Source organism: Myxocyprinus asiaticus, chromosome 5 (genome assembly GCF_019703515.2).
Source record: "Myxocyprinus asiaticus isolate MX2 ecotype Aquarium Trade chromosome 5, UBuf_Myxa_2, whole genome shotgun sequence".
Classification (NCBI taxonomy): Eukaryota; Metazoa; Chordata; class Actinopteri; order Cypriniformes; family Catostomidae; genus Myxocyprinus; species Myxocyprinus asiaticus.
The window spans coordinates 35798529-35870617 of NC_059348.1; the positions used below are offsets into that span (position 1 = coordinate 35798529).

At 35.7% G+C, this 72089-nt stretch overlaps 1 protein-coding gene across 1 annotated transcript; it reads left to right on the forward strand.

The window, feature by feature from the left end:
• The first annotated feature begins 19506 nt into the window (after nt 1-19506).
• Nucleotides 19507-21871, forward strand: LOC127441598 (Krueppel-like factor 4). Its single transcript, XM_051699193.1, has 3 exons — nt 19507-19674; nt 19903-20884; nt 20992-21871. Exons 1-3 carry the CDS (start codon nt 19588-19590, stop codon nt 21165-21167), a joined length of 1245 nt encoding a protein of 414 aa, XP_051555153.1. The 5' UTR covers nt 19507-19587; the 3' UTR covers nt 21168-21871.
• The last annotated feature ends 50218 nt before the right edge of the window (nt 21872-72089 follow it).

Here is a 72089-nt window from a genome sequence, read left to right on the forward strand (position 1 = left end):
ATAATAGAGATTAATTTGTTTATAGAATACTTAAACAAATGTGTTTGAAATTAACAGGAAATGGGTTTTTTTCTGAAGTATTTATTTTGAGTAAGCATCATCTTAATTTGTCACTCAAAAAAGCATCTTGCTGTCTCAAAATCATTTGCATTAGTTGACAAACATTTTCACTATGACTATTGCCGCTATATCTACATGATATGACATTAAACCCCCTATGGGCCTTTTACCCCAAATGTGGGGTAAAAGGCTCCCTCACCACCATTTTTAAAAAACTGAATTTTAATCAAATCAGCTTTCTGTTATTATTTCTTTTCACAAAAGTATGTTGCTCTATCAGTATTCAATATATATATATATATATATCTTGATTCATTCTGTGACCAGAAAAAGATAAATTTCCTTAAGGGGTGCCTTTAGCCCTGTTGTACTCTACAGGTTATTGACATATATAAGTCATTTGTTTTGTATTAATACATATGGAATGAAGAACAAAATTTGTTCACAGATTTTTGGTTAAAATAAAGTGTTGGATTGGAGTCTAGCTAAAATTTGATGCTGTACTGTATCGATTTGACATTCTGTTTGTTGCTGGGTTCGTCTCTATGCGAACAAAAGTCGTACCTTTTTGTGTGAGCCAAGTCGTATGATATAGTACGAGTTGTCAAGAGACTATGTTGAATTGTTAACCCTGTGTGGCTTATCCTGACAGTGGAGGAATGAAATGAGCGAGGATACAGTAGTCAATCAAGACTAATAACCAATGTATCCAATGTAAATCATTGTAAAAAACACTGGACCTTAACACTTAGATTTCTAATCTTAAACCATGACCTGCACTGCACATAAATAACTAATATTGGGATTATAGTCATGCTGGTTAGCCAGAGGGGAACTGGACCCCACAGTGAGCCTGGTTTCTCCCAAGGTTATTTTTCTCTGTTAACCAACATCTTATGGAGTTTTGTGTTCCTTGCTCACAGGGGTTCTAAATACAATTATTATTTAATTATTACATTTTTATACACAATTTACAATCATATTTAATCAAACTACACAATGATCACTCTAAGACTTTATAGATATTACAGTTTCATTTTTTTGTTAATGCATGATTTTCTGTAAAGCTGCTTTGAAAATATGTGTGTTGTGAAACACGCTAGACAAATAAAAATGACTTGACTTGTATCCTGGTGCAAACTGCCATTTCTTTAAGATCCCTCTAAAGACCAGAGGCTGTGGGAGCAGGTAACAGGGCTCCATAGACAGGGAGTGTGGGTGTCGCAATGGCATAGCCCTTGGATTTTCTCACAGTGAGATAAATCATCCTCGCCTGGTTATCCTGCTTCATACCCCTGAGGCATCGTTAATCGCACCCCCCTCCTCCTACTCGCTCTTAGCCAGGCCGCCGCAGATCCGTTTACCCCTCCAACAGCAGTTACAAAACAGGCCTCTGAAAGGAAAGGACTTGCATTACAGTTTCTGTGCGCATGCTTTTGCTCTTTTTAATTACCTTTTGTAGGATGCACTATATGGTTTCAGGCACCTGGGAGACCTTCATATAGAAAAATGGCAGTTTTTGCCTCCAGGCACTGGCAAGACTAACAGTCTGTACTGCCGAAGGTCCTCCAGGGATGGAGAAGAGTCTTCTAGCAGCCTTTTGCTTCCCGCCACTGGATACTGGCTGCCAACTGCAGGGTTAAGGCGGGATGTATCCATACAACATGGAGCAGAGTGTAATTCTAGATTTTGGATGTAATATCAGTCCAAATGCTACAGAGTGTCATCACATTTGCAGAGGGACACCTTTTCAGTTATGCTAATGTTCTTCTCTGACTGCCTTTGCACGCAATGCAGATCATTGTGAACCTACTTGAGAAGGTTTAACAAGGAAGAGTTTAGCAAGTCTATTGCTTCACTAAACAATTTACATAACCTTTATTTGTACAAGTCTACCAGAAAAAAAAGTTACTTTAGATGTTCCATGTCATTTTCTTCTAATTATAGCTAGTTTAAAACAGGACAAAAACTGCAACTGATAGAAAAGACTTTGTCTATCCTTAGAAAGTGCCTCATGGAAAAAGCCTTCATGTAATACAACTCACAATCTGTGACAACATGTATTTACAAAAAATTAATGCATTTAAACTTAAACCGATTAAGCTAATACATGCACTTAAGATATAAATTTGCTGTTGCTATACTTATCAAATGTGTGGAAACTATATAAAGTGTCCTATAATCTGTGTGACACTGCAGAAAGATAGACTCTTGAATATACTGTACGTTCACAGATGACACAGTGTTGAATAGTTTTAAAACATGAGATTAGTAGCTTTATTGAAATGAATGATAAAACAGCAGTACTGCGAACAACTATTTGCATGACATGATGATGACTGCTTGGATAAGACTTGTCTGAACACTTGAAAGCTGATGATAAGATCACAGACTCATTGGTACAGAATGAGTCAACAATTCTAAGAAAGACATAAATAATCAGTAAACAGACAACTTTAATGACGTTGGATTGTTTTAGAATGATTTGGACCTTCATTATGCTGCAACTGTCAGATAAAACTAAATGAATTTCTAACATGCAGTTTGGGTAAGAATCAGCAGGGAGCTAGCGACATAATATTTTATCGATATCTGGGTTGTGATACAATAATTTTGCGATTATGATTAGTGTATTGCGATTCAAAGCTGTGACATATTGCAATATTTTTTTCTTGTTTTTCATTCATCTTCAGAGGACTTCGATGCTTTGTACAACAAGTGCTGAACCATCTGCTTTACTTTATCCTAGAGCTAAGAACAAAAACGACATGAGGAAATACGCTTACCTTGAATCCAGGGTGTTTATCATTACACAAAAACCTTTGAAGTCGAGCTGTACAAGTATGCCGTCTTTTCACACACTTGCTCAGTCTCTTTTTTTCTCCTAAAATATTGTAGTGAAAAATGTGACAGAAAGATAAATTCTTGGTGTTAGAATATCAATACAGTATAGTGAGGCAAAATATTGTGATACTTTCTAAACAAAATACTTTCTTTCTACCTGGTTGTCCTTATTTGCTCCAGACATCTTCTTTTCCACCAAAAGGATGCAATCAAGATTCCCAAATATTTAAAGTCTACTTACATTTCCAGTCTTGTTTCTGTGACAAATGTACATATGGGCCAATTACCATATGTACACATACATGCAATGTTTATTAAGATCCGTCATCCTCCTCACAGGATGTTTGCTATGTTGGGCAGGATGCCAACATGTGCCACATTTGAAAAAAAAAAAAAAAAAAAGAGAGGAAGAAAAAAAGAAAACATTTATTTTTGCCAGTGGCTGTGAACATTTGCGATTGGGGCCTTTATCTCAACCTGCAGCAGTAATAGTGTAATTAGTTGTTGGTTTTCTCTTCATGTGGTCCTGGCCGATCTTTATCGCAGGCGCCATTTCGAGGACCTGTGGAAAATGGCGATATGCAGTAAGCTGGTCCGGTCAAGCTGTGTGGTCTGTGATATGAACTGGCATGCTGTTGCTGCTGGTTTGTTTGTTTAAGAAGTTGCTTGAGATCCCGATTGTGTCATATGCCTGTCACAACTCATTTGAAACACACTAGGGACCTGAAGGGGCAAGTCAGACATGGCTCCTACTCCAGTGGCTGTCTGTGCCAAGGAGACAACAGCCTATGCTTTCCCATGATCAAAGGGTCACAGATAGCTTCTAAATAAAAACACAGTTTTGGTTCAGGATTTACAGATTTGAGAAAGTTTTCCCAAAAATGAACAGTACAGTACTTGCCCTCATGTCTTTCCAAACCCATATGACTTCCATGAAACACAGTTTAGAAGTTCTGATTCATGTGTTATGATCTTTTCCATACAATGAAAGTAGATGGGGACCAGGGGCTGTCAAGCTCCAAAAAGGATCATGAAAGCAGTAGTCTATACCAAATCAAATCAAATCACTTTATTGTCATTCAACCAATATACACAAGTGCAACAGTGGGTGAAAGTCTTAGGTGCAGTTCTGGCAACATAGCAGTCATGACAGTGATGAGACATATACCAATTTACAATAAACATCAGATTTACACAACACAATTGACATGTCTAATATACACATAATTACTCAACACAATATACTAATAGTAATATACAATGTACAGTATACAATACACACAATATAGAATACGCATACACACAATATAGAATACAATGTATACAATAAAAATAGTATATATAAAATGTACAGTAGGTTGTATTGTGCTGTATTGACATTCAGGCTGTCGGTTGACAGTGTGTTGTTAAGAGAGAATATAATACCAATTGATCCCCAATATGTGCGTAAGCAGGTTGCGGGGGTACGCAATTTATTTATTTATTAATTGTTTTGCTTTGTTTAACTAATAAAACAAAATGTATAACTGACAATAAAAATATAGGTTTTAAGATAAATCACTATCATCATTTGAATAATTTTGATATTGATTCTTAAAATCCCAAGACTGATTCACTCTCACTATGTGCTCAGCTCAACCAAAACAAATGCTGAACTCTGGCTTTCTTAAAGAGATAGTGCTCTTTTAGCACTTGTTCTACTTACATATAAATGTAAGTACTTTTAAATGTGCATGTAAACAATAAACATATATATTCATAAATATATATATACAACATAAATATAAATAATATACAGTATAAAACAGCATTTACCACAAACATCACTTATCCATTTTATTTTTCATCATTTTGGTAATTGAAAGCATCTTTTGTATTACAGTTTAAAGGAATAACAGCAGGGATCGACATTAATGCTTGTTCACTTGTCCGGGACAAGTGAAGTTTTGAAGGTGCAACTGAAAAGGAATTGTACAAATTTCATATTCTTATTCTGCTGTTGAAAAAAAATCTAGATCGCGTAATTTTATATTTAGCTTGTGATCTAGTAATAGCTGCGCTATGTGTGTGCTGACAGGCAGCTTATATGTGTGCGCTGAACATGCAAGTGTGCTCTGAGAACTCTCGTGGTAATGCGGATATGCGCCTGAATGGTCAAATACATTTCAAAATTCTGCCAAATTAGTCACCTAATTTGACACTGCTCTTGGCTGGAGAATTTTAGTAGCTTTAAAAAAGTATTAATGTATTATAATCATACAGGGAAGACCAGTGATAGTTGTATGTTGTATTTCATTCTGAATGTTTACTCGAATACTTGGTACTGCTGTTAAAAACTTTTAAAGCTGTTTAAAAAGGCACTGTTTTCTTAATTTGTAGTTTTATTGTTATTTTACCTCTGACCGTTTAGTCTGCTAGTCTTGAATAATTACTTGAGAAATTGAAGCAGTTCTTACATAATTAACAAATTAGTAAGTGCTATTATTTGTTGTGGTACTGAAGCTGGTATCGAGAATCATCAAATTACATGGCAGATCTTGCCGCAATAACATGATGAAAAAGTAGATCTCATTCCATAGAACTGTGAGCTTCCCCACTGTAAATGATGGCGATGGAGGCTTTTCTTTATTTGACTACTGTAAGTAACATAATATAACTACCAGATGACAATAGCCTCCTCCCCAACCCAGCACAGTTTACATTTCTGTCACAGAGATTTGAGTTGATTGCATATGGATACTGTTAGATAAGGTTGTAATTTTAGGAAACATGCAACAGAAACTTTGACATGTTACTTGAGTATGCAACTGTTACTTAAATGCCCTTTTTTCTTTCCAGACATGTAACCTTTTTACTCAGAAAAGTGAATGACCAGTTTACTTGTCCCAAATACAAGCACGTGACAATTCTTAGTGTCAAGCCCTGAACAGGTTCCTTTTGTGACTGTCTGTTGCTCAGTCCATCACCAGCTTGAGCATATTGTTCTGTTAAGGTTTGATCAGCTGTAATCACTTTATTACAGACAAGAGTGACCAAAGGCGGGTTGTGATAGTGACCTAGCTCTAACGGAAACACAAGAGGGGACAGAGAGATAACAGCTCATACGCCTCTGAACTCTGCTAGTAGATGTGTGAAATGTGCTCTCTCCTTTCTCAGAATGAGCTGAAATACATGGCACCCTAAAATGTTGAGAAAGCTTAATCTGGTTTTCTGGAACTGGAAACCCTGCTGACCATGTGGTGAGGAGAGCAGATGCTCGGACAGCACCACAAATGTGGTCACTTGATTGTAACAGTTTTACCTGATCCAAAAGACTCAAACGACTGGACAATAAGAGAGCAAACCTACTGTATTTAAGTAAAGTCAATTTTATTTGCTATCAAGTTAATATTATTATATCTGCCATTACTTTTCTTTATTACCATTTCAGGCCTAAGGACTGAGAGAATTCTAGCACAATGCACACAAAACAGTGGTGCTTTTCCTTCTTGGGGTTTTGTTGGAAGGTGACTGTTTTACAAATCACCTCTAACTGCATAGTTAATGCTCATTGCAGTTGAAATCATGCTATACTGACATTTGAGATTAGACCCCTAGAGGTAAATTCAGAATATTATTAACTAAATAACTGTTCTTGTGCCTTCTGATCATCTATGATTTACAAGCTCCACTACTGATCTAACCAAGGGCTAAACTTCTCCTTCCTTGTTATTTAAAGACCTAAGGCTTGTGAAATGCTGTTATCTGACTGTTGAAGAAGCACTGAGACAAGAACCAGCCCAGATACTCTTATCTCTAATGAACCCATTACTCTCATATCCTGGGTAAAATAAACTTCTGGGATGTAGTATAGTATTATCACATTATAGACACGTGACACTAACCTGTGTTATTTTTTTAGCTATGTGAGTCAGTTAAATCCTTTGTATTTGTGACGTTTCATTTTTTATCTTTTTTATTTTTATTTTTTTTTCAGTTTCATTGTGACAGTCATCTGCAATGTTATTACTCAAGTTGAAGATCTCAGTTGTCCTCAGTGGACACTTTTGCTTTTTATATTTGTGCGTGTCACTCTGTAATTATCTCAACCCCCTGGCCTGGTCACAATTCTAAACAACACAGTTTAAAAGGGTTTAATGCAACATTTTAGTCATGCAGGTTTTTTTTATTTATTTATTTTTTATGTTGTGACAAACTGATATAATATCTCTTCCAATTTACAAATTCGTCACCCATTCTGAAAATTACACTCTTGTTTACAAAAGCTTACTATTATAAGTATCATCCTGACATTTTAAAACTTCTTGAAAATAGATCTTCCTTGTTCGTCTTCAGTCACATGTTTTAAACACATGCAATGGTCTATAATATCACACTACCACTTTTTCTTTTTTCTTTCTGCCTTTACCCTTCGCTGCACTGACAGAAGATCTCTTTAGGCAATAAAGGGTGGATCAATTTGAGAGTCTGCCACGTGAGAGGGCACACCGCCAAGTTAGATTCCTGCCCACAGGAACATATACTCACCAGACAAATTGAAAGTAGATTATTGTTGGTGTGGCTCCTGGCTGACCTGGCATTAGTCCATGTCAGGAATTCCTAAGATGTGTGTGCCAGGAAGACCACCCTTTACCCCTTTGCATAATAATCCTGCTTTGTTGAGTTTTTTTCTGCTCATTGTAGTCTCATCCTGCTTATCCTTCTTGGCTGTACTGAGATCAGCACAAGGAAAAGTGTAGTTGACTAGTGCCATGCAGAAACTCTCATTTGAGGTGTTGAGTAAAGTTGTTTAGAATTTGCACAATTACTGTTGTTCCTTAGGTTTCGGTGCTGCTTTAGAAGGGATATTTTGCCAGTTATTTGCATTTGAATAGAGAATGAAGATTATATCTGCTATGAATTTTCTTCATTACCATTTCAGACCTTGGGACTAACATAACATGCACATTTAAGGAACCCATACCTAGGGCATGCAGTCACACAAATCGTACTAAAACCTAGGACAAACAATGTCAGTCAAGACTTACTATACTATAATAATAATAATAATAAATTCAAATTCGGGCACTTTCATGTCCCAGAGGAATTCAATAAAATTAAAATTGTTAAAATTTTAAAATACAATTCGTAACATATTAAAAAAATATTAGTGAAACAGAGTGAAATATAAAGCATTTAATATTTATTTTGTGAAAAATATTTCTAGCAATTTTTCAAAAATTATGACTAACCCACATATGTGACGTCATTTCCACCACACTGATTTTGTCCATGATATTTTTTCCCCCCAAAATAAGTGTATTTGTTTATCAAGTCAACAAAGGTGTCTGTTAAGGAAAAGCTCGAGATGAAAAATGAGAAAAGTGATGTTTGAAGAAAACAGAGAAATTTCAAGGTAAATATCACTTGTATTTTCTTACCATAAACCTGTAATTTGACCAAATCATGCAAAAAGTGTAACAATATTATTTATTTGTTTGTATTTAGGTTACATAAAATGTTCGCTGTGAAATTAGCCTTAACAAGACCAGGAGTTTGCCATTTCAAATACATTAAATATGTAATTCCCATCAATGTCATTTTCACTGCAGAAACCCAATACAGAATTTGAGAAGTGGTGGTGGAAAGGATACTATGGGAACTTCCATGACTTTCAGAAAAAAATGACAGAAATTACTTATATATACTGTTATACATGTACATACACTGATGGCCATTAGACAAATAACAAAAAGAATGTGGTGAGAGTGTGAAAAATGTTGTAACTAGACTTTACTTTCTAGAACTCCACAGTGCTAAAAGAGCTAGAAGTTGAAGTAATAACAACCACTACAACATAAAAAAAATATATACATGTATATTTTTTAAAGGAAAATACAATAAAAAATAAAAAAAACAATAAAAATGCCAATAATTCAGGAGTATAAAAACTAAAATTATATCATACACAAAATATATAACAAAAAGGATAGAGTAGGGAAGTGTAAAAAAATAAAATAAATCAATAGTCAAAAATAATAAAAATTTAAAAAAATCCATTAGTGTGTCTGACTCTGAGCAAGTGTGCATGTGAGCAAATTAGATCAGCCCCAGTCCTGTCCAGTCAGGTGTGAACGGGCCTGCGGTGAGTGTGAACCAACCGTTAGGCTCCCTGGAGTCTCTCAGGGTTATTAGCAGCTCAAAGACCTGACTGCTGACAGCCACTGCCGGACTAGTTACACCTGTTTAAGCCAGAAAACACCCAGGACTGCTCAGAAGACTGGATAACTGTGAGCATAGGTTTTTTCTGAACGCCTGGCTTGATTTTCCTCAATTGCATGAGAAAGTATACTGAAATAGAAAAATGCATTTGCATAAAAAAAGGAAACAGATGGAGGCAAAATAAAAGTGCATATACAAAATTAAATGTTTACCAACATCAAAAGAGGTTTGACTTGGTCAATGTTGTTAACTATACTTGCATTTTTGTAATAAGGTCATTTTTAGTGCAGAATAAGGTTGGTTTGATTGCGTGGAGAGGATTTTAATATCATGTTTCATGTAAATTACATTGTGTAGAGTTGAATGCTCATCATGATTGATTCTGTGAGTCTGAGCATGCTGCTCACAGCATGGAGCTTCATTTCAGTGCTATTCACCAGTGGTGATCGTTAGTTTTCATGTAAGTCCAGCCCAGGACTAAACTAAACCAAAGTGTTAAAATCCCATAGCAACTATTTGCTTCAAATATTTGGCTGTGAAATACGTTACTGGAGATGCTCTTATCAGCCAGAAAATGATAAATTAGCTCTACTTAATTAACCTGGTAATTCTGATTAATATCTCCTTAATCTCATTAAGTGCTTATCGGCACGAATGATGATGTTCGTAGTCTGATCCCACAAATCATTTGCGAGGAAATCTCCATTGTAAACAAAGGAGGAATTAATTAATGTGGCCTCATGCTGGTGGCTTGATTGTTTTAGTACAGAATGCTTAATTGGTGTAAAGATGCTTAAACATGACAAATTTATACGCAGTTCTTATGCCAAACTTGTGTGCACAGAGGCATTTAAATGTTAAAATGAGATCTTCAGGTTTAGCTAATGAACACTCTGTTCGATAATTACCTTTAGAGAGAGGTCACTCATTGCTAATGGATTCACACTTCAAACTGATGAATACTGGTTGCAAAACATGGGTTCTTTCTATCTCTCAACAAACCTCCAGGGTGCTAACTGATAAAGCCTGCTTCAGCTGTCCCAGTTGGGTCACCTTACCGAGACTGTGCCATACACATTGTGCAGGAAACTCAAGTAGTGTTTCTCACAATAGCAGGTCCATTTCATACATGAACTATGTCTTCTGTTGTGCTCATTTTGGGTTGAAAGCCTGCAGGTAGGTACTGACGCAATGTTTTGGTTACACAATACACAACATTGTTTTCTTTAGCAAAGGATATTATGTGTAATGCTACGGCTTGTTGAGGCCAACTTGTCACAATATGAGAAAATGTTAGGGCTGTAATCACGCAGCTGATCGATATCTGACACTGATATGCCCACTGAAATATTGCATTTATTTACTTTGTGCATGGACTGTGGTTGTCTTGTTGTGCTGTAATCAGAGTGTTTACCAAAGATAGTTCATGATTTGCTGCCAAGCATTTCCAAAGATTCACATATTTGCGTTCATTTTACGTAAATGGATGAATGGATAAAGAGAGGGCAATGACAATGGCAGAGCTCAGGTCTGTCAGATGTGAAAGGCATCACCCAGATAGGTGAGCTCATAGCATGGGTTTCCCTCCAATATTTTTTCCACATTCTTTACAGCAGAAGTCACCCCTGATTAATGAAAACAAGACCCACAGTCTGCAGGTGGAAAAAGGCTGTCATTTCAATGGCAGGTGTTATTTCTTTAAGCCGCAGTGAGTTTTTTTCATTTAATTCAGATAAAAACTGTGTCAGAACTACTGCAGCTTAACAAAACAAGACTCAAATGTAAAAAGACACATAATCCAACAACATTTACCAATTGTTAGATGGAATGTATGATGACAATAGTTGTTTTCCGTCTAAAAATGTTTTTGCTGGTTGAATTCCAGATTTGCTGTTAAACCAACACACTGATATAATTTGTATCCTAGTTGTTCAGTTTCCCAGGGGGAAAAAATCAGGGATAACTAGCTTATATCAGAGAATCCAACATAACAAAAGCTGGTAAATAATGTGGAAAATACACAGGTAACGATGTTTACATGCATTGCACATACAGGTAATGGGCAAAAAAATCAGCCTGTGTTCTTAAATCATTTATGATGTTTTCAGCCTAAGCATATTCAGTATAAGCTTGTGAATCTTTGACCCAAAACATATTTTGAGTTTTATGCAGTAGAAACATAATAATTACAGTATATCATTAGAAAGTTGAGATTTATTTATTTGTATTATTTTTGTTTTATTTTAATTTTTTTGCATAGTGCACAAAATGTGTTTTTGGGTCAAAGTGACTCAGAATGATGGAATATGTCACATTCTTTCTTGTCATTCACTTAGTGGTTCTGGTGACTAAGTAACTGGTGATCCTTATTTCACAGAGTTCTGGTTGTGAAAAATAAATGTGACATTGGAGTGTAAATAATTACTCTTCTTCAGAGCATCACCTTTGTCTGGCATCTGTATGGACAGGGGTTTATGGAATGGCTTTTCTTGTGGACTTTTGACCCCAAACACATGCAGTCTTGTGTCCCCAGACAAGAGTTGCTCCAAAGCAGGCAGAGGCAATTACACTTGGAGACAAAGGGGCCTCCAGGGGAGATGAGAGACATGGAGCAGACTTTACATTAGATAGCATTTGGTGTTGATGTATATATAGACTGAGACCACCATTGAAAATGCTTTGATTTAGCATTTTTCTAATTTATTAATAATAATAATAATAATAATAATAATAATAATAATATACAGTTGAAGTCAGAAGTTTACATATACTTAGGTTGAAGTAATGAAAACTAATTTTTTAGCCACTTCACAGATTAGCAAACTAATGTTTTGGCAAGTCGTTTAGGACATCTACTTTGTGCATGACACAAGTAATTTTTCCAACAGTTGTTGACAGACAGATTGTTTCACAATTCCAGTGGGTCAGAAGTTTACATACACTAAGTTAACTGTGCCTTTAAGCAGCTTGGAAAAATCCAGAAAATGATGTCAAGCCTTTAGGCAATTAGCCAGTTAGCTTCTGATAGGCTAATTGGAGTCAGTTGGAGGTGTACCTGTGGACTTCCACAAGTCTGCTTCATCCTTGGAAGCAATTTCCAAATGCCTGAAGGTACCACATTCATCTATACAAACAATAGTACACAAGTATGAACACCATGGGACCACACAGCCATCATACCGCTCAGGAAGAAGATGCATTCTGTCTCCCAGAGATGAACGTAGTTTGGTGTGAAAAGTGCAAATCAATCCCAGAACAACAGCAAAGGACCTTGTGAAGATGCTGGAGGAAACAAGTGGACAAGTATCTGTATCCACAGTAAAACGAGTCCTATATCAACATAACCTGAAAAGCTGCTCAGCAACGAAGAAGCCACTGCTCCAAATCTGACATAAAAAAGTCAGACTAGAGTTTGCAAGTGCACATGGGAACAAAGATCTTTTTGGAGAAATGTCTTCTGGTAACAAAAATTTTACTGTTTGGCCATAATGACCATTGTTATGTTTGGAGGAAAAAGGGTGAGGCTCGCAAGCCGAAGAACACTATTCCAACCGTGAAGCATGGGGGTGGCAGCATCATGTTGTGGGGGTGCTTTGCTGCAGGAGGAACTGGTGCACTTCACAAAACAGATGGCATCATGAGGAAGGAAAATTATGTGGATTATATTGAAGCAAAATCTCAAGACATCAGCCAGGAAGTTAAAGCTTGTCGCAAATGGGTCTACCAAATGGACAATGACCCCAAGCATACCTCCAAAGTTGTGACAAAATGGCTTAAGGGCAACAAAGTCACGGTATTGGAGTGGCCATCACAAAGCCCTGACCTCAATCCAATAGAAAATTTGTGGACAGAACTGAAAGAGTGTGTGCAAGCAAGGAGGCCTACAAACCTGACTCAGTTACACCAGTTCTGTCTGGAGGAATACTAACAAAGTGTATGTAAACTTCTTACCCACTGAGAATGTGATGAAAGAAATAAAAGCTGAAATAAATCATTCTCTCTACTATTATTCTGACATTTCACATTCTTAAAATAAAGTAGTGATCCTAACTGACCTAAGACAGGGAATGTTTTCTACTGTTAAATGTCAGGAATTGTGAAAAAATGAGAGTAAAGGTATTTGGCTAAGGTGTATGTAAACTTCTGCCTTCAACTGTATATATATATATATCTAACAGCCTAAATCATCAGCATAGCAATCTGAGTGAGAAGTTTCAATATGGTCTCAGACTATTAGACCCCAATGTGTATTTCTGATGTGTTGCATTAGTGCCCTGTGGTAAAAAGATTTTCTTGTAAATTTTAACTGATTATTACAAAAGGAAATTTTTGCGTACATTGAAGATGTTCTTTTCTTATTGCTACCAGTGTTGGATAAGTTACTCAAAAAGTAATCAACAAATTACTGACTATGTCTCAACAATTTTAATCAGATTACTGATTACTTCATTGAAAAGTAATCACGTTACTAATTAATTCACATTTTTAGCTATTTTCTAAAATGCTTTCCACAACAACAAAAAATTCCACTTAACAAATTCCAAATGTCTATATTTCCTCTTTCATTTTCGCTCGCACACCCTTCAGCTGTCACAGAAATGCAAAAAGAAGTACATATGAACATACAAATTCATATTTTATATGTATAATACATCAATATTATTTTTTAAATGTGTAAAACAAGTAATGTGCTTAAAAGGAATTAGCTTAATTGAAAGTCTGTACATTACATTATTACATTGTAACTGTACTCTGATTACAAGTATTTAAAATGTAATGTATTAAACTACTTTTTGACTAAAAGTAATTAGATTACTGTTATGAATTATTTTATTATAAATTATAATTTTATTATCAGATTACACCCAACACTGATTGCCACAGTACAAAAACATTTTTCCCAGATAACACAGATATTAATAAAATGTGTACCTTGAATACACTGTAATAAAACATTTAACAAATATGCATCCATAAGCATATCTTTTAATTATGTAAATTTTTAGATGTCAGACAGTTTTCAACAGGACAACAATTTTTTTCAACAGGAAAAGGAACAAACACTGATCACAATTTTTCCTTTTCTTTTTCCATGATTATCCATATCCCTGACCCATCCCCTTGGCAGACCATGTGCTGTTTGATAAATTAGCAAAGGTATAGTTTCTGTGGTCCTTTTTCAGATCATGCATAGGGGAGTATTTATGTTAGACAGCAGTGGGTTTCCCCTCGTGCTTGTGTGATGAGGGATAATTACTATTGTGGAGATTCTAGATTAGATTGTAATTGAAATTCGAAGTACCTGAGTAAAAAGCCAGTAGAACAGGAAGACAAACAGAGGGAAAGGCGATTGAGGCCATCAGCCATAATACTGTGCATGCAGGGCCCATTACTGAGGAACTTTTGCATACGGCAACTCACTGTGCAGTTTGCAACTGCAACTATCTCTGCAACTATCTGCTGTGTATGGTTACACTGGACCCATGGCCATTTAGACCACCACTGTGGAGGTATAGGTTTTGTCCTCACCTGTACCTTGTCTTGTCTGAGATCTTGCAATGGGTCTTGAGTCTTTAGTATGGTCCAGTGGAAGTGAAAGGACTTGTCCTTTTGTTGTCCTTGTATACTAGACAAGCACAGAAAGATTGAGTGGAAGGCTCTGCTGGTGGTCGGTGCAGTGGACACAAATATTTGCTCCAATGTCCACACACATTTGTCTAGGTGGTTGAGTCAGTGAGGTATTTGTAATTACCTGCACTTAGACACCACAGAACAATGAAAGGGAAAGAATCAGATACTCTGTTTAAATTTATTCTATTTACATTTGTATTATTTTGTAATAAAATTCATCAGTGATTAGGATAAGACCTTGCCATAGAATTATAAGTAATGTTTTTATGTTACATGTTAATTTTCTAAGATCACTGTTGCATTTAACTTTGCTACTGTGTTGAAGACACCCTTTTGAATTGAACATGTATATACAGCTATAGCATAAGCAGAACAGATCCATAATGTTTTCGTGGAAAATATAATTGTGGGTGTGCAGTGACTGACTCAGCTATTTGTCACTATATTAACCAAATATTAAAAGAGAGAAAAAATATAAATGAGAAAGTATAACAGGAGATTTCTTTTTTAAATACAAGTGACTCAAGCCCTGTGTACCCTGAAGGGTGCTTCTTCTCAGCTTGTTTAAGGAGTTCTGCTACAACTTGCCTATCTACCATTAATACAAAGTGATAGATGGATCTTGCCAGTATAATTTCAGGCTTGAATCTGTTGGGTCAATGTTTGATTATCCATTCCTGTGTGAGAAAGTGCAGAAGTAGCCGCTGCTCTATCGAAAAATTAATACAACACTAATATCCTCCAGTCTCATTTACAAATATCAGTGTTATCAGTTCATGTCAACTGAAGATAAACTTCAATGCAGGATTTTTTTTTTTAACCATTACAATCACATACAAATGCATAGCCTACACTGTAAAAAAAAAATCCTGTTGTTTAAAAAAAAAAAGAAAAAAAAAAAACTGGCAGCTGTGGTTGCCAGAATAATAATGTTTTACAGTTTAAAACTGTTGTAATTTACATGACCACGATGGCACTGTAAAGACAAAAAATTCTATTACATTTACAGTAAAAAAAACAAATTAAATTTTTTTTAAAAAAAAACATCATAAACTTGATATTAAACTTCTGAACTGTAAAAAATCTGCTTTTTACTTTATAAGGTATTGTTAATCACCGTAAAAATTACAGAAGAGCACATGATGACATGAAGTTCACCAATAGTGGCTCTTCCAGGAGCAATGACCAATAAACATGTAGAGACAGTGTTGCACTCACACAAACACTAAACACCTTCAGGGTAAAACATGTGAAAAATAATGCAGTAAACATTAACTTAACTACATTAAATATAAAGCAGAACACCCCAATGTACGTAACTGATATTAAAAATAAGAAGAAAATATAATGAAATATGATGGGTCATGCAGGGAATTGTGGGAACGCCCGATTATTGTTTTTTACTGTAATTTTAACAATAATTTACTGTAAAAAGTACATGTATTCTCTTGTTAAGCATAATGCACATTTTTACCATTAATTATCATACATTTTACATCTAAAAATTTTAAATGTTTTTACAACATTTTATTGGAAAACTACTGTATTGTCTTAAAATATATTTAAACATTTTTACTGTATATTTTACAGTTAATATTCATGAATCAATTAACGTTTTATTTCTGTAGCACTTTTACAGTATTTTACCATTAAAATTACAGACATTTTTTACGGTGTACTACTGTATATATATGGATGTAAACAGACATGTGTAAACATTTGCTATGCACACACATATACACTTGACAAAGCTCACGTATCTTTCACAGGCCATAAGTGTGTAAGGGTGGAGACACTAGGATTGTGTTCCTTTCATAAAATCAACATTTTGCTTATCTAATCTCCTTAAAAAAAAAAAAAAGAAGGTCCAACAGAAAGGCTTGCATGCCTCTGACAGACTAAACGCTCCCTAATCTGCTGCTCTGTCTGTTATAAAGCAAGGTTTGTTTTACACAGTGTTCTAAAATGTTTCTTATAAAGACCAAATATACATGCAAGTGTTAGCATAGTTGCAGACTCAGAAAGCTTCAGTCCATTATGGCTGACAAGGATAATTATTGTTAAATATATCATTAAAAAAACATTTAAATATAAATGTTAACTGGCTGACACATGTTTTATCTTGTCACAGGTGTTGTTTATTATTGTTCTATATAACTATATATAACTATATATGTATTTTTCTATATTAAAATATTAAATGTGGAGTATATATTTAATCTAATATAATAATCTACAATAAATAAATATAAAAATATAAATTATTATGTGAGCTATGGCAAATAAACAGGCAAGTAAGATACTAAGTCATGCAAACACAACTCATATAGCCAAGGGCATAGATCTCATTTCAACTTGAGGAACAACAAACAGGAATTTTCTTCAGAATTGATATTGATATTTTAAAGAAAATATACTAAAGAGATGTTTGCCAATGTTATTGGTGAAATTGATGAGCAAGACAAGACTGTCAACACTGATATCCCTAGTGTTTAAATCAATCAATTAAATAAATGGTACACAGTGATACTCTCATATAGAGGAGTTTTAACATGTATTGCTATCTGAACTGCAAACTATACATTTACAATAACCTAATGGTGAAATTTCTCTTCATGAATAACATTGCAATATTTAATGTTAAACAATATACAGTATACTTTCTCAATGATGGTGGGATGTGTCCCCTTTAAATCCTAATGCTGACACCTTCATTCAAAAGTACTTTATTCTCTTAATAATATGTTGGCATGTAGACATGTCTGTTAATATGAAAAAAGGAGGTCATACTGCAGCTAAAAATTATTGTCAATTTTAGCAGACTCTTGAATCGGATAAATTGGTCACGCATGAAATAATTTATCTGGTCAAATTAGGCATCTTGTAAATATAGCTGAATGTCTCCAGGAAGATTGTGTCCTGTCTGCCAATCTGTAATCTCCTTAATTGTGTTTAGAAAACAACAAAGAAAAAAGAAACGAAATTTCCGTCCTTCGTTTCAAACATTAGGAGAAACATGACGGCTCTTAGAGCAGTACAACCAAATATATTTAAAATATAAAAATGTATGTTATCATGTAATATACCTCATTATACTCAAATGCACCCGGTTGTCCTAATAAATTATGATGATGATGATGATGATGATTATTAACAGCTTTGAGGCTACAAAATGTGAGTTTATAATTATTTCTGCGCTGAAACGATGCACTGAAATGTCTTGGACATTTCGCACGTCTGCGATTGCCTCAGTCATACATTTGAACGTTTAAAATAAACAGGCTTGTACTCTGCTCTGCTGGGGAAAATGACACCCTTTGTATTTCAGGAAATTCTGTCCACTGCCATTTCCACCTCTCTCCAGGCAATGCGAATGTACCGGAATCTGAACTGCGTAGAACGGATAAAAATAACTGGAGTATATAAACCGACAGAAAAAGATGGAGCTGATGAACAGAAACTTCCTGCGACATGCAAAGCAAAAAAAAAAAAAAAAAAAAAAAAAACAGCGAAACATTGCGCTCTTGCACTGAAAATATTAAACAAATAAAATAGCAGTTGGCTAGCAGTTTAGGCTATTCTACAAATGTGGTTACAGCACATATGCCGATAGAATTTAATGCTGCGTCCTGAAGGCATCAGGTGGAAGTATTTTAGTTAAAGCTGCCCACCTTGTCTGTAAACATGAGTCCGAGAGCATTAGGCCATTCATTTGCATTTTAATCAACTGAAAGAGGAGGTCTATTGACTCAGAGATCATGAAATAAAATGTACCTGCATTGTTTAACATTGAGATTATCATGTTGTTTCGATGGCTCCGAGATTTTCAAAGCTCGTTGTTCAAATGCTAATTAAGCAAGAGTTCGATCTGGATAAATTAATAGCCTACCTGTATCAGACACATAGCACTGGACAAATTTTAAAACGAATGAAGTGCCACGATTCGATGAAACTAATTTCAGCACTGGTTGTACTGTGGTTGTTTGTCTAAAACTTTTGGTTGCATACATTGTTGTCCCAACCTATATGTTTTAAATGGCAAATTATTAAAGCACCGAATATCTGTTTTCATCTTTTAACATTTTAATTAATCATTTTGAGCATTACATTTCACGGAAGGCTAGCTATTCACCACGTAGGTTAATTTTAATGTATAAATAAAAAGCAGATTATTTGATCAATATCAAAAGATCAAGATAATAATAATAATAATAAGAAGAAGAAATATAATAATGTTTAAGTGGTTCCCAATATATTTTTAAGAAGTCTTTCCGAGTAAGGGGTTTGTGGCGCCCCCTTCAGCAATCAAATTATAGAACTCGTATATTTTAAAAACTGGGAAATAAAAATAGCATAAATTATAAAGGGAGAACCACCTAAAACATTTATTGAATGACATATTCGATATGCCACTTTAATTGCTGGGGTAAATTTAGCAGATGTTAAAGCTGTAAAAGTTTGTTATTAAAAAAGGAACATTTACAATGAAAATAGCAGGTTTGGTGTGCGTGTGTGTGTTTATGTTTGATTCTCTATGCAAATGTAGTCTTTCTAATATTTTATACGGAGTCTCATGTAAAATCTAAGTTGTCTTTATTATTTAATGAAATAAGGAGTTGTGCTTAATTAAAGACAAAATAGTTGACTGTGCTATGGCAATGTTTGCATGTTGTCAAGGATAGCCAGAGCGAACATCTGATAGGCTACAACTACATGAGAACACGCCCACTCGGCATTCTGTCCCTCCTTAAAATGAGACAGGTAGATAGCCAGGCAATCGTATTAGAGACGCGTCCTCTGTCTCGGACTGAATAAGAGTGAACAGTTATTGAGTTCCCTAACATTTGCAACATGGCCCTTGCCGATGCGATGTTGCCTTCGATAAATACATTTTCAAGCATCCAGATTTTAGACGAAAAGCATGCTGAAATAGTTCAGGTGAGTTCAACTTTTCATTTCAATTGTAAGGTATATATGTGTGTAGCGCTTACACTATTTTAATGTTTTTTTTTTTTTTTTTTTTTTATTTATTTTTTTTTTGACAAAAAACATGTCACTGCCAAATGAAGCAATCTACCCCGAAATAAAAAATAAATAAATTAAAAAAAAAAAAAAAACATTTTTATTTATTTATTTATTTATTATTATTTTTTTTTATTTTTTCAGAACTGGAAAACTGACCCCACTAAAACCAGCTCACCAGGTGGGGACATGAGACCCCTCATCGAGGTGGAATTCAGCATTGTTGAATCGCCACCTTTGGCCAAAGACGAGGACGACCTTTCCAAATTTCTGGATCTTGAGTTTATTCTATCCAACTCTGTCACATCAGAGAATGACAACAACTCCGCGCAGCAGCCGCACGCCTATTCTTTACCCGAGTCACCCGAAAGCTGCAGTACTGTCTACGACAGCGATGGCTGTCTCCCGACGCCAAACGCCTATTGCGGCAACAACTTTAGCGCACCTCCTGGTCACAGTCTGGTGGCAGAGTTGTTCACCCCGGACATGAATTATCATAGCGACTCGTCGCAAGAATATAATTTAAAAGGACCTTTAGAAATGCTGGAGTACACCGAATTAAGGGCTCTAAACTCGCGAAACCCGGCACACTTATCCAATTCAAACCACGCGGGATACAAAATAAAAACTGAAAATCACGAGCAACCTTGCATGATGGTAAACGCCTACGTGGGACATTATTATGGACAAGAACCCCAACGCGTGCAGCATCAGGTTTATGGCCACCACAGTATGCAACAAGATGTGTCTAGGGACATGTTAGCGACGAAAGACTGCATCTTAACCGAGATGAACTCTCACCATCACATTAACATTGCACATCAACAACAGTTCATGAACAGCGCGCCCTTCCCACCGCAGTATGGCCAGCATCAACAGTATCACGGACATTACAGCGTGTTTAGCGAACCATTGCGAACAAATCACCCGGCAATGCCAGGTGTGATGTTGACCCCGCCATCTTCACCGCTCCTGGGATTGCTGAATCCAGAAGACAGCAAGCCCAAACGAGGGCGTCGCTCGTGGGCTCGAAAACGGACTGCAACGCACAGTTGCGAATTCCCCGGCTGTGGGAAAACGTACACAAAAAGTTCCCATTTGAAAGCCCACATGCGGACACACACAGGTAAGCGGTGGAGACTTTTGTTTTACTTGTTGCTTTTACTCAATTAAAGTAACACGATTCAGATTTCACTCAATAAATAAACGTTTTTCTCCCTGATCGGTTCACAGGCGAGAAACCTTACCACTGCAGTTGGGAAGGCTGTGGCTGGAAGTTCGCCAGGTCGGACGAGTTGACGCGTCACTACAGGAAACACACAGGACACAGGCCGTTTCAGTGCCACCTGTGCGAGAGAGCCTTCTCCCGCTCAGATCACCTGGCCCTGCACATGAAGAGGCATATGTAAAAAGAGACAGAGAGACTATATCTGTTTTAAACGACTAGAGGATTTTATATTTTTAGGACACATCCTATTTTTGGATAGCAGTTATATGTGAATAGATGTGTAATATCATTTGCTTTAACTTATGGCAGTATTTAATAGGAGATACACGTACAATTAGAGTGTAAATAATGTAGTACTTTCCCAGATGTATAAAAACAGGGCAGGACCCATGCTTGTATATATATATGTTTTTTTTTTTTTTTTTTTTAATCTCCATTTATACCTGCATTTGTATTCAGCCAGGGATTTTTCTTTTTTCATGGATTTGAAACAGAATTAAAAGCGTTGTCATTTTTTTGTACTCCAGCTTCATGTCTCATTTTGTGAAGTGTCTCATTTAAAATGCCGAGATATCACTTTGATTAAAGGCCTTAAATCAAGATACTAAGATGTAGCACGAATAATTTTTCCTCCACAAAATGGACTGAGGAAAAAACAATGGACAAAAGGGGACAGTATGAAAATAAATGAAAATGTAGTCAGAATTTACCCATCCCAGTGTTGTTTTAAACCCATGTGACTTTTTGTTTTTCTTAACACAAATGATGTCATTCAATTACAGGTGTGACCAGGGCCATAGCTAGTGGGGTGAAAGTTGGTAACGATTCTATGGGCCCACAGGTCCAGGGGGGCCTCACAGCAAATTCTAAACGTAATTCTTTTTTTTTTTTTTTTTTTTTTTTTTTAATAGGATAGAAAATATACAGTCAGGGGGCCCAGAATACCTTGCTACGGCCCTGATGGTGACCACCTCTTCAAACTTTAAAAGGACGCAAAAGTGTCATTCAGAAGACTAATAAATTATTGTATGCAACTCATGCCTTGTTTTGAAGGCGTACAATAATGTCTGTTGGGAAACAAACCAAAATTGAATGTATTGTTTAGTGAAAATCTTCAATGGCTAATAAGAATGATACTTTTGTGTCCTTTATGAAGCTTGAAGAGGTAGTCACCATAAACTGCCATTGTATGACAACACTGAGCACAATTGTTTTTTCAAACTTACTCCCTTTGTGGTAAGAAAAATAAGGAAAGTCATATGAGGTTATAACAACACAGGGGTGAGTAAACAATTACTGAATTTTCATTTTTGGGTGAACTATTACTTTAAGGTAATGTGCAGTTAAAATATCAATGGTAATTGAAACTAGAAGTGATTGTCAAATAAAGAAAAAAGTTTTGATGTGATCTGTAGGTCTACGCTCTACGTCGATTTAATTATCCAACTGAAAATGATAATTACAAATAGCTACCACAATCAGCCCACTTGTAGGATAGTTTTGTTACTGTCACTAATAAATCTACAAGTAATTAACTGTAATTATGTACATAATCATCGTCATCAGCAGCAACAATAATTATCATCACAAATATTGAGTTTAATAACTTTAGTTGTCCAAAACGAAATTCTCCCACATCTACGTCTACATTGATAAGCTACAGTAGCCCTTTGTCGCCCCCTCCTGTATAAAATAGGTATAGGAACTCATGGGTTCTTGGCAGAGGCAGACGTGACTTTTAGACTTTTAGAATTTTAGAAACAAAAACGCAATAGTTTACTAGATACATACGGGTTATCATTCGATAAACATGTTATTCATATGTGCAACAAACGTTATGGTTGAGTCAGCTGTCAGGAAATCAGAACAGCACCGTTATCACTGTTGTCCATGAAAAGTTCAATCGGTCTTTGGTCAGAGTTATGTTATTAATCTAATTATAATCTATTGTTTTAATCTAACAATCCCAATGGTAGAGCACACTGTAGCCTACTAACAGAGATGCTTGTAAGGTTGTAAATGTCAAAAATAAAATAAAAATTTGCTCTAAAATTGTCTCCTAACCCATCTCCAAAATCTCATCAAATTCATAAAGTTGCACCTTTGTAGACTTTCATTTAAACTACTCATTAAACCTAATGAGCAAGTGGTCCAAATATTGTACTCAGCATGCAGAACTTTTAACTTTTGTTGCCACCTGTACAGTAAAATAGAAATCGGTATGTGCTTTATACCAGTTCAAAGTACTTCTACTTATAAACTGACAGTGGTGCTCCTATAGTAACCCTCTATGTTAATAACGGAATATTCAAAACGGTGATATTACTACTGAATTACTTAAAAAATGATAAACTAGGCCTTAAATACTAATAAGAATCCTTTAACAAATACAATAAATATCAAACAAATAAACAGCACGTTGATAATTAAATTAAAATACAGCCAGCATTTACTATGCAGGCCAAGATTATTCCCTCAAATAAGACAAGCACGTGGCATTTGTTTTACAGTACAAGTGGTGTGTCTTAAACATATGAAATATGTCTTGAGTTTTTTTTTTTTTTTTTTTTTTTTAATTATGTTGGGATGTTAGCAGTCATCACAGTTGCACAGTACAATGCATAAATAGGTCTGACCTATACAAACAGTTAAAACAATCTATAAAATTAGCTACACTAAAGAAAAAAACATTTTTTTAAAACATTTAAATTTCATAGCAATTTGAATTGTGTAATGTTGAACCAAATTAAATTAATAAAACTTAATATATATGTTTTTTTATTTTATTAAAGATTACTCATTTCAATTTGATGGAATTTTGTTACAAAATTATTGTTACATTTTTATATTTATTGATTTATTGATTTATTGATTGTATGTGGAACATATGATCAGGTCCTGCAGTGTTTCAACTTACCTCTAGGGTGCGCAACGGCGCTTATATGGAGAAGCGTGTACGCCGGTGTATGTGTCCTCGTGTCGTCTTCCAGCATCTTGTAAAGAATGAAAAGGTAACGAATGTGTCTCGATAATGTCATCATTTCTCTCATGGCATCCATTCCACACATGCACATTGGGTTGGTTACGCAGGCTGTTGCTATGCAATACAGCGACATGGCATAAGATTTTGGCACCACACCTCTCACTCTTTTGTACATCTGTCGCATTGTAAAGGTTCAGAAGATAAATATAACTAATGTGTCATCGTAACATCGCAGTTTTGCTGTCTCTGCGCACAGCCTCCATGTCCCTGACAGCACACGTACATCACCTAGACGTATATTAGATGTGTGGTTGTTTGCTCACCTGCAATAGGTATAAAAGACGTTTCCTCTCGGATGTCAATAAGAGATTCAGTTCATGTTTTTGAGACGTTTATGTTTAAGAATGTATGTAAATCTGATCTTTTTAAAAAACGTTTAGCTGATGTTATTTAGAATGTGATGCTTTCCAGATGAAAAGATCTAAAACTGACATCTCGGAGACGTATGTGTGCTATCTGGGGTGTTATTTGCAGCACTTTATTACTAAACGCAGGTCTCTTGTCTGCCAGAAACATGTATCACTCATGCCACTACACACTTGCTCAGTATCACTCCCGGTTTTAATTAGTTACTAGGGCTCATTCACAAACATTTGTACATTTCTGTAAAGCTGAATTGACAGGCGTTTTCATTATAACCAAAGCGATTTTATTTAGCATATTATTATTTTCCGTCTTCGAAATATTGCAGGAAGTTATTTATGTTTTTTTTTTTTTTTTCCCAGATAATAATCTTTATTGATTAATGCACGTTAGGCAACGTACTTTTTGGTAGCTGCTAGGCTTTACACCATGCTTTAGCTAGTCACAAAGAGGTTTTTTAAATGCCCTAATAGTAACCTATATTATGGCAAGCTTTTTTGACATTTATTCCTTCAAACTTACTAGTATGTATTTTTACGTTACTAGTACTTATTTTTTTAGTGACTAGTAACAGTTTCATTAGATACTAGTACTTATTCAGTAGATACTAGTACTTATTCACTAGATACTAGTACTTATTCATGAGATACTAGTACTTATTCATTAGATACTAGTACTTATTCAGTAGATACTAGTGCTTATTCTTTAGGTAATAGTAATTATTCATTAGGTACTAGTAATTATTCATTAGGTACTAGCACTTATTAGATACTAGTACTTATTCAGTAGATATTAATACTTATTCATTAGGTACTAGTATTTATTCATTAGGTACTAGTACTTATTCAAGATATACTAGTACTTATTCAATAGATACTAGTACTTGTTCATTATATACTAGTTCTTATTCAATAGATACTAGTACTTGTTCATTATATACTAGTTCTTATTCATAAGATACTAGTACTTATTCATTAGATACTAATACTTATTCAGTAGATACTAGTACTTATTCATTAGATACTAGTACTTATTCTGTAGATACTAGTACTTATTCATTAGGTACTAGGAATTATTCATTAGGTACTAGTAATTATTCATTAGGTACTCAATTATTCATTAGGTACTAGCACTTATTAGATACTAGTACTTATTCAGTAGATATTAATACTTATTTATTAGGTACTAGTATTTATTCATTAGGTACTAGTACTTATTCAAGAGATACTAGTACTTATTCAATAGATACTAGTACTTGTTCATTATATACTAGTTCTTATTCATAAGATACTAGTACTTATTCATTAGATACTAATACTTATTCAGTAGATACTAGTACTTATTCATTAGATACTAGTACTTATTCAGTAGATACTAGTACTTATTCATTAGGTACTAGTACTTATTCATTAGGTACTAGTACTTATTCACTAGACACTAGCACTTATTAAATACTAGTACTTATTCAGTCGATATGAATACTTATTCATTAGGTACTAGTATTTATTCATTAGGTACTAGTACTTATTCAAGAGATACTAGTACTTATTCAATAGATACTAGTACTTGTTCGTTATATACTAGTTCTTATTCATAAGATACTAGTACTTATTCACTAGACACTAGCACTTATTAAATACTAGTACTTATTCAGTAGATATTAATACTTATTCATTAGGTACTAGTATTTATTCATTAGGTACTAGTACTTATTCAAGAGATACTAGTACTTATTCAATAGATACTAGTACTTGTTCATTATATACTAGTTCTTATTCATAAGATACTAGTACTTATTCATTAGATACTAATACTTATTCAGTAGATACTAGTACTTATTCATTAGATACTAGTACTTATTCAGTAGATACTAGTACTTATTCAGTAGGTACTAGTAATTATTCATTAGGTACTAGTACTTATTCATTAGGTACTAGTACTTATTCACTAGACACTAGCACTTATTAGATACTAGTATTTATTCAGTAGATATTAATACTTATTCATTAGGTACTAGTATTTATTCATTAGTTACTAGTACTTATTCATTAGATACTAGTACTTATTCAGTAGATACTAGTACTTATTCATTAGGTACTAGTAATTATTCATTAGGTACTAGTACTTATTCACTAGACACTAGCACTTATTAGATACTAGTACTTATTCAGTAGATATTAATACTTATTCATTAGGTACTAGTATTTATTCATTAGGTACTAGTACTTATTCAAGAGATACTAATACTTATTTAATAGATACTAGTACTTGTTCGTTATATACTAGTTCTTATTCATAAGATACTAGTACTTATTCATTAGATACTAATACTTATTCATTAGATGCTAGTACTTATTCATTAGATACTAGTACTTATTCAGTAGATACTAGTACTTATTCATTAGGTACTAGTAATTATTCATTAGGTACTAGTACTTATTCATTAGGTACTAGTACTTATTCACTAGACACTAGCACTTATTAGATACTAGTACTTATTCAGTAGATATTAATACTTATTCATTAGGTACTAGTACTTATTCATTAGATACTAGTACTTATTCAGTAGATACTAGTACTTATTCATTAGGTACTAGTAATTATTCATTAGGTACTAGTACTTATTCATTAGGTACTAGTACTTATTCACTAGACACTAGCACTTATTAAATACTAGTACTTATTCAGTAGATATTAATACTTATTCATTAGGTACTAGTATTTATTCATTAGGTACTAGTACTTATTCAAGAGATACTAGTACTTATTCAATAGATACTAGTACTTGTTCGTTATATACTAGTTCTTATTCATAAGATACTAGTACTTATTCATTAGATACTAGTACTTATTCCGAATGTTACTAGTAAGATTTTTTATTTTACTAGTACGATTTTTAATTCTACTCTACAGCCGCCATTCTGACTAGTCATTGCATTTGACGGGTACAAAACCAATCGTTACTAGTAAGATATGAAATGTTACTAGTAAAAATAGGAAAAGACACTAGTACCTAATGAATTAGTACTAGTATCTAATAAATAAGCACTAGTAACTATGGGAATACATACTAGTCAGAAGTGAACAGTTGATATCAAAAACAGAATAAGTACTAGTATCTTAAATTTGAAGATATCTCCAACAACAAAAGGAACTAGTAAGAATGTGGATGGGGATATCTTCATTCAAACTGATCATTGCATAAACATGAGAACCTTTCCGCTATTAACATATTTGTCAAATCAAATCAAATCCCTTTATTGTAACTCAACCATTTACACAAGTGCAACAGTGGGTGAAAATCATGGGTGCAGTTCCAAGCAACATAGCAGTATGGCAATTACAATAAACATCTGGATTTACCACATCTATATTGCTATATAGATCAAAATGGATCGTTTTGATATGATTATAGGCTATAGCTAACCTGCTCTAGGAATGTTAGCATAGCATCAATCAAAACACAAAGAAAGAGAAATGAGTTGAATTTGGCCATTTGTTGCATCAGTTATATCATGTAAGATGTAGTACCCTGTTGGAATGAAGGGCAAGACTCGACTGACATTTGATTTTGAAAATATGGATGTTATATAATTAAATTAATCATCAAATTAAACTTTTAACTGTCTCTGTATGGAGAACAGGGAGACACTTCAAAAATAAGAGTCCCTATATTTGTGCAGGGATAAAAGGGTGCATTCAAACAAAAATATATAAACACAACGTGGCATATAAAAGACAACTATTAAAGGTCTAAAAATAATCTTTCCATAACATAAAATTTGCTATATATTTTTTTTTAAGAAATTGCATTACATATTTTCATGGTTAAGGCTGCATTAATTCCCTGCATTTGAAATCACATTTGTAAAAGTAAAAACAAAATTCGGGTTCATAGCATTGAAAGAATCAACATAAAATGCCAGACCATAATGTAACAGTGTGGGTACATACTAAACTGTACACTAACCACTGTTAGTGTACTTATACTACTACTACTACTACTACTACTAATAATAATAATAATAATAATTATTATTATTATTATTATTTCCAGTGGTCGAGTTGTAAAAAAAATTTCAAGGGGGATGGTGTTGTCAAATAATTGTTTTTTTTAAATTAAAAATACTAATACTTATCTAATGCTTATTAGATAAGGGTCTAATACTTATGGGTCATTGACAAATAAGGATGTCCAAGGTGTTCAACTGAGACAACTTTTAAAAATTTAGTTTAAAACACTTGTGTCATGTTCTCAGAAATGTAATCTTTGTGTCCAATTGGTTTCATACATTTTTGAAAAAAATAAAATAAAAAAATATTCATGTGTGATGTGGTGTAACCATCAAGTAAAAGGTATTATAATACATTTATTGCACCTTGAATACATGAGAATATAAACAACTTAATAATTAATTTCCAAAAAGATTTCAAACACATTTTTCAAGGTAAATGTATATATATATATTATGAATTTTTGAGTCAAGAATATCAAGAAGTTTTCTCAGGGTTCCACCACATGACTTGAACAAAATGTGCCTTCTCATAAAAATGTCTAAATGAATATCAGATGTTTTTAAAACTTCATGCTCAGTCTTGAGGGTCTAAAGGTGTCTGCTCTGTTTTATGGTTTTTATGGTCAACATATACAACAAAATGGCTACCATGTTGGTTTCACCCAGTGACTTTGATTTTGTATACAAAAGAATTTTTTGTATTTTAGAACACATTTAAAAATATATAAATAAATAAATAACAATAACATTATTCTGCACTAGTCATGCCAACATTTCTTTTTTCAGGAATTTTAGCTTTTAATGAGACTTTGACTTTTTTTTTACTGTCTTTGGACACCACATGGCATTTTTTACTTTAAGCCCCAGAAAAAATATCAATATGACATTAAACTCAGAAACTGGAAACATGCTCATCATAGAAGAGGCGTTTTCAAGTAAATGGTTTGTGTGAATTGTATTTTTTAAAAGGTCTGGACAAAAATGAACGTCACTTCATTAACCCTTAGAGCACATGGCCATAATATGCACCTTTTACCCTCTGTTATTGTATTTTATGATGAATTTTGTGAAATTTTCTAGATCGCTCGCCCACTGTCACAGACACGTTTTTTCTACTCCAATAACCAAACTAGTAAAGGAAGTTTGGGATGTTTCTATGAAGGGTGCTTAAACAGTGGTGTAAAAAAAGTTGTTTAACACACAAAAGCGTTTTATAGGTGAAACCCTGAATTTTTTTTAATTAAAACCATGTACATGTTGAACACTCGTCATAGTAATATCTTACTTTCTATTCTCTTCTGTTTAAAGAAAGGCAAAATATTTTCTTGAACTGTTCTCTTATCCATTATTGAAAGTGCGCAAAACTTTTGAAAACTTGCATTTAGGGATGTGTGAGACTAGTCGACTAAACGGTTCTGATGCTGCTTGTCGACACTGGAATTACTAGTCGGTTAATATTTCCCCCCATTAAACTGATCATACTTTTTACACATTTACGTTTGGCTTTATATTTTTACAGAGGCTGCACTTAAATTACTGTCATATTAATGTTACATATTTTAATATTTAATATATTTAATACAAATATTATTTTAATATATCTAAAGCGGATGCAAAGTTTCATTTCACCGTAGTCTGTGCGTGCTTCTTCCCGCTCTCACTCGCGGCACGCAGGAAAAAGTCCTATCACTAGACAAGCAAACTCAGCAAAGTAGTTATGAAACCACTTTGGTGGTGGTGCAGGAATCGGATTTCCAAACATTTGAAAGTCGCTATGGATGTTTTCACATTTGAGTCTTCTTTACATCTGTGCATGCTTGTACATTATTTTTCCACTGTGCAGGCTTTTTCAAGCGCAGGATAGCAGCCTCGGGTGAGTTAAGTCCTGTTTTTCACTGGACCATGTCAACGTGTTAATTTTGCTCATCAAAAAAATGGATGCTTTTGAGTAAGTAGCCTAGAAAAAGACTGTTTATTTTCAAAGAGGTGCCGACTGCTTAACGGGTTAAACTATCTTTTATTCTGTGTGCACGTCATGTGTAGAGTACATTAGGTTTATTGTAGGCTACATCACAGACCTATTTTTTCTATCCTATGGCTACATTTTTCTTCTTTCTTTTTTTACATCGTAACTGTTATTGGTCAATGTTCTTTACCAAACATTTGTCATCTTAGATCAATGGCTAATGCATGACTGCACGTCGTGAAAGACGTACAACTTTTCAGCACATTTGTTTTCTCTCTCGTAGATTTGGCTTAGTCTACCTGTTAATTACAGTTGAAGTCAGATGTTTACATACACCTTAGCCAAATACATTTAAACTCAGTTTTTCACAATTCCTGACATTTAATTGTAGAAAACATTCCCTGTCTTAGGTCAGTTAGGATCACTATTTTAAGAATGTGAAATGTCAGAATAATAGTAGAGAGAATGATTTATTTCAGCTTTTATTTATTTAATTACATTCCCAGTGGGTCAGAAGTGTACGTACGCTTTGTTAGTATTTGGTAGCATTGCCATTAAATTGTTTAAATTGGGTCAAACGTTTTGGGTAGCCTTCCACAAGCTTCTCACAATAAGTTGCTGGAATTTTGGCCTATTCCTCCAGACAGAACTGGTGTATCTGTGTCAGGTTTGTAGGCCTCCTTGCTCGCACACGCTTTTTCAGTTCTGCCCACACATTTTCTATTGGATTGAGGTCAGGGCTTTGTGATGGCCACTCCAATACCTTGACTTTGTTGTCCTTTAGCCATTTTGCCACAACTTTGGAGATATGCTTGGGGTCATTGTCCATTTGGAAGACCCATTTGCGACCAAGCTTTAACTTCCTGGCTGATGTCTTGAGATGTTGCTTCAATATATCCACATAATTTTCTTTCCTCATGATGCCATCTATTTTGTGAAGTGCACCAGTCCCTCCTGCAGCAAAGCTCCCCCACAACATGATGCTGCCACCCCCATGCTTTAAGGTTGGGATGGTGTTCTTCGGCTTGCAAGCCTCACCCTTTTTCCTCTAAACATAACGATGGCCATTATGGCCAAACAGTTCAATTTTTGTTTCATTAGACCAGACGACATTTCTTCAAAAAGTAAGATCTTTGTCCCCATGTGCACTTGCAAACTGTAGTCTGGCTTTTTTTGGTGGTTTTGGAGCAGTGGCTTTTTCCTTGCTGAGCAACCTTTCAGGTTATGTCTATTTAGTACTCATTTTACTGTGGATATAGATACTTGTCTACCTGTTTCCTCCAGCATCTTCACAAGGTCCTTTGCTGTTGTTCTGGGATTGATTTGCACTTTTCGCACCAAACTATGTTCATCTCTAGAAGACAGAATGCGTCTCCATAGTTTTCCTCCAAAACTATATTTGCTAATATTAAATCTGTGTAGTGGTTAAAAAATGAGTTTTAATAACTTCAACCTAAGTGTATGTAAACTTCTGACTTCAACTGTATTTTCAACAATGTCCTGACTGTTAAAATATGTTAAGTAACTTTTACATGGTGAATTCCATTTAGAACAGGCTGGGTTGCTCTATTGGTCCTGGCCTGCACTATTCATTCAATTGTTTTCAATAATTATGCCTGTTAAATATTCGCTAACTTTGATTCAGTGAATGCGTGTCATGTTCTATATTTAATGTACAATGATCATAATGCAATGCGAGCATGTCGCAGATACATGCCCCTTTTCAGTTAAATTTAGCTTCGGATTTGGAATAGATTTAAGTATTTTAAATGGGTCGCATAAACACTTTTTTTTTTTTTTTTTACTGTTTTCTGAAGGTTGGTTTCTTTTTAGACTAGTCGACTAGTAGTCTTAAAAATTTCCATTTAAAGTCAGTAAAATTAGTCGTTCAACACATCCCTACTTGCATTACCTTCAGTGGCATAAGTCTCATGTGAAGGACAAGTCAACCCATCGCCAAACTCCGATATACCTGTTTTCCACTGTTTGCAGTGGAAAGAGAGCTCGCATGCTCAAGGTTGCCAGATTGCGTGACTAAAGTGTCACCCAGGCAGAATATTTCCAAACTGTACAAGTGTCAAGATCTAATTAAGGGATTTAAGCTATATAAATCTGGCAACCCCACATATGTCAAAATCTAATTCTGACTGGCTAATCGCTCTTATTTAAAATCTGTTATTTATCAAACATAGAAAATTAAATATTTTACTTGCATAATTAGTTCTAAGTAATCCATGACACAATGATCGCATCCCCCCTCAACTCGAGCCACTATGTAACACATTTTTTGTTCCTGGGTAGTAAGTGTTATTTCCTAATTGCTTATGCCTCAAAAGTATATAAAATGGCTATTATTCCCCACAAACTTTGCTTTTGTTACCAGGACAGTGATATTTTCCAATGAGAAAACAGGCGAATTTGTGTCTTTTCATTCACATAAAGTCAGAAAAAAACAACATATGAATCCAAATTAACATGTATTTATACTAAAGTAATACAAAAATGACTACAAAAGATTTAGAAGTGAGTAGTTTTTCGAGATTTACAATTATACTGTAAATCACTTTCTCGAATCAGCCCCCAAATGTAGTCTCCCATCATGTTCTCATTATAATGTTCTTGGTAGCAGCGTTCAGAGTCCAGTATATCCTGGTGGAAGTGCTCACCGTGCTCCTCCAAGTATGCTCCCATGTTCTCCTTGAATTTATCAAGATGAGCATCAAGTGTCCCTGCTGTCCCAAAGGCAAATATAGCAAGGAAACTTGGTAAAACCGCCTTGGCGACCCATACGGAATGCCACTATTTTGAAGTCTCCTATGACCTCCCAGTCGTACTCATCATACTTCAAGGCATCCAGCAAGGTCTTGATATGTATCCACTTAGGCAGCTGGAACTAAACTGAACTGGTGGGCTTAATGCCCCTGTATTTATACTACTATTTTTTTAACTGGAAAGTTCTAGAAAGTTCTAGAAGTTACTACAAGTTTACTCAGCACTGAACCTATATGGAATGTTCTGGAAAATAGATACATTTCCAAATATCACTGTCCTGGTCACAAAAGCAAAATTTGTGGGGAATAATAGCCATTTTCTATACTTTTGAGGCATAAACAAAATAATTAAATAAAAAAATAAAAAAATGTGTTACACAGTGTTATTTCCATAGGAGTAACTATTTGCACTAGTTGTAAATATCAGCAGCCACACAGTGGCGCTGTTTACACTCAAATAGTCTGATGGAAACACAGAAATTAAAGACAAACTGCGCCCCCAAGTGTCGTCTTAATGACGAAGTGTGTGTAAAGTACAGTACTGTGCAAAAGTTTTAGGTACTTGTGAAAAATGTTTCATAGTGAGGATGTCTTCAGAAATAATACCATAAATAGTTTTCATTTTTCAATTAATGTCATACAAAGTACAGTAAACATAAAAAAGCTAAATCAATGTTTGTTGTGACAACCTCCGCCTTCAAAACAGCGCTAATTCTTATAGGTACGCCTGGTCACAGTTTTTCTTGGCTGTTGGCAGATAGGATGTTCAAAGCTTCTTGTAGAACATTCCACAGTTCTTGTATCTATTTCGGCTGTCTCAGTTGTTTCTGTCTCTTCATGTAATCCCAGACTGACTCGATGTTGAGATCCGGGCTCTGTGGGGGCCATACCATCTGTTGTAAGACTCTGTTATATTCTATTCTATTCTATTTGCAAAAGGAATGTTTGTAAGTCTGAAATTGATATTTCCTATTGACACATTAAAGCTGAAGACATAAATAACCATCTTAAGACAAATGTTTTTGTGAAACATCTTATGTGCCTAAGACTTTTGCACAGTACTGCAGATTTTTTTTTTCATGTAAACCTTTAAAAAAAGAAAAGCACAAGGGAATACATTATCATAATGCACTAACAGCCTTCTACCATTTAATTTTATGTCTGCATCACTTATCTATCAAATCCAGACAGATATACATCTTAAATCTTCAATACAACGTATTTATGTATTTTTTACAAAAGAAGAGATGTTTTTTCAGCTTTACAGCTATTCTTCAGAGAAATCAAAGAATTATAAAAGTTTCAAATCAAAGTTTTATAAAGCAGAAGTACCGGGTTGGATTCCCCACTTTTCCCCATACTGTTTCCTGTCTCTACTCTTTATATTTCCCTTAATACTACTATAATAATAAATAAAAATTAATATAAAGGTTGATTGCCTGGCAGTGGTTTGGTCAGTGTGAAGGTCTGGGAGCTGAGAGGAAGGGATGATCTGGATAAAATTAACCATAGTTTTCTAATAATATGGTAGTTAACATGTTTTTTGGCGGAAGCTGTAGTTTTCATGCAGTTTACCATGGTGTTACTACAGTAATATTATAGTGACCATCTTTATTTTGTGGTTACTTTGCTATAAAATACCATGGTGATATATGGTTACTGCAGTAAAACCATGGTTAATTTTTAGGGGTAGGGGATGGTGTGGGACTCTAAATAAACACAATAAACATGCTGCAGTGATGCCCCTATTCTGCATGTTAGTATTTAATTAAGAGTGCAAATAATAACTAATACTATTCACACTTAGTGTAAAATAGATGCTTTTTGTTGCTATTTAGTGTAAATAGCATCTAGCCTATCTCTATTTGCACTTAGCTGCCTTTGTATTATTATTATTACTTCATAAAGAAAACACATTACTTTAGTCTTTTATTTTTTATTGAAGCATGGCAAGAATATGGAAACTAGAGCATGACATGACAATTAAAAATAGTAAAACACTGAAGTAAAAGATACATATACAGACGGAAAATGGTATGGTAACAAGGATAAAAATTGACAGACAGGATGAGTAGTGCATTATTCAGTGCTGGGCCAGGATCAAGTAAACACTGGAAGAGAAATATTTAATCGATGTTAATGTTACTTAATGGACACTACTGGTCTAATTACAAGTTGAAGGACCTAAAATATTCACACCCAATAATTCCCAAAATCTGCTTTAAGTGTGTGGCTGTTCACACAATATGCGTTCTTGTGTCCAAAACAGAAAGACGGATCAAACTGGAATGGAACTGAATGCAGGGGTCTGGATTCGCAGTTTTCAAAGTTAAAACACTTTCAATTTCACACACTGTCTTAGAAACGCAACACTCATTAACATTGACAGCCATTGTTCGCTTTCATTAATTATAAAACTGAAGTTCTAATGCGTTAATTTTTTTTAAAAACATTTTACTGCTTTTAACATCATAACGGATTTATTCTGTTATGTGTGACATGTAAGGACTGGGTGGAAGAGCAATTCAATATGCAACATTGTCCCCATTTATCACTAAATGAAGGACGAGTTAATAATCAGTATCATAATTTCTACAAACATTATTGAGAGTTACATGAGAGGACAGCAGCGGCAAAAACATCTGTAGCCTACATGAATGCATCCATATAGTGTAGAAAACCTGTCATGGCTATTAATTTTGATACAGGCTCAAATTCGTGCCCCCAGATCTGACCAGCACTTAAAAAACGATGCAGACGAAAAGCAAGAATGTGTCCTGTGTGAACAGCCCAAACTACAACTGAATCATTTCAATGATATCAAATTGTTTCTTATAATTCCATAAACATTTTAGACAGCAGCACCTGTGTCAGCTTGTACCTGATTCTGAGGTAAATTTGTCTCCCCTGCCAGAGAGAGAGAGAGAGAGAGAGAGAGAGAGAGAGAAAGTAGAGCCAAGATTACTTTTCATTTATGTTAAGTATACAGTTTAATGGAATTTAGAATAGAATAGAACCAGTATTTTTTTTGACTTACTTGCCTTTGTATAGGCCTACTTCATTATGAACTGAGCTCAACAACAAGCACTGACTGACTGCATATAAGTCAAAGAGGCGCTGACGCAAATAGGCAGATTTTTTTTCCTCCTCGGAATGATCCGAGGTCAGAGTGTAAATAATTATCTATTTATGAATAATAATAAAAAAAGATTATGAACACAGAAAGAAGCATTCTCCTCAGAATGTTGGTTCCATGCCTATATACAGTCATAGTAGTTTGTTGTAATTAGTTTGTTTCTGTAATCATCAGATAAAGTGTAATTTACTGTAATTCACTGCACATAATCTTTAAGGAAAAGTGTCATCATGGATTAAAAAATAAGACAATCTACAATAGAAATATAAATTAACTGACTACAATTGCTTCTTATAATTTAATTAGCCATGTATTGTATTACTGAAGTATGTGTGGGATATATAGAAAAAACATGACACCCTTTTTCATTTAATTTATTTATTTCATCATGCTGCTCAGCAGTTCCGTAATGTCTGTGCCATTAATTGTTCATTCAGCAGCATTGATGTTTCAGTTTTCTACCACTAGGTGTCAGTAGGCACACTGGGTGTAAAAATGATATTACCCTTTTAAGAAAGAGAGTGACATTGCATTTCTATTCAACATACTGTTTGCACAGTATGCGAATGTGCTCTGGAAATAATACTAGTACCTATTAAGTTTGGGATATCTGTGGGCTAAATAGTTACTAGTCATTAAAAATTAAGTACTAGTACTTAATAGTAACGGTAACATTTAAATAGATACTAGTCACTGTTAGAATAAGTACTAGTATCTAATGAATAAGTACTAGTATCTATTGAATAAGTACTAGTGCCTAATGAATAAGTACTAGTATCTAATGGAATAGTTACTAGTCACTAAAAATTAAGTACTAGTAACACAAAAATAGATACTAGTAAGTATTAAGGAATAAATGTCAAAACGGCTTGCCATACCGATGTGATTAACTTTTTCAACACTATCTTCACATGAGTGGGAGAGTCTCCGATTTAGGGTTGGGGCTATGTCTGAGTGGCTCTTTCTTTGAATATTATAACTTTAACAAAGAATTGTCTATCAATGTAACGAGGAGGTCGTGTTCATAAATCACCAGATGCCGGTACGATACATAGATGCTTCTAAATCAACTTCATTGTGAGTGCCGCATTCAGAATAACATCAAGGACCAAACGATGGTAAGAGCATATAATAGCTATTACACGAGGTACTGTATAACACAGTACTACTAGTTCATTTATCCTCCCAAGGCCTTAAACATAATGTAGCCTAAATAATGAGAGATGAAAGCTAGCTTCTTGTATTTTATTTGACTTTTTTCAAACTTAGTTAGCTTAAAAGAAGAAGTGTTGACAGTAAAGGACATGCAGATACAACTTAAAGATTGTGTGGAAACTGTCGATAATTTTTTCAGTTGCATAGATATACAGTTGTTTGAAATGTACTGTTTAACAGAGATGTTAAAACGTATTATTTTAATCACTAATGGTTTTATTTTAACAATTGGGTTACCTGTTATTTTACAACAACAAGCATTGCTTTGAGATATAAATTAACCATTTAGCAATCGCCTTTGCCTTGCACCAGTCGCTGTCCTTTTCTGCATATCGCTGCCTCCTTTAGCATATCGCGGCGTCGTTTTGTGGCCCGTTCTGCATAACGTGGCCCATTTCCGCTTATTGCGGCCCACTTGGCCACGTTTCGCGGCCGTCCCTTCAGGAAAAGTCCCGGTTCGCCCCTGCTTGCAGTGACTATTCATCTGGCATTGGTAGACTCTCTTTCTAAAACAAAATTGTCACTCTTTTTTTTTTCAAACTGATATAAGGTATATTTTGCATAAAAGCATCTGCCAAATGCATAAATGTAAAATCTAAATATAGATATTTAGTTATATGATGAAAGCTTTTGATCAGTTTTCTTTTTTAGGTAGTGGTACAAAAGATAAATTTGTAATTTTGTCAATCTGAAAGAAGGTTGCTATTTTAGAGGTAGAGTAGTATAAGAGATTGTTGGAATGATTTGCTATTTCAGGCTCTTAGTATGTAACACTGATCAGTTCAGTTGGTCTTGTATGTTCTACAAGAAAAAAAATAGTCAAATTGTTTTTAAATCTGACCCATGTCTTACAGCATCTTGTTGAAAAAAAAATAAAAATAATAATATATATATATATATTATATATACTGTGCAAAAGTTTTAGGCACTTGTGAAAAACTTTCAAAGTGAGGATTTCTTAAAAAAATTATGACATAAATAGTTTTCATTAATCAATTAATGTCATACAAATTCCAGTAAACAGAAAAAGAGCTAAATCAATATTTGGTGTGAACCTTTTGCCTTCAAAACAGCACCAATTCTCCTACTTACACCTGGACACAGTTTTCCTTGGTTGTTGGCAGATAGGTTGTTCCAAGCTTCTTGGAGAATTCGCCACAGTTCTTTTATTTATTTAGGCTGTCTCAATTACTCCTGTCTCTTCATGTAATCCCAGGCTGACCCGATGTTCAGTTGGGGGCACTCTGAGGGCCTTGCCATCTGTTGCAGGGCTCCCTGTTCTTCTATTCTATTTTATTCTATTTGCAAAAGGAATGTTTGGGAGTATAAAATGTATATTCCTATTGACACACTTAAGTAGCAGATATAAATAACCATCTTAAGACAAATGTTTTTGTGAAACATGTGCCTAAGACTTTTGCACAGTAATATATATACAGTTGTGCTCAAAAGTTTGCATACCCTTGGAGAATTGGTAGTATATGTACCATTTTTAAAGAAAACATGAGTGAGCAGGCAAATCACATTTATTTGATTTCTTATGGGATTCATATTCAGCTGTAGGTTATAACAGAATGGCACAATCATAAAACAAAACATGGCAACAAAGAAAAAAATGAAATGACCCCTGTTCAAAAGTCTGCATACCCTTAGTTCTTAATACCGTGTGTATTGCCCCCTTTAGCATCAATGACAGCGTGCAGTCTTTTGTAATAGTTGTCTATGAGGCCCCAAATTCTTGCAGGTGGTATAGCTGCCCATTCGTCTTGGCAAAATGCCTCCAGGTCATGCAAAGTCTTTGGTCGTCTTGCATGAACCGCACGTTTGAGATCTCCCCAGAGTGGCTCGATGATATTAAGGTCAGGAGACTGTGATGGCCACTCCAGAACCTTCACCTTTTTCTGCTGTAACCACTGGAGGGTCAATTTGGCCTTGTGCTTAGGGTCATTGTTGTGCTGGAAAGTCCAAGAACGTCCCATGCACAGCTTTCGTGCAGAAGAATGCAAATTGTCTGCCAGTATTTTCTGATAACATGCTGCATTCATCTTGCCGTCAATTTTCACAAGATTCTCCGTGCCTTTAGAGCTCACACACCCCCAAAACATCAGTGAGCCACCACCATGCTTCACAGTGGTGATGGTATTCTTTTCACTATAGGCCTTGTGACCCCTCTCCAAACATAGTGCTTATGGTTGTGACCATAAAGCTCTATTTTGGTCTCATCACTCCATATTACAGTGTGCCAGAAGCTGTAAGGTGTGTCAAGGTGTTGTCGGGCATATTGTAACCGGGCTTTTTTGTGGCATTGGCGCAGTAAAGGCTTCTTTCTGGCAACTCGACCATGCAGCTTATTTTTGTTCAAGTATCATTGTATTGTGCTCCTTGAAACAACCACACCATCTTTTTCCAGAGCAGCCTGTATTTCTCCTGAGGTTACCTGTGGGTTTTTCTTTGTATCCCAAACAATTCTTCTGGCAGTTGTGGCTGAAATCTTTCTTGGTCTACCTGACCTTGGCTTGGTATCAAGAGATCCCCGAATTTTCCACTTCTTCATAAGTGATTGAACAGTACTGACTGGCATTTCCAAGGCTTTGGATATCTTTTTATATCCTTTTCCATCTTTATAAAGTTCCATTACCTTGTTACGCAAGTCTTTTGACAGTTCTTTTCTGCTCCCCATGGCTCAGTATCTAGTCTGCTCAGTGCATCCACGTGAGAGCTAACAAACTCATTGTCTATTTATACACAGGCACTAATTGCAATTTAAAAAGCCACAGGTGTGGCAAATTAACCTTTATTTGCCATTTAAACCTGTGTGTGTCACCTTGTGTGTCTGTAACAAGGCCAAACATTCAAGGGTATGTAAACTTTTGATCAGGGCCATTTGGGTGATTTCTGTTATCATTATGATTTAAAAACGAGCCTAACAACTATGTGATGATAAATGTTTTCATATGATCACTATCCTTAAATAAAAGACAGTTTTTTTGCATGATCAGTCATATCTGTCATATTTCCAAAATTTCACAACTGTATATATATATATACATTCCGAATATATACGTGTGTGTGTGTGTGTGTGTGTGTGTTATTTTTAGTTATATTTATATCTTTTTGAACCCTGACTTGTTCCTTCACAGTTAACGTTATACCTTTATGTCTTATTTTGGTTATATAATTTTACAGATTATAATTAAAATTATTTTATACATCTGTTATATACCAACAATTAGTGAAGATTTATTAGGTCACTAAGGTCACACTAGAAGTGTTTTCCTTTCTACCATTTGTTGGACAAACAGATTTTTCCATCTCAGTCTCCTGCAATTGTGTAATGCATGTGCTGGCACTGGCAATGACGAAGACAATGACAAAGTGCGAACCCAAGTGCAGTTTATTATAAATCATGACACCTAGAAACCCTAACTCTAAATGTGAACAAAACATAAACATGAACTTGATTTAACAACTTTACATGACTTGGTAGACTATGAAACAAAACATAAACATGATTTGACTAGATCATAGAACCGACAACGATACATTCACATGCAATACTTGACAAAGGACAATGGTAAACATGAGGGCTAAATACATGGACAAGGGGTAAAACAATGATGATGGAACCACTGAACAGACAGAACTGATAACAAGATAACAAGACAAACCAATAAAAACAAGACACATGAACATGGAGGGAAAAGAGGACATCACATGACCAGGAACACATGACATGAAACAGGAACTAGAATTTCAAAATAAAAGACATGAAAAACATGAACCAACAGAATATGACAAATTGGTTGAGCCAATGTTGCTATGTCGGGCTGGTCAGGATTCTCATCAAACAGAGCAATGTTTTCATAGTGTCACAGTGTTAACACTTCTTTGGGAATATGACCTATGAATGGCTTGCTTATAGTTGACTCTACGGCCTATTAAGGTGGGATAGGAAAAGGTATTTTAACATGAAAAAAATTACATGCATCACCTTTAAGAACATTGTTGCTGAAATTGATTTGAATTTCCTGAAAAACAAGAGAAGAAAAAGTTCATCCGTGACGTAACAGATTGTTACAACATAGATTGCACATGCCTATGTCCATCATACTTAAACTCTGATGTTGGACACGCTGAGATAATTTTTTATCACTGAGGAGATGAGAGGATGAGGATAATCACAATGCAGTGCCACATCTGGGCCCAATCTGTGCACAAATGTCAAGATCACTTATGATAGTGTACAGAAGTGCAAAGCGGTATGTCAAATCATGCGTTAAGTGACCACACTGTCAAAGCAGAAACTCTGTACAATACATGGTATGGTTTAACTCTGCCATAGAAAAAAAAACAACAACAAAAAAACAAATCATGTGTAAGCATCCTGTGGATGTTTTGTCACAAGCAGGGAAAGTGACAGAGTGTAGTGCTTTATTAATAATCTCCTTAATAATCGTCCTTAATTATATTAAGATGTTTGCATTTGCTGAATTTGTTAATTCAGCTCTTTGCAATGGCCAAAAATAATTTAAAGTTCAACTCAATTATCTTTTTCAGTCTGTCTGTTTTTATTCAAAATTTCTTAATTAGTTTACTTCCAAACTCAAATGACTTACTTTCTTCTATAGAAAACAAAAGATAGCCACAGTCACCATTCACTTTCATTATATGGCTAGAAAAAAAGATGCAATGAAAGTAAATGGAGACTGAGGCTGGCAGTCCCTAATATTCTGCATTACATCTCTTTTTGCTTTCTATGGATGAAAGTCATATGGGTGTGAAACCAGAGAGAGATAAAATGATTACAGAATTTAAAACATATTTTCACAAAGATTATAATACCAAAACTTGAATATTGTCACACCAACCATTTTTTAAAAAAATTATTATCATTATTGAATGTGCAAGATTGGGTTTGAAAGTCAGTGAGACTGAAAAAACACTGTAAAGTACGCTGGATTTTTCCCAAAGATCTGTCATAAGATGTTATGGCTAGTGGGTTTTAAAAGCCACACATCTATTCAGAGAAATTTCAGAGAGTTCCTTGAATATTGTGCAGTACAGAATAGGATGCTGTTATCATGAGGACATTTATGATGAGCTCTTATAATTAGTTTTGTTTTACTGTCATAAAGCCTTTTGAAGAGGAGTAGTCTTTTTTCATAATTATTTGTGCTCACATCCATACAGTAGCCATCAGACCGAAAATCAAAACATTGAAATTCCAGGCCAGACAGACTGTCCACAGTTTGTCCACAATATAAAGTGGATGGGATTAAATGGTTATGTGAACAATATTTCTTCGCTGGTTGAATGAAAATGGGGAATGTTGTTGTCATAATGCTATACAATGCTGTCATGCTTGAACTTCCAAATTCTATTGGAAACAGTGTTTGGAGCTGTTCACACTGAATGCATTTTTGCATAATTCTGCACAGTTTTTAAATGCTAAAGCAGGGGTTTTCAAAACTTTTTGATGCTAAGAACTCCCCAATATGATGATGCTCTTGCGGGGACTTCAATTTACAGGAACATAAATTTAACTGAAACTGGGAAGGGGATTTTTATTTCCCAGCATGCTTTACATGGCACTCGACAGGGAGAGTAAATGTTAAAATTAAGTGTTATATAGTGTGTCTTTGTGCAAGATGAATGTAAATTGTTTTGTTGTTTAGAAGAGTTTCTGTCATGTTAAAGTTTGTGGGGGGTTACATTGTGGTGAATAGTGGAGCTTGAGATTAGCATTAGGACAGGTACAATATTAAATCACTCTACAGTATATTGATATACTTGTTGAGCAATTGGTATGCTAATCAAAACATGGTTTATCTAATTAGCATGCATTCAGCATGCTAACATTCACTGTACTAGCTTGTTCTAGCTAGTGCTAGGTCACCTCTGTGACATATTTAAGTTGAGCCTACATGGTGATTTTAAGTTCAGTCAAAGAGTTAAATTTAAAGTTAAGTACCATTAAATTGTATGAGTTATCTTATTCAATATTTCAAGTTAATAAAAAAATTAACATGCATGAGTTGGACAAAATAAAAATCTGACAGTTCTGCTTGCTTAAACCTGTAATTTATTAACTTAAATATGTTGATGTAACCGATTACCTCAATTTTGTATTTTTTATTTCTGCTAACTTATTCAGGTGTACAGTGTGGGGGTCCCTGGACCCCAGTCTGAAAACCCCTACAATAGATGGACATCTTTGACTGTTTTTTTTTTCTCCAGCATCTTGCACATGAGCGCTGCGTTTTAACTCAAGCATGTGTTCGATCCCTTAATAAGCAAGAATGCTCCATATATGCTGTAAATCAGGTGTTGTTTTTCAGAAATGCTCTGGACTAGACCTAAACTTTGAGGTCCAGTGTTTAACTTGTGGACAAATAGCCTATACTGAAGGAATGGTTTAAAGGTTAAAAAACAGATAGAAAAATAATCAAATTGTAAAAGAAAATAAAATAAAATCATCACAACTTCATGGGAACTTTTCCCAGTTTTTCTCTGTTGGACAACACAAAATGGATCACTCAAAATCAATAAATGCATATGGTGAACAAAGCAAATTCCAATCGATCTTCAATATATGTCAAGTGTAGTATTTTAACCCATTTTAATTTGTTTTCCATCTATCTTATTGCCTATGTGTTTAGAGTCCAAAAGATTTAAAGTATTTGCAGGACTGAGTGCTTTAGATTGATGGATCGAACTGAGTTGAACATTTGCCAGAACATTGTGCAAAGTTGTTATCTTAATAACAGGAAAATTCATTGTTCAAAAGATGTAGAAACCCTAACAGGATCATCCCTAAGAGCAAATCATTCTTATGCATTATCTTTTGAAACCATTACAGGACACTTTCTACAAGTCATGCCTTAAAACAAATATCTACACAGGCAATGGTCTTGTAAAAAAGGTAGTTACAAGTCATGTCTTAAAACAATTATCTTGTCAGGCAATGATCTTGTAAAAAAAAAAAAAAAGAAGAAGAAGAAGAAGAAAAAGACAAGTATTTTTAGCAAATATATGAAAACATGAATAATAATATTAATACTTAGACTGTAGGGCTGGGAATTGCCACAGACCACCCGATGCAGATTTGATATGTATACAATTTTTTTTTTAAGTATTGTGATTTGATGTTTTGATATATTTAGCTGTGTTAACTCCTTTTTCTCAGAAAGAAATGTCTATTGAAGAACAGTTGTGTCTGAAATGACATTTGTTTCACCCTGTAAAACATCATTTGCAGTATAGGGATGTGCAAAACTACCAATTTAAAACTACTCATTGACCAGTCCGTGCATTGTCTGAGCTATTAGTTGACTAGTCAGTATTAAGTAACCCATGTATAATTAGGTTGCACTATATGTCCATGTTACCCAATCAGATGTGTTTCATAAGGATGCATGGATGCAAAGCACACCCATTTAACATGATAACTAACAGATATTCAAAAATTAAACAGGCTAAATAACTATAACCCTTTAAACCACAAAACTGCTCAAGTAAGAAACGTAAAAAACACGAAAAGCTCCAATATGCGGCACAAAACCAAGTGTGCGCATCCCGGACAGTGAATGATGCGCTTCAATGCACTTTTGCGCATCCCGGAAAAAGATGAGGGCTTCAAGAAAACCGGAACGTTTGAAGTTACGTGGTGATCGGCTCCGCATTCAGAAGTGCACAGTTGTTAGATTATAAAAATTGTGTGGGCTCGATATGCAGTTCACGGCATCCAATAGTTTTATAAGCCTTTTTATTGCTGAACTATTTATTAAATCTGTGTCAGACAGAATCTGCAGAATGTTTCCTGACAAATACTCTCCACAGCGCCTCACAAATAAACCTGTTGATTATGCATAGTAACAGGAACATTACACAAAGCAGAGGATTTTATGTCCAACAGTTAACAAGCGGCTCTGTAGCATATGGGATGAAATTAGACTCAAAATGAATAACAAATGCGTGCACAGGGTTGGGAGGGTTACTTTTGAAATGTGTTCCACTACAGATTACAGAATACATGCTGTAAAATGTAATTTGTAACATATTCCGTTAGATTACTCAAGGTCAGTAACGTATTATAAATACTTTGGATTACTTCTTCAGCATTGGTAGATTTTTTCACTTGTTTTGACTATAAAAACTCTGCCAGTACAGTAAGTCAAAATACACATGTTAAAAATACATTCTCTAAAAAACCTAAATATCTTATGCAATGTTGTTTCTAAAACAAGATAAATCAAATTGATCTTGTTTTAAGGATTTTTAGATATTTTTACTGGAAAACAATAAAAAAAATATTATCAAGAATAAGATTTTTGCCCTAATATCAAAGGTGCTACTAGAAAAAAAGAAATTATGATCCAATGTGAATTTTCTTGATAAAAAAATATGATCGTGCCTGGTAACATGCATGTAAAATGGCTAGAAATAGAATTTTAGCTTAACGTAAAGCTGACAGTTTACACAAGGTTTATTTCTATTTCTTCTGCTCCAAACTTACTCCAAACTTACTTCTCTGTCTGCTCATATGAATGTAACACATCATAAGAAAGTGTTTCACCGCTGTTTAAATGCACTTTGGATCACATCATTTATATGTATAAATGTTTTCCATCTGAAAGGACTAAATATTAAATGAAAAAAATGGCAATAAAATGCAAAGTAATCTCTTCAGTAATCAAAATACTTTTTGAATGTAACTGTATTCTAATTACCAATGATTTAAATTGTAACTGTAGTGGAATACAGTTACTTATATTTTGTATTTTAAATACATAATCCCAATGTTCCAAATCAAACACAGAATGGTGTTGTGAAGTATTGAATGTGCATTTGTGGATCAAGTGACACACATACATTCACTGATGTCTATTTGTGTTGATTCTGTTTGATTCATCTGAATTCTGAGACTTTTGTTTCACTGTTTTTACCATGGCTGACTCACACACAAACAACTACCATTGTATAAGTCCTAAATTTATTCATACATGTGTGCATATCTACCAATTAATAAAAAAAAAAATAACAACAAATGTGTATTTCAACCCTAAAAAAAATAATAATAAAAAAATAAAAATAAAATAGTATAGAATAGTATTTAAAACAGAATAAAGTACAACAGGATTTTTAATTTTTTTTTAATGACTGGTTAAGTGCTCATGGAAAAGATGTGTTTTTAGTCGTTTTTTGAAGACTAAAAACTTGTATCAGTCAAATTTATAATTAAATAAATGTGTTGGAATTTGTACAAAGTGAGACAGATTTGTAAATACAAGTGTTTCTTTTTGTACATCACAATTTGTGTGTGCAACCAAAGAGAGATGTTCCAAATCAAACACAAATTGTTCTTGTGAAGAACTGAATGTGCATTTGTGGAACAAGAAAACACACATTCATTGACATCTATGTGTCGATTCCCTTTGATTCCTTTTAATTTTGAGACTTCCTTTTCGCTGGTTTTGCCTTGCAAGATTCACACGTAACTTTATTTGAGCAAAGCAGCTACCACTAGATGGCAGTCTCATTTTGCTGATGTACCATCAGGCGGGGTGAGGTTTATTCACAAGGTCAATGAGCAAGCCCTCCACATTTCAAGCAAACAAAGGATCAAAGGTTTGCCTCAGTTTCTCTCATATATAACCAAGGATAATATCATATTTTAAAAGGCGAAAAAAAGCCCATTTTAGAGTGCAAGTCCTGGTGACAATGCGTATGAGTTACATGTTAGTAGCGTCTAGTTAATAGGATTCCAGCACCTGACTTACTGTGTCATTGTTTCTGGCACCAGTCAGTGTTAAAGTCTGCTGTTTTAATCTTAAAGTTTATAGATTGACAGTGGGTTGCGTCATCAAGGAACCTGATAATTCTGTTGCACTAAACTTTAAAGCTTGTTTAAAAATAATCCCGGTTACTTTTGCGAGTACGATGGCTCATCTTGTTGGCAGAGCGATTACCCGCTTCCCCATTGTTTACATGCGGGGACATGGGACAAATGGATCTCTCAAACAGAAGGATAGCGTTAATTCAGCATTTAAGGAGAACGCTTACAAGCGACAGGTGTTCATTATTGCTTCCCTCCTCTTTCAGACTCGCTTCAGTCGGCAGCCCGTGCTCTTTATTTCTGACCACAACAGTAGCGCTGATGCAAAAGGAGGCGGTCTATCCGAGACCCTTGCGGTCCTTTTTTCTTAAATTATGCTGCATATTAAAGGCTTGTGACATTGTACATGTACATGTGTACGATCTATAGATAGGTTCAGAAATCATCAGGACGGACAAAATTATTAGCAGATGAAGGTTTTAATCATGGGTTAAAAGTTAATCTCTGATTTTTTAAACCGTATTTAAAATTATGTGGTGCAACACAAATTAAAATAAAATTTGGATCACAAACCCTGGATTAGCTCTAAACTCTGTTTAATTTAATCCTTATTTTGCAAGCAACTCTGAAACTTTTGTCTACATGCTTGTCAAAGCATGAATACAGGTCTTAATGTCGTAGTATCTAAACACCTGGTACTGTTGCATCCTTTGTAGGTTTCACTTCGAGAAGCCGTTACTTCTTGGTCTCATGTAACACAATTAGATTGTACAACTCATAGGGTATTGTTTTTTAAATTGTTACTGGAAAAAAAAACAAGGTATAAATGCAGAAAAACAGCAGCACAGCTACAAGTGCCTTTATAAAACATGATTCATGTTTACAGAAAATAAACTGAAGAGCACATACCATAAATACTTTACATTAAGGTTTATACAAGATCTGCTGATGTAGGAATTGGTTTCCACATTATGTAAATGTAAATAATAAATAAAACATTTCCCCCAAAATGAATATGATCCTTTAGTGTTCTTTGATGTGAAGTCAGACTTTTTAAGTTAGATTTTCATGTCTTCAAATGAAAGTGCAGTAAACATTTACATAAATAATTAACATTATCTTCTTTTGCCAGGACTTCGTTTGGTGAAGATGAAAATAGAATGAAAGTTGTCATCATTTACTCACCCTCATGTTGTTCCAAACACATGACTACACTAGTCTCTTTACCAACCTCCTAACCTCTTTCATGGGATGTGAGTAAACAATGACAGTTATAATATTTGGGTTAACTATCCCTTTAAATATGTAAATATTGTTTTACCACAGCATTTAAAGTAAGGTTTCAAGAAAGTGTGTGTTAAAAAAAGACTAAAATGCAAGTCAGTTCACTGAAGAGGCATTTAATTTTATATGCACATATACAACATGTGAAATTCAAGTGTCTTTTACATAATTCATTGTACAACTAAGGAATGTGGTACGTCTTTAGAGGAAAAAGGGGGCGATAATCTAGGTTTCAAATTGTAATTTTTGTTACTACGAAACACAAAACAAATTGGGTAAAATTTTATATAAAACATACACTTAAGGATAGTTTACACACATCTAATAAATGCATGAGTACATCTACAAATTAATATTTATAGAAAAAAGGGAGAAAAATACTTGCACGCTTCTAACATTACAGTTTAATGACAACATTCATCAAAATGAAACATTTTGTTTGTTCTGTGTGGGTCGAAACAATATAATTAAATTGGAACGTCAGCAGTGTGCCAGCATTTTTCTCCATTTTTCTACACGTTTTATATACACACACACAAACAATGGAATAGAACATCACAGCTAAAGCTCTGTGGCATTTTGCTTGAGGTTATCCTTCCTCATTCCTACTGTATGGTGTTGTGTCAGTTGTCTGGGACTGATGAATACCTCTAGCCAGGGCAAGAGCAATCTGGACGGATACATTTAAAATAATTAATAACTACACAAAAACCTGTTTAAAATGTTACACAATGAAACAAGGTTGTTGCCATGAAGTTTTGTTATGCCTTACCAGTTGTACAGAAGTACTACAGCAGTGTCAATCTTTTTGTGAGCAGAAACCACAATTACACTGGTGTCCTCCCAATTCAGTTCTCCTGTAACTCACAGCCATATACTTCCTGAGAATGGGCCTCATTCAAGTAACTTTCATAAATATATGAGTAAATTATGTGAACATCTATGGAACAGTTATGAAATCGTTTTTATAAATGAAGTGCATCTCTATCATAAAACTTTTATATAGCAAGCACAGTAGCATCTCAAAGAAATTGGGACTTACTGTCATTGCATGTTTTTCCACTTTTGTGAGTCAAACAGTTCAAGTCAATAAAAATGGTTTGACATGAGCAGAGGTGGGCAGAGTAGCCAAAAACTGTACTCAAGTAAAAGTACAATTACTTAAAAAAACAATTACTCAAGTAGAAGTAAAAGTACTAACATAAATAATTACTTGAGTAAGAGTAAGAAAGTATCCAATTAAAAGAGTACTCAAGTAGTGAGTAACTCGTTACTTTCACAAATGACATAATGAATGTTATCTACCCTATATTCCAGTACATAATACACATTTAACATGTTTTTCAGAATTATTATTATTAATGGAAATTCTGTCATCATTCACCATAATGTTGTTCCAAACCCGTTTGACTTTCTTCCATGCAACACAACACATGTTTGCCTCAGTCACCATTTACTTTCATTAAATGTGTTTTTTCCCCTCTGTATTTTGAAAGTGATTGGTGACTGAGACTGTCAGTCTCTAACTTTCTGTCTAAAATCTTTTGTGTTACACAGAATACAGAATGTCACACTGGTTTGGAACCACATGAGGGTTGGGAAATGATGACAGAATATTAAATTATGGCTGAGCTATCACTTTAAAGGGATAGTTCACCCAAAAATGAAAATTCTCTCATTATTTACTCACCCTCATGCCATCCCAGATATGCATGATTTCCTCTGCAGAACACAAATTATTATTTTTAGAAGAATATTTCACCTCTGTAGGTCAGTATAATGCAAGTGAATGGGTGCCAACATTTTGATGCTCCAAAAAGCAAATGCAGACAGCATAAAAGTAATCCATATGACTCCAGTAGTTAAATCCATATATTTGGAAGTGAAATGATAGGTGTGTGTGTGAGAAACAGATCAATTTTTAAGTAATTTTTGCTAGAAGTTCTTCTCCCAGCCCAGCAGGGGCGATATGCAGAGAAGAATGTGAATCACCAAAAACACAAGAAGAAGAATGTGGAAGTGATCTGTTTCTCATCCACACCTATCACATCACTTCTGAAGATATTGATTTAACCACTGGAGTCTTATGGATTACTTTTATGCTGATTTATGTGATTTTTTATTTTTTTTTTTAGCTTTAAAATGATGGGATCCATTCACTTGCATTGTATGGAAAAAAGAGTTGAGAAATTCTTCTAAAAATCTTAATTTGTATTCAGCAGATGAAAGAAAATCATATACATTTGTGATGACATGAGGGTGAGTAAATAATGAGAATTTAAATTTCTGGGTGAACTAACCCTTTAAGGACTCTTGTCAGGTTTGGAAACCTTTCTAGTAATTAATATGGTGAAAACGTGAGCACGAGCGGGTGAGAGAGAGAGACAGACACGGCAGTTTACAGCTTCATTCACTCCTGCAATGTTTTATTTCATGCTGAATGTATTAAACTACTTTTTGACAAATTCACTCACTCATTTCGTTCACTTACTGCTGAGATATAGTGCACTTACTGCTATTCACTATATACGAATGAAAGAACGATTTTGGACACAGCCACTCTCTTCGCCATGCAATTGACTCGCACCTGCACATCTCTCACGCGCGTGCCCCGTGCACCTTGCTGTGCACGTGCAGAAATGCGGTCTGTTCGCATTCCAGTTGTCAATCACACGAACGGCAGAGTAAAAGGCATTTATTTACACTTAATTTGGATGTTTACATGGATTTATACAGTTAATCCGCCCGAAGTAGCTGCGATAGTTGCCAGTACCCCACAAGGGCGCGGGGTAAATGCATAAATACTGCTCATAACATGCAGGACGCGGGACAAAGTGCACTGATATATTGATGCACTGATTTAAAAATGTACACTTAAAAACTGATGTCTCAAGAGCCCATATTTGCAGAATCACCCTGAAAATGACCATCACCATGTCACAGAAAACCCAGCGTTATCATTAGAGCCACAATTTAGCATGCTGCCTTAAGTTGGAGTTGCAATTTTAATCTCGAAATATCTGCTTGTCTTTGTGTTAAATGAAGGCATTGCATGTCGAAACTATTGTTTTTTCACTGTGCGGAGTGAAGAAAGTGTTTCACTTTAAAGAGTTTGATGCTGCAGCAGTGATAGACTCCACTTGAGTGACAATCTGTGACAGCGCGCGCAGCTGTGTGAACTTCCACTGTCGTAAAAGTCCCATTCAATAATCTCTCAATAAATTACACTTTAATTAAACTCAAACCCAGTAATTAATGACAGGAACGCCGCCCATTGTAACGAAGTAAAAATATTCATTAGAAATTTACTTGAGTGAGAGTAAAAAGTACCCACTTTTAAACCTACTTTTCCCAAAAAATTACTCAAGTAAATGTAACGGAGTAAATATAATGTGTTACTACCCACCTCTGGACATGAGTGTTAAAAATGTTTTGCCAGCATCATCTGTGAAACCTCTCGGGTAGGGCCTAAATCATGATGGTAACAGTGATATACTTGCAACAAGAAGAAACTTCAGAGAAATTAATAGAAGGCCTGAAGAAGAACTTTGGCAAAAACACTAAGATATTACAGATTTGCAAGTTATACTACAGTGTGCAGGCTTTTTCTGTTTTTTTTTTCTCATTTTATTGTGTATGCACCTGCCCACTATGTGTTTATTTATGGGTTTAACAGCATTAGCATTGACCATACGTTATCTTTGAACTCGAGGGGAACCCATCTGTGGAATGGGTTTCTTTTCTCCAAAAAGGAAGATCAAGGGTTTATGGTCCGTGCAAATAGTAAATTGACGACCTTATAAGTACTTGTGGAATTTTTTTAACTCCGAAGATGACCGCCAGGCCTTCTTTATCCAACTGCAAATATCGTTGCTTTGCTGGTGTCAGTGTACGAGATACAAAACCTAGGGGTTTCTCAGTGTTATCTTCCATACGGTGCAAAAGCACAGCACCTACCCTGTAAGGAGAGGCATCACACGAGAGAATTAGGTATCTCTCTGAAGAGTAGTGTACCAACATGTCGGCGGACTGTAGGAGTTTTTTTAAAGCGTTTCTTTGCGTTTCTTCCCATCTCTATCTAGTGTCTTTTCTCAACAGCTTGTGGAGGGGAGCTAGAATGGTGGACAAGCTAGGTAGAAACTTGTAGTAGTAATTCAGCAAACCTAAGTAAGCTTTCAGTTCAGGGTGGGACATGGAGCCTCTGTTAATGCCTTCACTTTGTCTTTTAGTGGGTGTAACCCTCGAGCATCTACCAGATGACCCAAGTAGCACACTTCTTTTTGGAGAAATTCGCATTTGTTCCTTTTTAGATGCAATCCAGCATCCTGCAGTCAAGTGAGCACAGTATCCAGAGCTCACAAGTGCTCCTCGTCATTAACCCCAGTGACCAGTATGTCATCGAGATCACATGCATTAATCCTTGTAGCAACCCTTCTATAGTCCTTTGAAATATAGCAGGTGCAGAAGCCACTCCAAAGGGAAGATGATTGTATGTGAGCATCCCCTTGTGAGTGTTAATGGTGAGATACTGCTTGGAATTTTCATCCATCACAATCTGTTGGTAGGCATGGCTCATATCTAGTTTTGAAAAAGACAAGCCCTCAGAAAAACTGTAAAGAGGTCCTCCACATGCGGTATTGGATGTTGTTCCAAAGGCGAGGCTTGGTTTATCGTGAGCTATTAATCTCCGCAAAGTCTAATGGATCCGTCTGGCTTTAGGATTGGTACAAGCCCACTCCGAGTACTTCACAGGGGTGATTATGCCTTCGTTAAGCAGTCTGTTAATTTCAGCATTAACTTTAGACCGCATTGCAGAAGTGTTGATCTGGGATGAAAAAATCTTGGCACAGCCCCATGTTTAACATGTACTGTTGCTGTAGTACCTTTGAGAGTGCCCAAATCCTCTTTGAAAACTTCCTCATGACTTTGCAACACATTCTGCAATGTCACTTTAAAGGTTTCCTCATTTTCCTTTATTCTCACATTTTGGATTTCACCCCAACACAGCTTTATCTGCTCCAACCAGCCTCGGCCCAGCAAACTAGGTCCCTCCCCCTCTAACAATGAGAGGAAGTCTCTTTTTCTGCTTGTGATATGTAACATACACATAAGCTGCTCCTATTACATGAATAGGTTCACCTGTATAAGTCTCCAGCTTGATCTTCACAGGTTTTAATTCAGGACTCTTTGATTCTTCCCATGTTGCTTTGAAACAGGCTTCATTCATGACAGTCAGGCCACATCCCGTATCTAATTTAAAGTTTACATTTTGTTCATTTACATTCAATTCCATTGTGTAGGGTTTCACCTTCAGCAGATCTGGGCAGGTCATATTGCCAAGCTTGTATGTGAGACAACCCAGGGCAAAAGCATCCTCAAAGGCATTTTCATTAGCATTCACTTCCACTTTGTTTGACATGTTGCGTGGGGTTGCTTTGGCTGTGTCTCCTTTAACGTGAGACTTGTTTTGGCATTGTGGCAAGCTCGAGCAATGCGTCCGATTTTTCCACAACTATGACACTTCTCACTTTTATATCTACACATAGCAGCCGTGTGATTCGAGCCTTTACATCGATAAAATTGTCCACTGTCCATACGGTAATCTTTTTTACCGTACGGAGCCTTTCACTCTGTGACATGCAGCAGAAGAGGGCTTTTGTAAATCTTGAACATTTTTGTTTGCAGATTCCACCGACAAAGCAATTTTCAAAGCATTGTCAAATGTTAAATATGCTTCCGCCAGCAGTCTCCGTTGAATTCTGTCGTCATTGATGCTGCACACAATCCGATCTCTCAACATCTGCTCTAGTGTGGCTCCATAATTGCAGTTTTGTGCCAATCTTCTCAGCTCTGTGACATATTTTATTACAGACTCTTCCGGCTTACAAGTGCACGAATCAGATTTGTACCTTTGCACAATCTCGCTCGGTTGTGGGTTGAAGTGATTCTTCAATATCAGCACAACTTGTTGATATGTTTTGTCTTTTGTTTTTTCGGGACTTACGAGGTTACACAGTAGACAACATGTTGGCGCCCCAACTATGCTGGTCAGAATGGCTCTCTGTCTGTCTCCATCATCTATTCCATTTGCCTCGCAAAACTGCTCAATGATTTCACAATATTCCTCCCACGATTGACTCTTTGCATCAAACGCTGACAAGGTTCCTATAGTCGCCATTCTCCTTATCTTTTCCTCTCACCTCAATTCAGAAAGACATCCATTGGAACATGCGCACAAACTCAGTCTTTCGTCTTTTCCGACTGCCCGTTCATCAACATATCCATTGATCATCGTCACCAAAAATATGTGGTATCGTGCAGATTCAATAATTAAAGATTAATTTTTTAGAGGAGTCATGTGTTTGGAACAACATGAGGGTGAGTAAATGATGACAGCTTTCATTCTATTTTCATCTTCACCAAAGGAAGTCCTGGCAAAAGAAGATAATATAAATTATTTATGTACATTTTTATTGCACTTTCATTTGAAGACATGGAAATCTAACTTAAAAAGTCTGACTTCACATCAAAGAACACTAAAGGATCATATTAATTTTAAAATGTATCCTGTACTGGAGCTGGAACAAATGAGTTTGGGAGCAGGTGAGTCAAGTGTTGTTGATGGGCAATGCACAGAAAAAAATCTGAAAAGGTGTAAGCAATGAGTAATTGATCATTGTGTGAATCTGAAATAGTGTATCATTGAATTCATATCTATTGCCTTATTGGGGGAAAAAAACGTATTTATTATTTACATTTACATAATGTAGAAACCAATTCTTACATTAGCAGATCTTGTATAATCCTTAAGGTAAAGTATTTATGGTATGTGCTCTTCAGTTTATCGTCTGTAAACATGATTCATGTTTTATAAAGGCCCTTGTAGCTGTGCTGCTGTTCTTCTGCATTTTTACCTTGTTTTTTTTTTTTTCCCCCAATAACAATTTAAAAAACAATACCCTATGAGTTGTACAATCTAATTGTGTTACATGAGCCCAAGAAGTAACGGCTTCCCAAAGTGAAACCTAAGAAAGGATGCAACAGTACCAGGTGTTTAGATACTACGACATTAAGAACTGTATTCATGCTTTGACAGGTACGTAGACAAAAGTTTCAGGGTTGGTTGCACAAATAAGGATTAAATTAAGCAGAGTTTTGAGCTAATCCAGGGTTTGTTGATCAAAATGTTATTTTAATTTGAGTTGTGTTGCACCACTTACAATAATGAACACCTGTCGCTTGTAAGCACTCTCGTTAAATGCTGAATTAACGCTATCCTTCTGTTCGAGATATCCGTTTGTCCCATGTCCCCGCATGTAAACAATAGGGAAGCACGTAATCGCTCTGCCAATAAGATGAGCCATCGTACTCGCAAATGTAACCGTGATTATTTTTAAACAAGCTTTTAAGTTTAGTGCAACAGAATTATCAGATTCCTTGTTGGCGCAACCCACTGTCAGTCTATAAACTTTAAGATTAAAACAGCAGACTTTAACACTGACTGGTGCCAGAAACAATGACACAGTCAGTCAGGTGCTGGAATCCTATTAACTAGACGCTACTAACATGTAACTCATACGCATTGTCACCAGGACTTGCACTCTAAAATGGGCTTTTTTTCGCCTTTTAAAATATGATATTATCCTTGGTTATATATGAGAGAAACTGAGGCAAACCTTTGATCCTTTCTGCTGATGTCAGCCTTTGTTTGCTTGAACTGTGGAGGGCTTGCTCATTGACCTTGTGAATAAACCACACCCCATCTTATGGTACTTCTTTAAAATGAGACTGCCATCTAGTGGTAACTGCTTTGCTCACATAAAGTTACGTGTGAATCGTGCAAGGCAAAACCAGCGGAAAATAAGTCTCAAAATTCAAATGAATTAAAGGGAATCGACACAAATAAATGTCAATGAATGTGTGTGTATCTCTTGTTCCACAAATGCACATTCAATGCCTAACAAGAACAAATTGTTTTTGGTTTGGAACATTTCCTTTTGGTTGCACACACAAATTTTGATGTATTTGTACAAAAAGGAACACTTGTATTCACAAATCTGTCTCTATTTGTACAAATTCCTACACATTTATTTAATGACAAATTTCACAGATAGAAGTTGATTTTGTTTTTTTGTTTTGTTTGTTTTTCTTTTTTTTAAGGTTGAAATACATATTTGTTAAGTTTTTTTTTTTTTTTCAAATGAATAGGTAGATATGCACACATTTATGAATAAATGTAGGATCCATTGTTAGTTGTTTATGTGTCAGTCGGCCATGGTAAAAACAGTGTAACAAAAGGCTCAAAATTCAAATGAATCAAACAGAATCAACACAAATAGACATCAATGAATGTAACTTGATCCACAAATGCACATTCAATACTTCACAAGACCATTTTGTGTTTGATTTGGAACATCTTCCTTTGGTTGCATATACAAATTGTGATATATTTATATAAAAGGGAACATTTGTGTTCACAAATATGTCTCTATTTGTACAATTCCCAGCACATTCATTTAATTTTGTTTTTCACAGACACAAGTTGAAAGGCATTTGTCTGTGGATTGTAAGATACATTTGCAACATTTATCAAACTGACAGATAAGTATGCACGCATTTCTTAATCATTTTGAGTCTAATTTCATCCCATAGTAACAGTGACGCATTAAATGACTGAACGTAAAGAATTAAAGGGAAGAAACTTAGAGAGAAAACTTGTCTGTGTTGAACTCTGCACAAATATCTTCCTGTATTTATCGATCAGTCGTTGTATTGGCATTGAGCTAAACGTATTTAAAAAAAAAACAAAAAAAAACGAATTTTCATCAGGAAGATGATTTTAAAATCATTTGCCTTCAAATCTATTTTTTTCCCACCCCTAGTAATCTGGTACTGATTACAAATTACATGATTAAAGTTGTAGTCATTAACATAATTTCTTGGATTACAATTTAAGGAATCTAATTTCTTCTGGAATACTTTTGGATTTCTTCTGACCTGATTCTTGTTTATTTGATGTGAAATGCATTTGAGTAGGATAAGCTTGTACCATTTTGAAATAATTGTGCTTTAAATGTAAAGTAAAAAAAAAAAAAAAAAAAAATCTTTACTGACTTAATTGATTAAAATATGAGAATTGATATGCTTGTGTGTGTGTGTGTGTGTGTGTGTGTTCCTCACTATTTGTCTGTTTCTGAGTGAAATAAAACATAAAATGTTTCTGCTCAGGCAATTTTGGTATTAGAAACGCCATCATTGTGTGGTAGCTGATCATAACTGTTATGTATGCGAATCAACGTCACAAAAAACTCTCAAAGTTATAGCAAAAGCACATTCATGTTCAAGCTTGAAGCCGAGTACTAAACTTTACTGCATTAATGCAGTCAGTTCTGCGTTTATGTATGGATTACTGCTAAAGCTTCAGTGTAATTATGGCTGGTGGCTAGTTACAGGTCTGTATGTGCAATTCCACCCCCACCCCCTCCGTTCAAAAAAAAAAAAAAAAAAAAAGGAAAAAAAAAGAGAACTTATCAAACATATATCAGCTGTAGGCTGCATTGTAAAATATTTAAAAAGAAGAATTGATCAATAAATTATGAACAATTTACTGCCTTTCCCTGATTATGTAATCCATGGAAGTAAATTCATGACTAAAGTCTTTGAAGCATAAAAGCATGTTGAATTGCTCTAATTGAAAACATAAATGCATTGTATTATCAGTGCTTGCATTTAAATGTGTTGCATTTACAGTGCTTGCATTCTGGGAGGCTGAAATTTAACATGGTTGTATTTTTAAGCATTTAATATTTCATTTGGAAACATTTCACAATTAATTTCATTATTAAACATTCAACAATAAATATTCACCTTCCAAAGTTAATTTCCAAAATATTCAGTTAATTTGAAAATACCATCTAGATTTTTCGACAAGTAAAATTCCACCCATTCTATTTCGCTTAACAAAATTTGCTTCCTCAAATTCAGTGGTTCAAATTCGGTTGGAAATTCAAACTTCCATATCCGGGAACTGCAGGAAAAGAAGCAGAGTACCAATGCACAGTTTTCTCCCCAATTTGGAATGCCCAATTCCCAATGCACTCTAAGTCCTTGTGGTGGCGTAGTGACTTGCCTCAATCCGGGTGGTGGAGGACGAATCTCAGTTGCCTCTGCATCTAAGACCGTCAACCCGTGCATATTATCACGTGGCTTGTGAGCACATTACCACAGAGACATAGCGCGTGTGGAAGCTTCACGCTATTCTCCACGGCATCCACACACAACTCACCACGCACACCACCAAGAGCAAACCACATTAAAGCGATCATGAGGATGTTACCCAATGTGACTCTACCCTCCCTAGCAACTGGGCCAATTTGGTTGCTTAGGAGACCTGGCTGGAGTCACTCAGCATGCCATTGATTCGAACTCGCGACTCCAGGGGTGGTAGTCAGCGTCTTTACTCACTGAGCTACCCAGGCCCTGATAGTTTGTTTTTCAATTTGAAAAGAAATGAGCAGAAACAAGAAAACAAGAAAATAAAATAAAATAATAAATGAACGAATGAAAAATGAATTAGGCCTAAATCAATAAGCAATAGGCATACCTTTGTGCATGAGTTGGTACAAAGTCGTGGCATGATATAATATTAAATTCAGAAGGAATGATGTCAATGCTATACTGTATCTACGGGGAAATTGTCTATCTTGGCGTGTCTTCCCACATTCCTTCTCTTTACAAACTCTCATCTTCCTCTCTGACACCAAAGGGCGCTGTCACGTGCATATTGTTATGCATTGATGATCAGTTTGGGTGCAAAGCGCAGATCTCCACTTAATCAGTTAATGTTTGTATATTTACCCTATGTTAGTGCTTCCACCGCCCTATTGTGCACATGAAATAGGCCTGCCAACACGTTAACCTCATTTTACTTTTTAGATAGTCTTCACAGACCCTAGAAGCTTGCACCCCGATGGTTGACCCACAGATGATAAATGAAACATTGCAAATGCACATTTGATGAACAAAGCAGTGATTGTGTAAAAATAGTACCATAACCTCCAGCACAAAAATAATTACAAAACTAGTTTGATTATTTAAGGAAATAACTTTGAACATTTCTCAGCGAGCTAAATTACAAGTAATTATAAAGTTATGTACAAATCTCTATGAATGAGCGACACTATATGGTCAGCTTTCAGCACTTCACAATGGACAGCAAAGAAGCACTTAAAAATGCACAGCGCGTTCGTGTTAAGTGCAGGTTTGGGAAACACACGAGAAAAAGGAAAAAACATTCGCAACTTCGCATGTAGAGAACGCTCTTAAGAGTTAGGGTTAGTTATAGGAAAAGCTAAGTTGCCATATTTACAATGAACAAGAACTCCATTGCGGGCCCTGGGTAGCTCAGTATTGACGCTGACTACCACCCCTGGAGTCGCAAGTTCAAATCCAGGGTGTGCTGAGTGACTCCAGCCAGGTCTCCTAAGCAACCAAATTGGCCCGGTTGCTAGGGACGGTAGAGTCATATGGTGTAACCTCCTCATGGTCACGATCAGTGGTTCTCGCTCTCAATGGGGCGCATGGTAAGTTGTGCGTGGATCGCGGAGAATAGCATGAGCCTACATGTGCGGAGTCTCTGCGGTGTCATGCACACCGGATTGAGGTGGGAGTAGTGGGAATTGGGCATTCCTAAAAGGGGATAAAAAAATAAATAAAAAAAAAGAACTCCATTGCACCAAGTCACATACATACACACACAAGGGTGTAAATTTGGCTTGAACATTGTTTGAACCATGTTTCCGTTGATCATGGTACAAATATTCGGGGGGGTTGCACTTCCTTTTTTTGATTATTGGAGGGGTTACCTCTCCCCCATCCCCCCTGGAAGCCACGCCCCTGCACACACATATTTGTATTTACTAAAACCAATGTAATTAAACACAAATTTCGTTATCCAAAGTCGTTTTGGATCTGTTTTACCTTACCTCAAGGTGAAGTGCCCTGTCAACACTCTAATTAAGATGCAGTTGACCACAGATTTTAAACTGGGCTCACTTTATTTCTTTATGTTGCACTTGATATAGGCCTAGTAGTTAAATAAAATTAGTTAAAAAAGTCAGTTGAATCATAATCGGTTTTTACATGAGATAAACAAATGATAAAATAAAAACAGCACTTGTCTTTATTGATGATTCGTCTGTCTTTGATTTGCGAGAAAACCTGATGCAAATTTTGCACAGCATTTATTTTTATTTGTTGTTTATAATTTCATATTTTTGGGTATGGTTTGGTTTATGATTAGCATTGACGACACTGAAATCAGTTCATTTCAAAATTAGGTTTCATTTTGCAGTTTATTTTAACCTGGCAAATCTACTTGTGCACTCATGCTCCGAAGTCCAGGCTTTCAAATAATATCTCTTTATGAGATTTCAAAGGATCATGTAGTTCGGTAATTTTAATGACATGTATCATTTCTTCCATGTTTTCAGCAATCTGATATGAGCTCAGTAAATTGTTGTATGATTGGCTGTAAATAATAAGCCTTTCAATGACTGCTGCAGCGGCTCAGAAAAAGAAAATATTTGTACCTCTTGCGGCGCCTGTCGTGAAGAGCTGTGCACATGAAAGCGGCAAGCTATTGGGTGCACGAGCACCGCTTGCACGCCGCCTCCGTGCCGCTAGCAAAACCACCCGCGGTTTGCCGCTTTCCATGTGCCTCTCATTGAAAATGAACTAGATACTCATGAAAGCAAATATTCTAAAGGCTTGCTAGTGTGTAACCGCCATTAGAATGCTCACTTTTACATGTGCAGTGTAGACAGCCTCAAGCCGTTGCGACAAGGAGTGATCCTTCCTGTGTAGACAGAAACACTGATTATGCCAGACAATCAGTCAGAAGTCCGAAAAAAAGGACAGGCTCAAGTAAAAGAGGATGCAGTCAGCCTATTACTGCTCATATGTGGCTGTTGTTTGTGTGTTGGATGTTAAGTAGCCTACTTCGAAAGAGACATAATGTGATCAATTATCTGCTGAGTGGAACAAAGCGATTCGGTGAGAAGCGCGACACGACCCATTTCAATTCACCGAAACCAGATCAATTTTCTTATTTGAAATAATAATTTTAAAAAATCTGAACTACATTTTCTAACAGGATTATGATGATTATCATGTGAGCTATTTTGCGTGCGACAAAATGCAGTTTATTTAATTTTTTGCAAACTATTAGTATATTCTGGCAGATTTGATTGTGTGGACCAGCCGTCAATCTGGGTGGACCAGTGCTGCTCGTCATAGTAACATCATTATATTTGTTCATAACTTTATAAACATTTGTAATTTACCTCCCTGGAAATGTTTAAAGATATAGGCTATTCATCCTAATTAACTACATAATTACATTTTGTTTTGCAATAGTTTTGTGCAGAACAATTGTGTATTTCTTTTACACAATCAATGCTTTGTTCATCAGGTGCATTTATATGCATGTTTAGTTTTCACAAATTGCTCTATGGGTCAAAATTAAAGCATCCAGGATCAATGAACACAGTGGAGGCCGTATATTTCTGACAATTACATGAATTGTATATAACTCACCTTGTTATTGCGGAGTACCAAACAAGGAGATGTGGAACCTGCATTTAGGGACATATTCATCAATCGAGAGGTCTGCTCTTTACTCCTAGAGGTGATAGCGGTGACAGAAATATGGTGCTGCACAACGCGTGGTGTGGGTGAGAGCGCCCTTGGGTGTCAGAAAGGAAGAGGAGATGATGAGAAAAGTCATTGACATTTTTTCTGCTCTCTCTGATTTTATTTTATCTATTCATCCGTTTATATATCTATTTTATGAATTGTTATTATTATTATTATTATTATTATTATTATTATTATTATTATTATTATTAACCTTGAACGGGTTTCTCGAAGCAAGTAGAACGTTAGTAGTATTTAAGTAGTACTTAATCTCTAAGGCGTGTTTCCCAAAACATCATTATCTAAGCAGTTCGTAAAAGCATTCGTAATTGAATGCTCTTGAACTGCTCTTAAGCCCATTAAGTGCAAATAAAACATATCTTTCTGGCATCTTTCACGGTTTATCAAATACAATGGGACATTTCATAAATTGTATTAATTGGAAAGCCGTTGTAAACTATTTCAGAGGATAAAAAAGTGTTGAAAAAATCGCTATGAAATCAATAGGCAGTCTTCACAGTCTGCGCATGCGACGTAATGGGTCTAAATTTACAAGACACGTAATACAGTATAACTTAGCCTTCACTGATAAGCATAAATGTAATGGCAATAGAAAGACGACATGTTCTTATTAAACAGATTATTTAAGAAGACATGTGAGTAATGTGACCACGCAGTTTCAAAATGAAATAAATATACCTTAATAAATAAATTTAATATGGTTAAAAGAGGAGATTAGAGCGAGAGTTTGCAATGAGAGATTCCCTGTCTCTCTTCCTCCTCCTCTTCTTCCTTCCTCCAATGGCTGGTTCAAATCAGCTCACCTATAGTCTTTTTAAAAGGCAGTAACAAATTGCATAATGATGCCTAATTTCTTCAATTAAATTCTGTAATAGTTAGGTAATACATTTTGGCACCTCGACAAGGTTACAAACAACGTCCATGTTTGTCAGTATTTCCACCTTATTTTCATTTTGAGAAGACAAACACCTGGACATACTGGCCAAAGTGATCATCACCTTTGGACTGGATAGCTCCCGTATAACGAAGCACTTAAGTTCAACTTTATAGCGAGCGATCTACGTGCCCAAAATGTGTTTTTTTTTCTCTCTCTCTCTCTCTCTCTCTCTCTCTCTCTCTCTCTCTTTCCAGTTTTTGTTTTTTTTTCTGGGTGGGAATTGTAAAAAAAAAAAAAAAAAAAAAGTGGGAGTGGGTCTGAAAATCCATCCCACACAGACCTCTACTTTATAATTCAGGTCCAGTTTTTCATGAACACCTGCAGCGAGATTTTGGGGAGCTGATGTGGAGGGAGAGGGAGTCAAGGAGATATTTGATTACTCGCGTGAAGTCTCGGACTCTCTAGTTTGCAGCAGCCGCTTCTTGAGTGTGTTTTGGCCAATGACAAAAATAGAAAAACACTATACATTTCCTGTGCGGTTTTGTGATTGGTTGGGCAGTCTACAGTCCACCCTTAATGTTTGCAACACACAGCCTGCCCCCATATTGCTTTTGAACCAATGCACAAATTGGAACATATTTTTTATTTTTATTTAAAACCATGTGTAGTGAGACAGACTACTGTCTTGTAGTATTTCCCATGGTTTTGTCATTTGTGTATAATTGTGACTTTCCCTTTTATGCATAATATATTATCTTTAATGCAACTTGCATTATGCAGTGTGTATAAGAACAAGCGCATCTGTCTGCTTTATTGTATCACGCCCCTCAGTATTAGGTGGGTTTTTATAGCCTATCAGTATGCATTCTTTTTATTTAACACTGTACTATGGTGAAAACTTGTTTATTTATTTATTTGCGTTTTATTTGTTTACCTGGGTAGCTCAGCGAGTAAAAACGCTGACTACCACCCCTGGAGTCGCAAGTTCTAATCCAGGGTGTGCTGAGTGACTCCAGGCAGGTCTCCTAAGCAACCAAATTGGCCCAGTTGCTAGGGAGGGTAGATTCACATGGGGTAACCTCCTCGTGGTTGCCATAATGTCGTTCACTCTCGGTGGGGCGCGTGGTGAGTTGTGCGTGGATGCCGCGGAGAATAGCGTGAAGCCTCCACATGCGATATGTCTCCACGGTAATACGCTCAACAAGCCACGTGATAAGATGCGCGGATTGACAGTCTCAGACGCGGAGGCAGCTGAGATTGAGGCGAGTCACTACGCCACCATGAGGACTTAGAGCACATTGGGAATTGGGCATTCCAAATTGGGGAGAAAAAAGGGAGAAAAATAAATAAATATTTCCAAAACACCAAGTACTTCTACTTAGTCGAGGATTTTTAAAATCAGAAATGTAATTGACAGACATAAAATAATAATTACAATACATATTAATAAACATCCAAATCATCTAGGCTAACAGTATATTAATTTCCAACAGAGACATATTTCTTAGATCTTCATTTGTAAAAGTCAAAGGTCAGTTTTCAGCTTCTCTAATGTTAGATTAAAAAAATGTATAATAATGTTTCTGGGATAGGCTCCAGTACCTTCATGACCTTACATAGGATAAGTGGGAATAAATTAATGTGTTTTTTTTTTTTTACAACAAATATGTATATATATATTCATATATATATATATATATATATATATATATATATATATATATATATATATATATATATATATAGGCTGCAACTTAAACTTTTATGATCATCTTAATTAACACCGCTCGTTATTTTACATAGAGAACGCCTGTTTCCCAAAACAGTACTTAGATTGCTCATTATAAAGTAGCACTTAAATGCTTCGTTATGGGAGCTGTCCGGTCCAACACTGAAACCTTGGCCAATATGTCCAGGAGTTTGTCTTCTCAACATGACAATAATGCGGAAATACCGACAAGCATGGAAATTATATGTAACCTTGTCGAGACGGCGAAAGTTAATGACGATCACAGCATTTAATTCAATAAATAATGATGACTTTGGTAAGATGGGGTTTCAGATTGATGCTCAGCTTTATAGAGATTAATGATAGAAATGCATGTATGTGAACGCATGCAATGGGAATCATAATAAGGGTCTCTAATGTTGCCAAAAGTTTGTTTCTTTTGCGGGAAACTGAATGCACACGGTATTGTCATTTTTCTATTTCATAAAATGCATCACACAATTATTTATTTTATATACGTTTTTGAATCAGTGAATGTAAAACCTGGTGTAGTACTTTTGTTAGTTAGTGCAAATTGTCCCTTCATTTACCTGTGCATTTGTCTTCTGGATTTTGGAAAATAATTATGTAACATTCTAAAATAGTTTAATCACATTTTATGACTAAATATTAAGCCTAATATTTGGATATATTAACAGGCCACCTGTTAAAGTGTCATTAATTTGTTTAGGCTAATAAATTCATTATAATGTAAGGCAGGGCTAAATAGAAAACAAATTTAGCGCTAAAAAATGGTTACATTTGTGAATGGCAGTTGTTGTTAAAGTTACAAAATATGGCACTTTTTTTATGATTGAGTTCTTGAACACAGTTTTCCCTTGGCACACCCAAAGCCTTGTTTCTGACTATGGTTTCCAATGATCCAAATATATCAATACAAGTTATTAAACATTCCTTATTCTCTGAAACTGTGAAAATGTGAGAAATATACATTTAAGTTGCACTTATGACTTTAGAGTGGTTCAAAATTTACGACATTTTTACTTTACTACTTTTATGCTTTTTGGGAAAAGTGCCGTAGAGATTAAGTACTACTTTAATGATACTAACATTCTGCTTATTGCCTCAGGAAACCCAGCCATGGACAAATATTGAATTGAGACAAAAAAGTTTCCAATTGGGGACTGGTCACCCTACTACATTATACGTAAGGTCTACCTACACAGCAATCAGCACTTCAAATATCTGAGTTATGTAATAACCTGGACCATGGGCATAGAATATGCAGGTGACGTGTCCCCCTCACTTTCAATAAAACCAAATTTTGTTCCCTGCACTTTTTCACGTGGCAAAAGTGTTTACGCTGTGTCTTTCATACAGCAAATGTCTAAATGTGTAAATGCAAAAGTTAAAATTCACTGGTCAATCATGTAATTAATTTGATTAAAATTTCGATTGACAGCCTTAAAAATATATATCTTATATGTTTATGTTTGTCTTGCGCTAAACATTCCACTTTTGAAATGATTGCTACGCCCCTGATCTGGACAATGTATCAGCAATCTTTTTATGAACATTTTTAAAAGCCAATGCATTCCACATACTGGTCTGCGCTTCACTACAATGTAAATGCATCCGCTTCGCGCAGTCCAGTCCAGTGTGCTGTGCGCAGTTTCACCTCACCTTTTGATAGAGATTTGATAGATGACAGCTAAATAAAACAGGCTGTGTGTCTAAGAAGTAGGTTATGAAATTTTGCATGCAGATGTGAGGGACATCAAAAGGCTATTTTTAAAACAGACAACTAATATTTCTCTGGCACATGTAGGTTGCAGAACCCATGCCTACGCAGAAGAATGTTGGCACAAACAGACCCTTCCCTGACTAGTATGGTTTGTGTCACAGGCATTCCTTAGTCCAGTTGCTTAATGAGAGAGAGATAATATGTAGTTGCATTAAAAGTTGAGCAGCGGTGGATAATTATTCTGTTGCACGACATTGAGGAACTGATGATGATGTGGGCTGACCAATCAGTGGAAAGGTGCGTTTCATGCCCACCCACATGTGCAAATCAAAATGTATCTATTTTCTACCCATGAAACATTTTGAAAAACAAACTATCAAAATGTACACGGCTGTTCTCTCTACCTGTAGCTTTGGTCTTCAGCAATCAACACCCGATTGCATTGCACCACCTACTGGTGAGAACGAATAGCACCAGGTTGAGATTGTGCATCGGTACTCTGCTACTTTTCCTGCAATTCCCGATTATGGAAGGTTGAATTTCCAGCTGAATTTGAACCACTGAATTTGAGGAAGCAAATTTTGCTAAGAGAAATTGAAAGGGCTCAATTTTACCTGTTGAAAAATCTAGATGGTATTTTCAAATTAACTGAATATTTTGGAAATTAACTTTTGAAGGTGAATATTTATTGTTTAATTTTTAATAATGAAATTAGTTTTGAAATGTTTCCAAATGAAATATTCAGTGCCAAAAAATAACCATGTTAAATTTCAGCCTCCAAAAATGCAAGCACTGTAAATGCAATGCATTTATTTTTTTCGATTAGAGCAATTCAACATGCTTTTATGCTTCAGAGACTTCAGTCATGAATTTACCTCCATAGTAATCATGTAATTCATAAAAAGTAACTGCAATCTGATTGAGTTTTTTAAAATGTCATTTAATCTAATTACAAAATTTTTGAAATCAGATTACATAATCCATATTACATGTAATCTGTTACTACCCAGCACTGTTAATAAACATAAGAACTTTGTAGGGGTAACAGTTCAGGGATGTTGATTTCAAAATGGGTCATGTCTGTTGTCCCTGATGTGGATCTTCTGGAGCTCAGAGACATGTGACCCATAGCATATTTGTTTAATAGAAATGCATGTAGAATCAACAGACAATAAATGAACAATGAAGCAATATTTTTTATATATAAAAAAAAGTCAATGGATAATGTATTTATGCCTTACAACTGCCATTAATTCCATCACCCTGGGTTACAAGCAGGAGGAAATCAACAGACCAGTCAGTGAGGGCTTGTCAAACCCAGGTCCGAGCAGGCCGCACCTGGAAGGCAGAGGAGGTTGTAAACAGGACGGTTTCAAGACTGAAGCAACAAGAGATTGTTGGAAGTACCCAATCAGGAAGAGCAGGCCTTGGATGGGGGGATGGCTCCCAAACTGTGGTCTGCAGCCTCTAAAAAACAGAAGAAAGCGATGGCAGTGGCAAAATTAACTAAGATGGAAGAGGAAAGGTATACGATTTGAGCAGTCAGCCAGCAGCAAGGGCGCTGGACAGTATGGGAAGGTGCACCTAATAGAGTTTTAGGATGGGCTAACCTGTGGAAGATACCCCAGGCCAGGCTAAAAATTCTTTTTTAAATCCACCTCTGACAATCTTCCAAGCCCTAGAAATTTGTCTCTGTGGTTTGTTAAGCATGATCAGTTGATCCTTGAGGTGTGTAGAGTAAAGGCCAACGAAGGCCATCATGCTCCTCAGAGGAAGTACATTGAGTTTGTAAAAAAGGGAGGTGCCGCAAAAGGCACGGCATGGAGGGAGGACATATCAATCCTGGCACATGGTAGTGATTGGTCAATGGTGGTCGACCTTGGCCAGCAGCTACATTTTTCTTCTGAGATCGCCATTACCTCCTTGAGGCCGGACATACAGGTGCATCTCAATAAATTAGAATGTCATGGAAAAGTTCATTTATTTCAGTAATTCAACTCAAATTGTGAAACTCGTGTATTAAATAAATTCAGTGCACACAGACTGAAGTAGTTTAAGTCTTTGGTTCTTTTAATTGTGATGATTTTGACTCACATTTAACAAAAACCCACCAAATCACTATCTCAAAAAATTAGAATACATCATAAGACCAATAAAAAAAAACATTTTTAGTGAATTGTTAGCCTTCTGGAAAGTATGTTCATTTACTGTATATGTACTCAATACTTGGTAGGGGCTCCTTTTGCTTTAATTACTGCCTCAATTTGGCGTGGCATGGAGGTGATCAGTTTGTGGCACTGCTGAGGTGGTATGGAAGCCCAGGTTTCTTTGACAGTGGCCTTCAGCTCATCTGCATTTTTTGGTCTCTTGTTTCTCATTTTCCTCTTGACAATACCCCACAGATTCTCTATGGGGTTCAGGTCTTGTGAGTTTGCTGGCCAGTCAAGCACACCAACACCATGGTCATTTAACCAACTTTTGGTGCTTTTGGCAGTGTGGGCAGGTGCCAAATCCTGCTGGAAAATGAAATCAGCATCTTTAAAAAGCTGGACAGCAGAAGGAAGCATGAAGTGCTCCAAAATATCTTGGTAAACGGGTGCAGTGACTTTGGTTTTCAAAAAACACAATGGACCAACACCAGCAGATGACATTGCACCCCAAATCATCACAGACTGTGGAAACTTAACACTGGACTTCAAGCAACTTGGGCTATGAGCTTCTCCACCCTTCCTCCAGACTCTAGGACCTTGGTTTCCAAATGAAATACAAAACTTGCTCTCATCTGAAAAGAGGACTTTGGACCACTGGGCAACAGTCCAGTTCTTCTTCTCATTAGCCCAGGTAAGATGCCTCTGATGTTGTCTGTGGTTCAGGAGTGGCTTAGCAAGAGTAACATGACAACTGTAGCCAAATTCCTTGACACGTCTGTGTGTGGTGGCTCTTGATGCCTTGACCCCAGCCTCAGTCCATTCCTTGTGAAGTTCACCAAATTCTTGAATCGATTTTGCTTGACAATCCTCATAAGGCTGTGGTTCTCTCGGTTGGTTGTGCATCTTTTTCTTCCACACTTTTTCCTTCCACTCAACTTTCTGTTAACATGCTTGGATACAGCACTCTGTGAACAGCCAGCTTCTTCTGCAATGAATGTTTGTGGCTTACCCTCCTTGTGAAGGGTGTCAATTATTGATCTGTCAGATCAGCAGTCTTCCCCATGATTGTGTAGCCTAGTGAACCAAACTGAGAGACCATTTTGAAGGCTCAGGAAACCTTTGCAGGTGTTTTGAGTTGATTAGCTGATTGGCATGTCACCATATTCTAATTTTTTGAGATAGTGAATTGGTGGGTTTTTGTTAAATGTGAGCCAAAATCATCACAATTAAAAGAACCAAAGACTTAAACTACTTCAGTCTGTGTGCACTGAATTTATTTAATACACGAGTTTCACAATTTGAGTTGAATTACTGAAATAAATGAACTTTTCCACGACATTCTAATTTATTGAGATGCACCTGTATTGTTATGGTCAGCATCAGCTAAGAAAGTCTTAATGATTGAACTTACTGTCCCATGGAAAGAGGGACTGGAGGCAGCCTATGAGAGGAAGAAGCTAAAATATGCTGATCTGGCCGCAAAGAGCAGGGAGAGAGGCTCCCGCGGGCACGCCACCCACCCAGACCTCAGCCGCTCCTCTGCCCCCTGGCGGATGGCAGCAGGCTCTTCCACCTCCCTGGCGAATGGCAGTGGTGAGTTCTCCCAGACAGCATCCTCTTCCTCCTTTTCGGCACCAGTGTGAAGGATCTCTGTTCGTTCGGGAAAGGTAAAAGTGGGAACCGGATTAACGAACAACAAGACTTTAATTAACACAAATGCTGAATGTTGTATGGTATGTCTCAATGAGAAACAAGGAATGTCTTGATGGGAAAGCAAGAACGAAAGGTAATCAAAAGGATCCGGTGTCCAGCTGATGGTGGGTGGAGATGTCCCTGACTGCCGCCCCACCACCAGGAGAAGTTCTGGGATTAATGGTGTGAAACATCAGTGATAGGTGGTTCCCGGATGATGACCCCATAGCTTGACAACTGAAGGCTCCATCTGAGTTTTGGCAGGCAGTATTGCCCAGCAGGTTTAGACATCTACCTGTGCATCTGAATATTAAATTTATGTGAACAGTCAAATCAGTGGCTAAATACATAACTAATCAGTAAGTAAATGGTAATCACTAATTAATTTCCTGATTTAACTAACATATTTAAAGAGTAAATGCCTTGATAAAGACAACAAGCATCTTTAGATTCTAATGAGGCTGTGTAGTGGAATACATTTTCCCAGCCCCAAAGCACCCTCTGTAGGAGGGACGTTTTTGCAACCATGGGGAGCATTTAAATTACCGCCTGCATAATGTTGTGTTCAGTGGCTGTGGGTCCTGTTTCAGCTATCTCTGGCTGTAGCGGGTGGCAATGGCAGCTTCCGGTTGCCACATGACCCAATACCTTCAGATGCATGAGCAACGCAAAGATTCAACTTGTATGGGGGGGTCTCGCTCTCGAGTCACAGTGGTATGTAGTTAATATACACCTTACAACTCTATAGCCAACATTATGCTTAAATTTAATAATACGAATGATTTATAGAACTAATACATGGTGCCTTTGAGTCACATTAATTGTTCACATGTGGGTTTGTTTGTCTTTATGGTTTTTGTTGTTAGATGACAGCAAAACAAACATTCGTAAACTTGCAGTGGGTATAAACAGCAAAGAGATATTTTACAAAACAGCATTCAGAATTAACACATTCTATCTACAATTGATTTCTCTTTCTCTAATATTAGCCTAATTTTAGACTTTTGTTAAATGGCCTTTGAAACAATAGCACATGCAAACAGTTTTTAGGGTAATATTAATTCTTATAATTTATTACTATTATTATCCATTTTCACATACATTTCTACAAAACGTATGCTGCTGCTAAAGTGTTCAGCCAACAAGTTTGACAATTAAGTGCACATGTTTTGTGTGGTGCAAGTCAAGACCACACATTACTGATAAGTGAGAGTTTGTTCTCTTTGCTTATCTCATGTCTTACCTTGTTGCTTTTTATAAATAAAAACATCCTTTTGTGATGGTAGTGGGGCTTTGACTCTTAATCTATTGTATATGCTTTATCCTTGCCCTGTGGCCAGTGCAGGTAATTTTTGTGCATGTGATTAAGTTGATGCTCTCTTTGATACCTTGTCCCACATGCCCCCAGTGATCGGATGTTCACATTGACAGAATTTAACTTCAATTGTACATCAAAGAATGAATGAAAGTTTACTTGCCCTAAATATGAGTGAAAGTTCACTTGGTCATGGACGTGCTATAAATCAAGGCCAAGGTATTAATTTCAGACTGTCTTTCCGGGAAAGC

Bases quoted from the DNA above. Each gene is read 5' to 3' on its own strand.
- LOC127441598 (XM_051699193.1), top strand. From the start codon at position 19,588: ATGGCCCTTGCCGATGCGATGTTGCCTTCGATAAATACATTTTCAAGC. The intron at 19,675-19,902 runs GTGAGTTCAACT...TTATTTTTTCAG, and splicing joins AGCATGCTGAAATAGTTCAG to AACTGGAAAACTGACCCCAC. The intron at 20,885-20,991 runs GTAAGCGGTGGA...ATCGGTTCACAG, and splicing joins CCACATGCGGACACACACAG to GCGAGAAACCTTACCACTGC.